Source organism: Lactuca serriola, chromosome 3, assembly GCF_051521515.1.
Source record: "Lactuca serriola cultivar US96UC23 chromosome 3, Lser_US96UC23_V15, whole genome shotgun sequence".
Lineage (NCBI taxonomy): Eukaryota > Viridiplantae > Streptophyta > Magnoliopsida > Asterales > Asteraceae > Lactuca > Lactuca serriola.
This window is the reverse complement of record NC_136410.1, coordinates 137,958,291-138,030,379: the sequence shown is the minus strand read 5'-3', so window position 1 is coordinate 138,030,379 and position 72,089 is coordinate 137,958,291. Positions and strand designations below refer to the sequence as shown.

Below are 72,089 nucleotides of genomic sequence, written 5' to 3'. Positions count from 1 at the left end.
CAGAGTCTTGGTTTGAGGGATTCAGATACACCTTCGGGTATTGTCTGCACTCAAACTAGGGATTTGAGAAAATTTTCCAGAAGAAATGATTTTTCTAAAATGAGCAAGTGTTTCTAAGACAAAACGAGGAGGAGCAGTGTGTACAATCAGCCAGAGCCCGAACGGTGATTTCCCAAAATACCCTTACTTATTTGTGTTATGAGTTATTATAGAGATATTAGTGATGCATGCTAGGAGATAGGCTAGGTATTTCATATTTTAAGGCTAGAGTTGTCTAATTTGTGATGCCTTAGCCTAGGAATTTTGCTATATGTGATGTTGTTTGAGTATGTGCGGAGTAAGAGTATCCAACAAGAATATTTCAGAGATAGGGCTGTGAGTAGAGGAGTAATCTAGGAGAGATACCTAGATGAGCATTGGAGGAGCTTACTGAGAGAGTAGCTAGATACCCGCGTGGTAGAGTTGCTTGAATTTGGTGACACCTTTTTAGTGTGAGTAGAGCAAATAGAGTTGTAACCTAGAGCGGTTTTACGTGCTGGTGGAGATTATTCGATGCCCAAATGTTGCTTGCTTCGTGCTTTGTGGAACTCTCAATGATGTGAGTCGGCTACTAAGTGAATATGACAATATTCAGGAGGTAGATGGCTAGCATCATACGGAGTTCTTCAGCAGCTGATGGCAGAGAAGTGTGAGAACCTAGGAAGAGACCTTAGTCGGATGAGTAAGCTAATAGATGAGAGTATTTGCTGGGGAGCAACCAAGTTTAATGGGATTGGTGATCGAGAAGGTTGAGCAGCTACTTAGGAAATTTGGGACAATTCGGGTGGAAAGTATGGGTAGATGTGGCAGGTGGTATGGGCTCGTACTACTGAAAGCAGAGGACGCATACTCGAAACAGGGAGAGTTCTAGAGGTTCTAAGTAGAAGATTGAGAGGAGATAACATGGTTCGGGTACCATGATTCGTAGCAGATTGAGAGGAGATAACATGCTTCGGGTACTATGATTCGTAGCAGATTGAGAGGAGATAACATGGTTCGGGTACCATGATTTTTAGCAGATTGAGAGGAGATAACATGGTTTGAGTACCATGATTCGTAGTAGATTGAGAGGAGATAACATGGTTCGAGTATCATGATTTGTAACAGATCGAGAGGTGATCACATGGTTCGAGTACCATGATTCGTGGCAGTTAGTTCTTCTGGTTTTACCAGTTATCCCGTTGTGATTGATTAGACTGAGATCAGATGTGATAGAGTGTGGGGCTAGAGGGCCCTGTTGAACGAGTTTCAATGGAGCATATCTTGAGAAGGAAATCGAGTTAGTTTCTGAGAGATTTTTGGTGAGACGCTAGTTGGCGTTGCAAGGCTTAGGGATGAGTGGAGATGATGCTTATTGGGGGATCGCAGTCTAAGTTGAGCAACTGACCGGTAGATGAGACGTCACCTTCTATGACAAGAGTTGCGTTGTCCCCGTTTCTGGGAGAAGCGAAGGAGATAATGAGTTTCCGGTTTCAGAGTTTAGAGGTAAACCCTGTGGGGTAGAATAGGGTTGCAACCTTTTCGCCAGAATATTTGGGTAGTATGTTTGCTGCGAGGTATTTTCATACCATGAGAGAGTCATCAATGGGACTAAGATGGAAGAGAACAAGGAGGTTCCTTACTGATGGAGGCATACTTTTAGCAGCAGTTCCAGGTGATGAAGAGGAGTATATCGGGGTGGTGGCTATCGTTATCTACGTTGTGTATCGACTGTGAGAGTGAGGTCTCTTGCTTTTTTGATTATTCCCGCAGCGAGAGGCTGGTCGAGGAATCAGTGATGAGGTGCATGATAGTGTATTATTTTGAGATTGAGAGTCAGGTCTATTCGAAACAGTTGGGGTATCCAGCGGTGAGTCGGTTTGAGGCTTCGAGATGACTAGAGGCATTCATGTTGGGAGGATTCCGAGATTTTTTGTTTGAGTTGTAGGATATTTGGAGTTGGTTGGTTTCCATTGGGAAGATCATTTAGTGATTACGTGGTACGTTCCAAGAGTCAAGTATGATGTACCTAGTAAAACAATCTGGATTAGATTGTTGGTATGCCAACTGGTGATAGTTCGAACCCTGAGTGGGGGAGAACTGAGTATTTTATTGGGAGGATCATCAATTCGTTCAAGTGTGGGTAGAGAACTAGTTATGGAGATTTGCAGTGCGGACACATGAGACTTGGGTTATTGGTGGATGAGGCGAGGTGGAAGGCGAGATGACGTATGAGTATGTGCTTAAGAAAGGATGAGTGAATTCACATCGGGTGGCCGTTGGTAAGAGAATTTATTGGGGCTAGGGAATTTTTCGGATTTGCAAATGTTGAGTTCGAGGTGGTTGGGTCGTTGAGTTCAGGGTGCAATAGTTGAGATTTGCGGGTATAGGTATGGATTGTGATCTATAATCCAGAAGGGGCAACAGTTAATTTGTGAACCAATTTCAAAGTCGGTATGAGTAGTTTCCTATGGGTAGTGATCAGTAGAGGATGGAGCTTCAGGTTTTCGTCAATGTGTATTCAGTCGTTGACGATTCCTCCGTATTTCCATTTGTGAGGTGGGAGTATTTCGAGGTTTCGAGTTTCATAAATGGAAGATCAGTGGTTGAGGAAAGACATCGTGAGATGTTGTGATAGTGTACCGAGGTACCCGAGTATGATGTCCTAATTTTTGGTTATGTTGAGACTTGAGTGTGAGATGGCGAGTGGATTACCGAGAGATTTTGTTCCAGTGGGAACCCATCAGTTAGTGTCGCCGGAGTGGGACTGTCTAAGGGTGTATCTGTGTTGAGAAAAGTGTCTTGCCTTCAAGAATTCACATCATGGAGTGGTGGTGCATAAGTTGGGTGGGTGTAAGCACCTATCTAGGTTGAGCTGCGGAGCATGAGTTGGTGAAATCAGTGTAGTGATGTCTTGATGATGAGATTATGGGGTGATAAGAGAGCTAGTGGATCCGGGTGGGAGTAGTCGCTTGGGATTATCAGGAGAAACCATGGAGTGATCCCATGGTGAGTCAGTGAACGAGAGAGTGTTGTAAGACTACGGGGAGCCGTAGCATTCATGAGTCAGTGGGAAAGGGTATTGTGGTACTACAGGGAGCCATAGTATTCGCTAGTGATCGAGAGAGTGTCGTGATACTTTAGGGAGCCGTAGTACTCACTAGTCTACGAGAGAGTGTCGTGATACTACGGGGAGCCATAGTATTCACTAGTTAGAGGGATAGTGTTGTGATAATGCAGGGACAGTAGTACTCACTAGTTAGTGAGAGGGTGTCATAAGCCTACGAGGGAACTGTAGCACTTAGTAGTCGATAAGAGTGAATAGTGTTCTGCGGCGAGCTATAGTATTCACTAGTCAGAGTATGACGCCAAGGAGTTCTTATGCTGGGGTAGCCTTACCGCTTGAGTCTTCGGGAACCTGGTTGCCAGACAAGGGGCGAGACTCGAGTCTCCGTGTCGGTCGAGGATTGTTATATCCCGGGTTGAGGAGGGATTATCGTAATTGGAAGGAATTTGAGAGATGGTGTGTGCATAAATTCTTGAATCGCTAGTTCTGGTTAAGTATCAAATTGGAAAAGAGTGGTTCCAATTCTGCTGTTGAATTAGACTCTCGAGTTGAGTTTGGGTCAATTCGTGTATTGAGTAAACGAGGTGAGGTTCTGGATTTGTAGATGGGTTTCATTTTGAGGGGTATTGATCTTCATCCGATGTCTTAGACCGTAGTGGGTCAGTTTCGTTGGAATGGGAATACTCGTGAGCCGCGTGGAACCAGTAGGTGGCAGACGACAAAGGTCGGAGGTGAGACGATTTCAGATGGGGTTGTAGTATTCTCTTGGGGGAAAGAAAACTTCGTGAGTTGTGTGTCACAATGAGCCGGGATAGTTATTATGAGAAGGAAGTCGATGAGACGTTTTTGGTATACAATGAGTACCCTTTGGAGGTTCATCTATTGGGTCGAGAGCTGACTTGGTGCTCAGTGTTGAAGGGGAATTTTGAGAGGAAGTTGGGGCTTATGTCTATGGATGTCAGAGGATACTTTCAAGCGAGCATGGTCTTTTTCTTGTGTTTGAGTTCAGATTTTTGGGGTTCATTATTTCTAATGAGTTCTAATAGTTGTTCATGCGGTGGGTCCTTAGTGGGTTATGACATTTCCGTTACTCTTGAGTTCGACCGGGATCGATTAGAAAATCAGAGTTGGTAGAGTGTTCTTAGAGTTTGTTAATCGATGAGCGATTAGTATGATATTTTGTGAGGGTAGTCTGGCAGGAGACAAACCACTAGAGTTTTCAAGTTCGAAAGAATCGGATCGAGTACCGTAGCGGCAGGTGGGTCTGTCCTTCTTCGAGGTCAGAAGTTCTTGTTGAGATTAGGTGTCTTTGGAAGAGATTGTTGCATGACATGAGTTCCTTTCGGTAGTGCTTCTCGGGTTATTGGGTTCGATCTATGTGTCGATAAGGAGCGATTTCAAGGCCAAAATCTAATTCAAGTGGGGGAGAATTGTAACATCCTATTTCGAATCGTCTGAGATTAGGGTTTGTAGGCTACAACCCGGGCATGAGGAAGTCTTGGGGGTTATGACGAGTTGCTAGAAGTGTAGGGCATCTCGACACCTTTTCGTGAGTATGTGGTTCATTGGAATCGGTGTTATATCGAGGAAGCTATGGAAGTTTGAAGTTTTGGCAGGATAAGTCTCTCATTTAAGAAAGGTGGCAGCTGAGGACGTTGGGCGTACGTGTGTGTATGCTTAGCGTACTCATGTGTGTGACTTTTACGCGGAGCCACCTAGTACGTTGGGTATACTAGAGGATAGGCTAGGCGTACTAGGCATAGAATGAGAAACCCTAATTGAGGGGTGTCCCTATATAAAGAATGAGATGGCCTCATTCCGGGCCACCATCCTTAGTCAATAAACCCTCTTAAACCCTAATCTTCGTTATTGAGCTTGTGTGTCCATTTGAGAGCGTTAAGTGATTTTGTGTGTTCTTAGAGTAAAGAAGGAGCTTTGGAGAAGAAGGAGTGAAAGTCCAGGCCTTGGATCTGACCATATATGAGTTGGGAACTTCATCATGAGGTATAAAGCTCCAAGCTTTCTCACTCTTTTGTTTTGAGCTTCATATTAGAGTATTTTAGGGTTTTTGTCCCAAAGTTGGAGACTTTATGAGTTATTGAGCTACAGAGACTATGACCAACCCCATTTGAGTGTATTTAGTGGTGTTGTGTCATAAAAATCAAGCCTTGGACGTTGGAATCAAGCCATGCATGAGTTATGAGTATTTAGAGTTAAGAGATTGAGTGTTTTGGGTGTTTATGACCATATCAGCCATGCAAAGGCTTAAAGTCACTGACTTTATGGAGTAAGGGATATTAAGGAATCCAGATTTTTGATTTGAGTCAAGGTCTTAACTGATTAAGACCAAATGAGTAGAAAGAGTGAATCTGGGGAGTACGCTGAGCGTAATTCCAGTACGCCCCACGTACTGCCCCAGTGTCCGCAATGGCCAATCTAGATTCGTGAGTACACTGAGCGTACCTAGGAAGGCACGCCCCGCGTAACCTCACTGTGGACTTTTAGGCTAAGTCTCATTTTTGGGCCTTGAGTGTTGGGCCTGGAGTTTGGGCATGTTGCAATAAAGTTTTAGACCAGAGGATTATATATATATATATATATATATATATATATATATATATATATATATATATGTGTGTGTGTGTGTGTGCGTGTGTGTGTGTGCGTGTGTGTGTGTGCTTTGTGCACTTGAGTTGGGTTTGCCACTTAGATTTGAGAGTTGGGCCTCGGGAGAGCCCATTTATTACTGGGCCTTGGTGGGCCCAATGAGTCTTAAGTTATGGATGGGCTGGTTAGTGGACTACCTTTAGACCTAATGAGTAAGAGTTTGGAATTAGGTCCTAATTGGGTCAATTGTGGGTTTGGCTTAGAGTTAGAGGTCGGTGCGTAGCAACAATGTTTATAGGGGTTGTTCATCATCCGAGGTGAGTCTTCTCACTATACTTTACCATGAGTGGTATCTATGTGTGACCGGAAGGTCTAATGTGTTTATATTGAGTACTATGATATCCTCCATTACGTCTATGTGATTTATGCTGTGTATTATTCTGTGCTTACTGAGTTAGGACCAGAGGGTCCACCCGAGTTTTGGGACCGGAGGGTCCCACTAAGACACATTAACCGGAGGGTCTTACTGTGTTATAGCATCGAGTGGCTAATGAGCTGTGTGTGTTATTTTGGGGAACTCACTAAGCTTCGTGCTTACTGTGTTATGTGTTATGTGTTTCAGGTTTTTCTCAGGATCGCGGGAAGGTGCCGGCTTGATTGTACACACCAGTGAAAGAGTTATGTTTTGAGGATCCTGGATTCTAATCAAACAATTATGGAGCTGCAAGTTGTAAATTAAATAAATGAGATTTTTGTGAAATGTGTTATGAGAATTATGTGATTTTAAATGAAATTTGTTAATGAAAAATTACGGTGTTACATTTTCTTTTGAGTTTTGTTCCAAGTATGGAGTTGAGAAGTGCTTCTCCTTTAGTTATTATTTGAGATAAGCACTTAAAGTTTTAATAAGTACGTTATACAAGATGTGAACTAGCATTTCAGGTGCCTTACTCTTGATGGTGGATACATTGTAGAGAAATACTATTCTAGAATTTTTTTTCTATCTTCATGAACTCCCCAATTCTGAGTGGAATCAAAGGATTCAAAGGTTATCTCTTCAACGCTCTATGGTTTATCATCGAAATCCTTGTAAATTATAGGTCAATATTTTTTAATGAAAACTGGCCATTCAACGGTCACATTCGTCCAAAATCAAAAAAATCAACGTGTTGCATTTCGTTTCCGTGATCATAGGACACCACATAACGACTGAGGGAGGGCGTTGTGCACCACGTTATGGCGTAGTGAACGAGCTGCCACATCGGCAATAACGGCTCTTCATAGGCCCATACCCGATCGTCTAATAACGTATTCTTATACGTGAGTTGTCCTTTACTTATATTAGTAACCTAATTCACGTATCGATTAAAAATGTTGGTGTCCTAGTTTTCTCCAAGACTAAGATGTCTTCAACGTCAGTTTCAATTATCTTCATAGGAGAGAATGAGAGTCTTAATGATTGCTTTCTCCAACTCGAATTTGCACTTCCAAGACAAATAACACCATGAAAAAAAGTTTAGTGTCTTCCCTAATTCTTTGGTATGTCGATTTTGACCATTTTTCAACAAATATGTTTTTTTGTTTATTTTAAACTGACCCCGGATTTTGAAGTTGAGCTTGCAGCCGTTAATGAGGAGGTTTCCTGTCTCAACCACCTTGAATCGCAAAAATAGTAAAACCCTAGAACGATTAGGGTTCTGTCACGAAGATTAAAGAGACGCGTCACGAACTTCTATTAATTTATTAATCACTAACAAATTAACAAATAGGATCCCCAATAAACTCTAATATCAATAATTGCTTAAATTTGTCATTACGTGTAATCTAAAATGTCTCTGATATTAGTAGTAATATTACCAATTGTTATGAACGTGAGCATTATTTCTAACAATTGAAATCATTATGGATAATATATTTTCTTCACTTGATGTAATGTAGTTGGTATTATTATTGAATGAAGTTTGCATTAACATTAAATATAGTTGGTATTGTACTATAATAGTTACTAATATCAACAGTACAATGCTATTACCAAAACGAAGACAAGAAATACATGATACCACTTCCTATACGAACCACGTATGAGAACGTCTCATTAATGATTGTCCCACATATGATGACATGTGAATAAAACCTAAAAAAAATTGTCATAAAGACTAAATGTATACCAAAACAACAATGACCTATTTTACAAAAAAATAACATTAAAGACTAAATGTGTACAAACTGATGACTTAACCTTGAGTAGTTGGTCATAAAGAGTGAATGAGTAAAAAAACATTAAGTTCAAGGACTTATTTTATAATTAAAAAACAATAAGGACTAAACGTATACATAGCAAAAGCTATGTTACCCTATTAAGTTATTTTCCCTATAATTCACTTTTGTTCAAGTATTTTAACTTTTTTATATTTTACTAAAACTGAACCTTCTTCTTGAAATTTGGACATGTATATTGGATTTCGAAAATGTTCATCATCTGTTTATAATGTTTTGTCCAAAATGCAAAAACTGAAATCCGGTTTTGAATTAGCATGGGACTAATTGATACACGAAGTTGTACATATCTTTGAAGTTACTCTTTTGAGATGATGGCTTCAATGAAATTACAGGTTCATTTTGGGAAGATAAATGACATTCTAATTCCACTACTACACAAGTGATTAATAATGCGAACCATTCTTTATTTTTGAGGCGGTTGAGGGTAAAAACCGCCTCATTAAATGTATAGAGCATTAAATAATCCACGAACCGCTTTAAAAAAACACTAGATAAATTTCCAGAAGCTTTTGTTAAGGCGGTTAAAAACAAATAGCATCAAAAAAAGAATTTTTAGTGCTACTTCATGTAAAAGCATCATTAAATCTTTATCTTTTGATGCTATATTTTGAGAAACGCATCAAATGAAAACGCTATGATTTTTTAGTGCTATTTCATGTAAAAGCATCATTAAATAAGGATTTTTTGATGCTCTTTGTAACAAAATAATATCATTAAATCTTTATCTTTTGATGCTATATTTTGAAAAACGCATCAAATGAAAACTAGCTATATCCGTCTTTTAGGGTTTCTGTAAACACTAACAAACTTCGAACTTTTGGAACATGGAGATTCTCTGCAGCATTTATGAAACATAAACATAAATGCGTAAAAACTCAAAATACCCTCATTAATTGTTTTGCTATCTTCACTGAAGGTAATTTTAATTTTATTGTACTTTTGATTTTATTCTAAGTATTTATTTATTAAATAAATTTTTATTGATATTTTTTAAATTGATTTGTGTAGATTGTGAACATGTGAAAATTTACATAACTTGTTTGTTTAAAATCAATATATTTACCTTCTTTGAATGTTTATTTTAATTTTCAGATGAATCATGATTATTGGATGTACAACACTTCACGTTTTTCTCAATTTTATATAGAAGGTGTTCAAACTTTTATTAGGGTTGCCGAAGAAAATCGCTTAGAAAAAGGAAGTGGATCGATTTGTTGTCCTTGTAACGTTTGTAAAAACTTTAAAGTGTTTAATTGTACCGAAGAAATAGAGTATCATTTGATGCAAAATGGTTTTGTGTCTAATTACACTTGTTGGTCAAGACATGGAGAAACACTACTTGATTGTATCACATCCTCGAGCAATTTACATATTAATAATAGTACATACAACAAAGATTCATATGTTGTTGATGATGATCACCATTCAAATGACCCCAATGACAATTTCAATGAAATGTTTGATGACATTGAGGCTAATATGGGTGATGTTGAACAAGAAAACTTACACGGCCTATTTGAAGAAGTAGAAACAATGTTATATAGCGGTTGCAAATTTATGAAACTTGATGTTGTATTGAGGTTGATGAACTTAAAGTCGAAAAACGGATGGAGTGATAAAAGTTTCACAAGTCTATTAGTGCTTTTGCATGACATTCTTCCAAAAGAAAATGAATTACCCATTTCTACATACCAAGCAAAAAAGCTAATGTGTCCGATGGGATTAGAAGTTGAAAGAATACACGCATGTCTAAATGATGGTATGTTGTATAGAAAGCAGTTCGAGAATAAACATAATTGTGTTTTTTTTGCGGTGCATCGAGGTATAAACGGAAAAAAGATTTGGATGAAGTTGACGATGATGTGACAAAAAATGGACCACCGGCTAAAATGTTGTGGTATCTCCCTATTATACTGAGACTAAAAAGGTTATTTTCAAACAAAAAAGAAGCAAAGTTACTTTGTTGGCATTCAGAAGAATGTGAAACTGACAGAAAACTAAGACATGTTGCAGATTCACCTCAGTGGAGAAACATTGATAAGAAGTATCCTGAATATGGAAAAGAGATGATAATAATTAAACCGCCTCAAATAATAATTAAACCGCCTCAAATGGAATTGCATCTTAAAATTAAACTGCCTCAAATAATAATTAAACCGCCTCAAATAATAACTTAATAGCATCAAAAGATAAATTAATAGCATCTTAATTTAGGTCCAGGAAACCACCTCAAACAATAATAAAATTGCCTCAAATAATAACTTAATAGCATCAAAAGATAAATTAATAGCATCTTAATTTAGGAAACCGCTTCGAAAAAACCCTCCATAGCCGCCACCAAATTCCACGCAAATCGCATCAGTAAAACCTAACCCCCCCAATCATCTATTTCCCTCTAAATTTTTGTTTTAGCTTTCTAATATTTTCATTGCGCGCCAACTCTTCTCTGGTTCATAGCCGAATTCGTAAACCATTCTTTCTGTAAAACATCCATAGTCGACGCTACATCAGACAACATTCACATCGTCATGCCGACCTTTATTCCGACCGTCCCCGACGCCTAAATCGCTCCACAAGCCTCGGTTTCAATACGTTGGCATTTTCAAGTTTCTTTGTCGTATAAGGTATGTATATATATCGATTTGTTGTCTTTTTATACTTTAGGAATCTTTAAGAATATGAGAAGATGACGAGGAATCTTTAGAATATATGATAAGATGAACACGTGACTGTCTTTACAGTATAGTATTGATTTTCTTTTTGTCAAAAAGTGCTAAAGCTTTACGTTATACTTTAGGAATCTTTAGAATATATTTAGAATATGAGAAGAGACTATCTGATGTCGTTAACTGTTTAATAAATGTAATATTTGGCCCACATATATGGGGTCTATCAATTTCATTGGATCTATAACTTTTATGTTGTATTATGTTTTTGTTTTCTTGTAATATACTATTGTATTGGAATACTGTATTGGAATATGGTTTTTGTTGTTCTAGTGTTTATCATGTTCTAGTGTTTATCATGGATATAATTATTTTTAATTTGTATAATGTTGTTAGGTTATAAAAATGGATGAGGTATGACCAATAAAAAGAAACAAAGGTTAACCGGTATTGTTGCATTTAAGAAAAGTTATCATCCTGAAGAGTATAATGTTAAGTTCAATGAGAATAATATCCCAAATGCTGGCATGTCATCCCAATTTATGTCTTGGTTAGGCATGAATGTTCAACAAAGGTTTCCAATAGATGAAGATCCGGTTAAAGTTATAGATAAATATTTTAAAGATTTGTGGTTGGAAGCCAATGTATTATATTTTAATTTATTACAAATATGAATAACTTTTTAGTTACTTATTATATTTAACATTTTTTGTTTTGAAATTGTAGAAGCACTGGAATATCGAATCTGATGACATGAAAGATTATATGAAGAGGAGAGCTGTAAAACTTACATCAAATTTTAAATCAATTCTAGTTTCAAATTTTATATACCTTTATACCCGACGATGTATGGGATAGATTCGTTGCACAAAAAACTACTTCTGAATTTTTGGTATGTTTTAATTGTTTATTTATTATTATTCTTGATAATATTATTAGTATGTTTACAAATAACTAATAACATTTTGTTGATATGTGTGTAGGCAAAAAGTGCAAAAGCTGAAGAAAATAGTGCTAAAAAGAAATCCCAACACCGCATAGGACGAGGTGGAAGGTCGGGTCTTGAAAAAAAAAACACCTATTATATGGCCTCAACTTGTAGCAAAATATGAGTTTATAGAATGTATACAAAATGAACAATCTAAGTTGTATTTAATGTCTTTCGCAATAAAAGACAAAGAAACCAAGATGTTTGATCTTCCACAAAAGACAATTGAAGATTTTCAAAATTTTGGTAACAATTATGTTTTTTAAATAATGAGACTTTGATTATTTTTAGTAAATAAGTGTTACCACCTATTTTTTTATATAGGAACGAGAAGGGAAAAATATGATAGCCGATGGGAGTTATTATCAAAATGAGGAAGACCCTTTAGTTAGACTTTTGGGGCCCGAGCACAGGGGGTGATCACAGACAATATCCAATATCATTGGACCTACTAAGGTTTCGGGTGGATTGTTTAAGAATGTGAAAAAAGTTGAAACTCGATACCACGGGTCGACACTAGCCCAACATTTCGTGAATCTAATGGTGTGTCTGGTGGACAATTGGTAGAATATCCACCTATTGAGGTAATATATTTATAGTTTTTATACAAACCTATATTAGATTTATAGTTTTTTTTGTATGATTTGCGGGTTATGACAGCATGTGATTTGCTATTAAAAGTTGCTGATACTGATTTGAAAGTAGCTTTTGGTATGAACCTCAGAAACGGTTATACATTCAAAACTAGTAAATGAAGGTTGTGTTAAAGTTTAGGTTGATGAGATCATAGAAATATATGATAACTTTTGTGTGCATGTCGTAACACAAACATATGAAGTTGAATGTTAAACATTTGCTTCATACCATCGTTTAGTGGCCGAGATATGCATTAAATGTATATTTTTAATCAAATACAAAAATATATTTTAATATAGTTTTATTTAAATATTACAATCTATTTAGCTTGCGAACAAAACACCGAGCAAGTCAAATAGTGGTACGAGAATGGGCTCGAGTCGCTCCTCTCCACAGATACACATTGATGATACCACAACTTCATTTTATCGTCCACAGGTAGTCGTAGTCGACCGGTTCACTCTTATGAAATGTTGTTAATTTAGTTTCGTTTGTTAATATTATAACAATTTGTTTGTTATTTTAGTTTGAGGAAAACCACTTTCCTTATCATCATCAAATAGATGCTAATGAACATTTTCAAGGTGGCTTAGTTGATATGGTTAATCTTAAAAAAAACTTGTTTTATGTTTGTTTTTAGATGTTTAATGTTTGTATACAATCATATATAGTACTAATGCTTTATGTTTGTTTTTAGATATTATCTATGAATCCACCACAAATTGATTTAAATGCACTCAGAGTCGGGCCCAGGCTAGAACGCGATCCCGAACCCGAACCCGATCACGAAAACGAACCCGAACCCAAATCTGAATCTGAATCCGAACCTGAACTCAAACACGAACCATTTACATTTGTAGATCCTGATCTTTATATACCCTTGAGCAAAGTACAACAACAAAGTCCTAAAATTCAAGCTATTGTTTTTCAAGTAGCAGACTTTTCTAAGAATACACATGGCACATATATTTTTTCACCCAGAGGGATGTATTGCGACAAAGTTCGACTTCCCATCCTATATAGATAGGTGTTACAACTATTTTTAAGGGGTTAGCTTGATTATAGCATTATACATTGGTTTGCGATGTAAGTTATTATATCTTTAATATGTTATAATAACATTTAGATAAAATTAATTTTACTAACATTGTGTAGTATATATAGGTGTTTTTCTAGGTCTCCCAATTCTGAATGCATTTTTTTTTATCCGTTACACATTGCATGATTAGATATGCAAATAAGGATGACGGCTGTCGTCGAACATATCGTAGAAGTATTTTCGTATCATGAAGGCAAAAAATATTTTCTTGCTCCATATTTAGAGGGATATTTTATTTCTTTCCATAATACATGCACATACATATACACACTACACATATATGCTTACTTTTTCTATATATTTTATTTTTGTAGTGACCACTAGGTTCTTTTTATCATATGTCCGAATAGCAAATCTCCTTATATGCTTATATTCTGGATTCTTCAAAAAATGATCAAAAGAAATTAGACGAATACCTTTTTGCTTCTTTGATAAACACAATTTTCCTGAGACGATTTGATAAGTGAGAAATTGTAAAGGTATGTTTTCTATTGTTTCTTTTATCAATTTATTTCAAGTGGTTTGAAATATTTAATTATGAATTAAATGTAGTGTTACAAACAAAACGGTAGTTGGGAATGTGGATACATAGTGATTAACGAGAGTTTGTTGAGACCATTCAACATGATTTTCAAAATAAAATAAGTGTTTAGTATATATTTAAATTAAATATCAATTTTTCTATATAGTTGTATACATATTTATATAATTTGTTTGTTTTGGAAAAAGAAGATGTTTGTTTTACCTGATAAACTTGAAGATATGGTCTTAGAAATGATACCGCATTTGATTGAAATGGTAAATGATAGTCGGAAAAGAACTTAGTAAGAATTCATTAGGATGTTTTGTGTTTTATTATAACTAAAACTTAAACTATAAATTAATTGTTTTTTGCATAATGGTGCAGTATTTTGTAATACCTTTTTGTTTATTGGTGTTATTATTATTATTATTTTTTTGCTACAATTGATGGCAACCGAATTGTGCTATTTAATAGAACTTTTTTTTTTTTCGCTTTTCTTATCTATAAGGCGGTTCTACATTTTCTAATGTTGTTGACTATCAACATCAACAAATGATTGATGATATTTTATGTTGCCATTCGTATTGTAATTTAAAAGGCGGTTTATTTTCTAAGACTGCTCAACAACAGCATCAAAAAATAAGTCTATTTTATGAAGCTATATTTTATAAGGCGGTTTTCGAGAGCATCAAAAAATAAGTCTATTTTATGAAACTATTTTTATGAAGTGGTTTTGGACATTTTCTAAGGCTGTTGTAAAATCGTCTCAAAAAACAACTCTATTTTATGATGCTATATTTTTTGAAGCGACTGAATAATCGCATCAAGAAATAAAATAAATTATTTATTAAACCTCTTCTACTATAAGAAATTAAGTTTGTTTCATTTATCCATCTCATATATTAGTTCAAGTTACAGATCTAATTCTCCATGCTTAGGCTTTCTTAAAATCGTTATATCTAACACTAAAAGCCTAAAACAAAAGTATTCAAGGTCTTGGTTCTTTGTTTCTAACATTCAGGCACATATTTTAAGTAAATTGCGAATTAACCATTAATATTTTAACTCATTGACTTAGGACAAGATAATCGAACTTATATTAAAATCATTTACTATAAACATATCGTTGAAAATTTCAACTTTTATTCATTCAATCGGTTTGCTAGTATATATTTACAAACAATGATGCAGAAAACAATAATACATGCATATGTTACATGGTTGAGAGGCAAGTGTTGAAATCCATGAGCACTTAGTTTTCAATCAACGCAATATGTGAAACAAGTATCGAAAAACAATTGAAAAAAGCATAAAGCAAATTGTTAACCCTATTATGAAAATGACACAAAATGTTAGAAATACACAGAGAAAGAACACAACATCCATGCACATTCCTTTTCCATTCCCAAATGACCAACGAAGAAGGCAACCACCATCGTCAAGTCTCTCCAGAAGTAGATATTCATCTTTTTCATGATCCACCATCGCCTAAATACGTACAATTAATGTACTTCACAAATCAATTAAATAAAAAAAAAAAAGAGTGACGTAATCTGATCTTGAATCAGATGACATGCCTTAAGGGGGTTGTCGTCTTCAACATCCTCTTCAGATTGACGTATAACGTCCCAAAATCTTTGTTTAATCTCCCTAACTTTATCGCTCATTTTTCTCAACTGTTTTAAAGAAAGATTTAGTCAACTTTTTTTTATAACCCTACGAACAAAGAAAATACAGTTCAACAAGTTAGATACAAACCTCTGATTGAGGGATTTGTTTACGGGTGGAAGACCCTGGCGGCGATGTTCTTGAGTTTGGTGGCGATGAAACTCTTGCCGGCGGCGACTTGTTTTTCTCGGGATCTTGATAATCAGATGTAATTGGATCGAAATGTGACCGGCGAAGTAGGATGTTTCTTCTTGGTGGCTCCGGGACCATGGGAGGTGTGGTGCTGGTTGTAATTGGCGAATCTTGATTGCTTGATGAATTGGTGTCTGATAGGCGGAGTGGGTGGTGGGTATTGATCATGGTGGTGGTGGTGGTGGTGGTGGTGTCTGCTACTGCATCTTGGGAAGAAGTTGTGGGGATGGTAAAGATTCCACCGCCAAGAACGTCGGCGAGTGGAGATTCTGGGGCGTTAGTTATAACGACAGGCGCCATTAGAGATGAAGTGTGGGGAAGACGTAGGGTGGTGGAATCAGGGTGGTTGTATCCGTTGGTGGAGGAAGGTGGTTGTCGGTGGAGTTCTTCGACGGTGCTTGGTGGCTGGAAGCCACGAGTATGTTGATGATCGCTGCTCATTTTTACTTGCATTTCTTAATTCTGAATGTGTTGGCAAGAGGTTTAACAAGACGTTATTAACTTATTAATGATTGTGGATGTGGGTGTCATTTTAACGGAGTCTTGAATGATGTGATTCGATTTTCGTTCAATGTAGTAATGTTTTTTTTTTTTTTTTTTTAATTTTAATTTTATAATAATAATAATAATAATAATAATAATAATAATAATAAACACTTAATTGATATTAAATGTTTTGAGTTCACCGTTTTTTTCATGAAGCTTTATATTTATACTAAACACTTACATTGTCATCATTAAAAATAAAGAAATTAAATATCTTTTTATTTTTTTTCCTACTTATCTTCTTATCCATATGAAATAATGACAAGTGTTTTAAAATATCATTAATTTTATCAAAATATAACATATGTTACCATTTTACATGGGTAGAAATATAAGTAGGAAGAAAATATAAGAATATATTGAATATGAAATTACATATCATCCTTGTTTTTTTACGAATCCTCTTATCCAATTAAATAATAACGTGTGTCATTTTTTGGATATTAAATTTCTCATATTGAATTTCTCTTAAATATAAGTATGATTAACATATTTGAGTTCGATTTGTTATTTTTGGATGCAAATTATCACACTTTCTTATTTAGGATTCCTATATATTAAAGCCGAAGTACATTTTTAACTTGATATTTGGAAGAATAGAAACATGGTCGACTCCATCAATTTGTAGGGTGTGGGTAAGATGGGAAGGACATTGGATTTGTTAAGCCCACCAGTGTCACTATTTCCATAACAGAATTGGTAGCCCAATTCATCCGCCCAACGAGTCCATCAAGCTTACTCAATTGGGCCCAGAAGCCTTTGTAGAGCCCATAATATTTCTTTAATAAGCCTTAAAGTTTCTTGTTAGTTTGTTATTGTATTTATTGTCACCAATTGATTCTTTGTTATTTTATATGGTTTTTAGGTTATAAGATATTTCATACTTTTACTTTACCAAACATTTATTGGTTATTATATTCCCCTATGCTAACATATCCAATAAAGGTATTATCCAACGAATAAGTTAAGTTGCAATAACTCGTTTTCTTTTAAATAATTTTGATTTTTTTTTTTGTCATTTGATATATTTGTCATGTATCATTTTTGTTTGGATTACTACAACCATTTTCTATGGAATGCTACAATTGCTTCTTTCTTATCCACTACTTAAGGAAACAATTTAAGAAGAGGATGTGAAAAAACTGTTAGTCGACTTTGGTAAATGTGGTCCATGGATAGGGTTGAAGCTTGAGATGTTTTGATTCATGTATCAAATGCTTCTTCTATTATCGACCACAAGAGAAAATCGATGTTTGTTGGATGGAAGCAATGAAAAGATCCCAAGAAATACAAAATTGTGAAAATCAGGAAGGAGGCACAATCAAGTCATTCTTTTTGTTCATGACCATGTCTTCTTTTCTAATAAGATTAGATATTTATAAAGATATATTAGATATATTAGTATTTTAAGATTGACAATTGAAAGCAACATAAAAAGAATATAAATGTATTAATATATTTTAAGGGGGTGTTTGACTTAGCTTTTGAGTGGCCAAAAGTCCTTTTACAAAAAGATCATAGGTAAAAAATGTTTGACAAAAGACTTTTAAAAGCTATTTATGGATTTTGCATAGAAGGAAAATCAACTTTTTGGAAAAATCAGAAAAACCTGACTTTTGGTAAATTTTCCAAAAAAGACTTGGTTTCTAAAAAGTTAAGCCAAACACCCCCTAAGTGATTATGTAATGTGTTTTCTTATATTATGTCATGTATATTTACACTGCACAGAACTCATTGTAGAAAGCATATGTGTGAACTCTCATTATGCACATTAGTAATCAAGCATAAAGCCTCTTATCGGTAGAAGAAGACGTGGATGAAAAATATACAGTCTGTATAAAGAAAATTGTTTAGTTTTTTAAACTTTGTATGCAAAAATCTATTTTTTAATATCAAAATAAATTAAATTTTGATGAACATCGTCTGCCAATAACCATACCAGTCATTACCGCCAGTCCACCACCATCATTAAAATCTTCGAAAACCATGACCTTCCGAAAAACAATACGAATTATGTTAAAATTCAAAAAAAAAGTCAACCAAGAACAGAATCCAAAACAAAACAAACCGGAAAACACATATTGAAAAAAACAAATCAAATAAAAATAAGAAACAAAAAAAAAAAAGCCAATAAAATAAACCTCAGATAAAACAATTCGAAAAAAAAAGCTAAAGGTTATAAATGTCTTTCTAACTTCACAAAACTGAATATATATATATATATATATATATATATATATATATATATATATATATATATATATATATATATATATATACATACGGTTAGGTTCATATGAGACGGCCTAATTTTGTGAGACCGTGAGACGCATTTTTTTTATTTTTTTTTTAATTTTTTTATTTTAATTTTAATTTTTTTTAGTTATATCAAGTTCCGAAAATAATATTTAAAAAAAGAATTTTTAGATTTTTCCATTTATTGTGCATTTTAAAATTATTTTTAGAATATGTACAGTGTAGTATTCTATTTAGAATAATTCACGTATTTTTTAAAAAAATAGAATTTTTTTTATTTTTTTTTAGTTAATTCAAGTTCCGAAATAAATATTTAAAATTTTTTTTAGATTTTTCCATTTATTTTGCATTTTAAAATTATTTTTTAGAATATGTCGGTGTAATATTCTCTTTAGAATATTTCACGTATTTTTCAAAAATAAAAACGGGATTTTTTTAATTTTTTTAATTTTTTTAGTTAATTCAAGTTCCGAAAATAATATTTAAAAAAAAGAATTTTTTGGATTTTTCCATTTATTTTGTATTTTAAAATTATTTTTAGATTTGGTCTTACGGTCTCACAAAATTAGAATGGTCTCAAATGAACCTGAACATATATATATATATATATATATATATATATATATATATATATATATATATATATATATATATATATATATATAAGGTTAGGTTATTTTGTTTTCACTATCTATTGTGTGCATGTATGACTGATTCTGAACAATCATTTTAGTTATTTTAAGAAGGTAATTAATGCATATTACATGTTGAAAATATAATAAACATTAATTACATCTTCAGCATTTAATATGCATTAATTACTTTATTAAAATAACTAAAATGATTGGTCCAGAATCAGTCATACATGCACACAATAGATAGTGAAAACATTTGAACCTAACTCTCTCTCTCTCTCTCTCTCTCTCTCTCTATATATATATATATATATATATATATATATATATATATATATCGCATGGTTTTACAAACTAATCGAAAATAAGAAAAACTTTAAAAGCTAAAGCTTATAAACGCTTTTCAACTTAACACAAATATATTTCATATGAATATGTAATTATATCTTTTATCTTCTAAAGAGATTGTTAGCGTATATTTATTTTATTATGTATAGTCCATATATTTATTGTACAGCCCATATATTGATACGGGGCCCATACATGTATTATTGTATTTATTGTATTGCAAAGGCTTGAAAGCGATTGCATGCAGGGCCGGTTCAGACGGTGGGCATCCCGGGCGACCGCCTAGGGCCCAGATTTTATGGGATATATATATATATATATATATATATATATATATATATATATATATATATATATATATATATATATATATATATTACCTAAATGATTTTTAGGGCCTAAAGTTGATTGAAACTCAAATTAGCTCAAAAAATAAACAACTTAGTTTGTTTGTTAGTGCTAATTGAACACGTCTATATTGAAGAGTAAATGATATATTTTTTTAATATTTATTATATTTGTCTTTGAGGGACCCTTTTTTTTTGCCCCGGGCCCCATATATGTTTGGACCGGCCCTGATTGCATGGGAAAAAATACAACTCAACATGGTATCATGCTCTTTCGGCTAACCCTAATATCATCGATCCCTCATGACGTTGATCCCAGCTTCACCCTCTACCTTGCTCCCTGTTCTGCTTCTTGCTGTTTCATTCTGCTTCATCATGCCGAACACATATATGTCTACTCCTCCAAGTAGCCCTTCTGACAAGAGTTGCGGTATCACCAACATAAAATCGTATGTTCCTCTTCTCCTTGATCTCAATCGTCTGAACTAAGATTCCTGGAAAGAACTCTTCAAAACCTATTGTGTTGGATACTTGGTTTTTGATCATCTTGATGGTTCCTCCACTTCCAAATCGACTATTGACCCTTTATGGAAGACTTTTGACAATATTGTCAAACTATGGTTGTATGTCACTTTATCTCAGTCGGTTCTGCAAGCTATTCTTATCCCTGATGCTACATCAGCCAATGTATAGAAAGTCACTGAGGATCTCTTTCACGAAAATAAAGAAAATAAAGCTTTGGAATTAGATGATTAACTTCGAAACATGGCCATTGGGGACTCCACTGTTATGGAATACTGTACCTGTATTAAGTTCATAACTGATCTTCTTTGCAACATTGGTGCCTCGGTAACAGAACGAAACCTTGTGATCTATACCCTAAATGGGTTGTCTCCAAATTTTGCTCACATTGTCACGACCATACGCCATCAAAAACCTTTTCCAACATGGTTGGGGATGCGAGCCATGCTCACCTTGGAAGAACATGCCATGATCAAAAATGAAAACAGGATTGTATCGACTCCGCACCTTGACAAATCATCTTCCCCGACGAATCTTAACACCGAACATCAGCCTCCACCCTCCAATAATTCCACTCGTGGATCCTCTCCCGGTGGCAGGGGTGTCGGTCACAATTCTCGTGGATGTGGCGGTCACGCCAGCGGCCAAAACAACGGTGGTCAAGGTGGCTAATTCAATCAGGACAGTGGTGTTTTTCATCCTCCTGGTGCTTGGGGGTGGATTCTTCGCATGGCCCATGTCATCTTCACCTCAAGGTGGCCTCCTGCCATAGCCCACGATGGCCCCTTGGTCTTTTCAGTCGGCTCCCACATGTCGACATGCCATTACTATGTGGCCCACTGCAGCTCCAGCCCAACAAACGCTACTTACTGTCGGACAGCCCAAAGTTGGACAACCCGCTTCTCTCCCACCCAGAGGGCAGTATTTTCAGTACTCACAACCAACATATCAGCCTACATCATTACCTCAAGCATTCAACACTATGTCTCTTCAAGACTCGGGCAACGCTGACTGATACATGGACACAGGCACTTCGGCTCATCTAAACAACAACACATGTATTCTCAAATCTGTTAATCATAATTGTCCTAATTCTTAGGTGTTTGTTGGTGATGGGTCTCAAATTCCTGTTGTCAAAACGGGTACCACCAACCTAGGTTTAAATCCTTTTGTGCTCCTGTCTTAAATAATGTCCTTATCACTGCCCAAATAATTAAAAATCTTGTTTCCTTCCGTAAACTTACTCGTGATAATAAATGCTCAATCGAATTTGACGGTTTTGGTTTTTCTGTGAATGGCTTTTTGACCAAACAAGTTCTCATCCAATGTGATAGCATCGAGGATCTCTATCTAGTTACAAGTCCAACTCCTCAAGCTCTTCTCAGTGTCACCCCATCTACTTGGCACCAACTCTTGGTCATCCCGATCATCAAACTTTCAAGTTTTTAGTTGCAAATATGTTCATTTCTTGTTATAAAAAGGATCCTCAATTATTATGTGATAATAGTCTTTTACTTTTTTTCACATATGTCAATCCGTTGAGAGACATAGAAAAAAAGTTTGTAAGAATGAAATGAAGCATTATTCACTGCATTGGCCTTAATTATAAAGAAGACTGGTTTATATAAAAACGGATACAATTCAAAAATATATTATGAAAAATCTTTCTTAATTTATCTAATTTTTGATAAAAATATTTCTTTTCTTTAAGGTTACGTAATACTACTGACTATCAATTATTTACTTGAATATCATTACAAGACCTTATGTATTTAGTTTTGCTTAATTGTTAATTGTGTAAACAATTTTTCCAAAAGGTATAGAATATGTTTTTGACTGTATAAAATGCGTATAGTATATTTTATGTGATATGAAATATAATCATATGGTTTTTTCAAGTTTTTAAAAAGCTAGTTATGATTGTAAGGCTTGTATAGATATATGCTCATATATAAATATAAAAAATTAATTATTGTTGAATATATATATATATATATATATATATATATATATATATATATATATATTAATTAATTATATACAAATTGTTGTCTTAAGTTACGCCTTACAAATTATATGACTCGCCACAGGTCATAAAAAGCTTGAAACTTGACATTGTCGTCAAGTAACGTCTAACGTTATTTAAACATTGAACTTTTTACCTATATATATATATATATATATATATATATATATATATATATAGTAACACCTAAAAAATGTGAAGGTAAAAATTTCATTATTAAAACAATCAAAACATTCATTTATCATTTACTAAAACACTTAAATGTATTTCATATTAAAACAATTATTAGAGTACAATCCCAAAATTTTGAGTTACAGAAAATATGGGTGTATGCGTTGTGATCAAGTCGGGTCCTTCCCTTTCGAACCGGAAGTACCTGAAACCATAAACAACAACTATAAACACAAAACTTAGTGAGTTTCCCAAATATCATATACCATACATATCACACGAGTCAAACATATCATACATATTCAATAGAAGGTGTTATGTGTCAACCATAGTTTTGTCATTATGCCACGAGTCGTATCATGGTCTGCCTTGCCAGGACGGGGTTCATAACCCTGGGTCTTACAGACAAGTGCCAAGAGTCACCTTCTAGTCTTCCATGCAAGCATCACAAAGATAACTAACATACAATCTACCACTACTTATCTACTTAACAGCCAGAGTCCAAACTCTAGTCTTACATACATATTTACCAAAAGCCACCTCGTGGTCTTTCATAGAAATGCTAAGGGCCGCCCTGGTCTTATTATAACACATGCACGAATAGGTCGTCATTGGTGCCTTCGACCCATAGCATAGTGAGGAGACTTACCTCGCACTGCTGAATCCCATTGATAATCCCTGGCTGCTGGTTTGACAATTCCTCGAGTTGTCAATATCAAATAAAATCCAATTAAAATTGGATTCCAATCCATATTCATATACCCATAATTAGGGTAAAAAGATCATTTTACCCCTTACATATTTCGTACCAAGACAAAAGCCCAAACCTACAATCCAAAAGGCCTAAACATGGCCCAAAATATCCCATGGTCAACCCTGATTAAACTTCTGGTCAAAGTTAAAGTCAACAGCTCATGTTGACCAAGCACGTCGCGTTTCCCTTTAGCCACGCCGTGTTCTGATATCATCCAAACATTTGGGAAAACCTGCGCCAACATGCCGTGTTGACTTAGAAACACGCCGTGTTTGTCGAAGCTCCAACAGCTTAACATATTAAGTCGTTTTCTTCGATTTCAAGAGCTCCAAAGCTCAGATCTAGTCCATAATGTGGTCCAGAAGGATAAAGTTTTCAACTTTATCCATTAGGACTACCCAAAATCTTTAAAACTCAATCCATAAAGCTTATTAATGCAAGAGCTTAACCAACAAGCACTTAATCCTTAAATTTCGAAGTCCATCCTTTCTAGAAGTGATTCAAACACCAAAACCATCCCAAAAGTTGGTGCTTTATAAACATACATATCCAATTCATGTCTTGAACCCATATTAGGTCAAAATGGGGATTTATGACCTAATATCTATGTATGACTTCAAAACTTGACTATAATCCGGATCCAAAACACTACAAGATCACATTGACCTGGAGATTCATAAAGTTGCAAACCTTATGAGATCTAACCATTCCATCATTCATGAACAAGAAGCTAAAGGGACAAAAATCAGGATCTAACAACTTGGAATGATAAAAATCGAGTCTTGTACACTTACAAAAGTCCAGAATAGTGCCAAGGCGGAGAATGGGAATTGCTTGCTTGGTCTTTGCTTCTTTCCTCCTCCTTCTTCCTTCCTTAGCTTTAAAAGCACCAAAATAGCTCTAAAAATGGAGGAAGATTATTAGGGTTTGTTTCAGGGCTTGAGGGGCTGAGGATGGACAAACTATAGCCTTCTTATTCCTTAAATAGGGAGCGAAATCCCAGGAGATTAGGGTTTTCATTCTAGCCGTCAATACGCCATGTTCCAAAAGGCTCAACGTCGTGTTGGCCTTAATGTGTCACAACTAGCAAAATTAGGGTCGAGAGTTTATTCATATACAAACAATTTCTCTATGTAGCCTTGTTGCATTAGACTATTGAAATTCTAAAATGACAATGTTATATGAGCTCATATAAATGCATATTCATAATGAACCTTTGGAAGACCAAATAGATCAAATGCATCATACATAAATCAAAAATGAACCTTGGCTTAGAAGTTATCGGCCCAAATAACCCTACGCCGAAAACCCTTTTATTAGGCAATGTCAAACCCGAAAACCCATACCCACAAAAAAACCGAAAACCCTTTGAGATACTCTGATGTTTCCATCTTATTCTTTAGATCTAGTTAGGGTTTTCTTTATGGTCCCTTTTGTTGTTTTTGGACGTCTCTTGAGAGTTTGAGCAACTCCATAACTTAGGAAAGTCAGATCTGAAGCCCTATGACTTAGTCATGGCATAAAAATGAAGTCTTGATTGGTGTTTTGACCTCATGCATGGATTAAGACCCTTGGAAAACTCATAATGGGTTGTTGGGAGTATAGGGGACATGCAAAGGCATAAAGTTGCAAACTTTATGCCTTAATACGTCTTAATAAGGTCAGATCTAAGGTTTGGACATTAGAAAACAGATTATTTAAGCACTTAATGGAAAAGGTGCTTAATATGGTTGTACGATGGGCGTAACCTGGAGTACGCCGCACATACAGCTCAAGGACCGAGTACGTTGTGCATACTAGGATGGTACGCAAGGCGTACGCATTGCAGATGGGCGTGGATATGTTTTGGGCCTCAATTAGTCATTGGGCCTGGTCATGTTTTGGGATTAGAGGGCCAGTTTATTTGTTTTGGGCCATGGATGTTATGATTGGGCTTTATTCGGCCATGAGGCCCATTAATGATTTTTGGACATGGACTTTGGGCCCATTAACAAAGGAAGACTATTTGGGCCTGTATGAAAGGACTTGAGGTTTGGGTTTTCCATTTGATTATGTGAAGTCATAACCTTGGGTAATGTTATCATTATTCAGCACGGGAGGTTACAGATAGTTAGGAGAGCAGCTTTTAGATTCTTCAGATAGAGGTGAGTCCTCTCACCTTACCAATGGGTCTAAGGCAACAAGGCCAACCCATTTTATCTTATGTGGTACACTAGCGGTTGTAGAAATATGTGGTATGATAGTTAGCTTTATGCTAAGTGGTATGCTAGTGATTGTATGTTATTGCATGGAAGACCCTAGGGGGAGCCCATGGCAGTTGGATATAAGACCATGTGGCGTAGCGCATGGCATTCCTAGGTAAAGACCATGTGGGGTAGCCCATGACATGATGGTATAAGACCCTGGGGGAGCCCACATCATCCTTACAGGTTTATGTATGTGTTATGTAGTATGTTAGACACTTCTGTGATATGATATGCTAAGTTGATTATATATGTTATTTCATGGAAGAGCCCAGGGGAGCGCATGTCAGTTGGATATAAGACCATGTGGGGTAGCCCATGGCATTCCTAGGTAAAGACCATGTAGAGTATCCCATGACACAATGGTATAAGACCCTAGGGGGAGCCCACGACATCCTTACAGGTTTATGTATGCATGGCTTATGTGGTATATGTAGTTTTCATAGTTAATATGATATCTGTTACGTGGATTGTGTGTGGGGTATGCTCCGGGGAACTCACTAAGCATTAGCTTACATGTTGTGGATTTGTTTCAGGTACATCAGATCCCAAGGGCAAGGGCAAGGCTTGATAGCGTGGCGTGTACTCTCTCACAAGCGTTTTATGGGATACTATGATGTTTTAAATAAAATTTGTAATTGATATGAGTTTCAAAACAATTATATATGGGATTTGTAATTTATGGAAATGTTTTTGGGTAATCAAAAATGAAAATTTTCCTTTGAAAAATCGGGTCGTTACAACATGTACCTTCTCCAGAACATAAAGCTCCAAGTCTACGGCCTATCCCAATCACCCTCCGAGACCGAATGTCTTGTACACAGTAGAATGAATCAGAAAAGAAGACCCAACAACCAGATTTACATAACCGATTGACCGATGCAAGATTCAAAGCAAGTGTGAGAATGTAATACATATCTGTTAAAGATATATAAGAAGTGACAATAGAACCAACACCCTTTAGTGATGTGACAACCCAAAATTTCTTTTCTTCTAAGAGTCAAGCTTAGTCAACTAAAGGTCAAACTTATTTTTTTCTTAATTTAATTAGATTAATGAGTTAAAAGTGTTTAAACCTTGTATGAAATTGTGTTATGGTTATGGAGGGAAAATCATTTAGAACCGATGGCAATGACCGAGAACCGCAAACCTTCGCATGGCCGCAAACATCCTTCGTTCTCGGCCGTAATCTGCTTCGGGCCATGAACTGCTTCGGTTTACGGTCGTAACCTCGCCTCATACCGCAAACACTACCTATATATATATATATATATATATATATATATATATATAAGTGTTTGACTGATTTTTACCTCACTTCTTCCCTTCTAACCAAAAACTCATCCTTTTTTCTCTTAAAGTCTTCTGACCGAAAACCCTCTTTTCTCTCACCTATCATCTGAAGATCCTTGTATCACCTTCGGATCTTGTTGTGGATCATCAAAAGTTCATCCTTTCTTCAAGAAAGTGTTCTTCTTTTCTGGGTTTACGGTCGTAAACCCTCAAATCTTCAAAGGCCGAAAACCTTTTTCGGCCGTGAACACTGAAGCCAACCGTGAACATCAAGAAACTTCTTGATTTCGGTCCTATCACCTTTTTTAGTTAGTGATTCTTGCATCCTAGGTTATTTCTCTAACGCCTTAGAGGTTATACTAACAAATTTCATACCTTTATATTGCATAAATTGTTATTTAGGACTTGATTTGTCCGCGAGCTTTATTGTGAAAAACATCCCAGATCAAAACTTCAATCGCATTACTCACATAAGGTGAGTTCATACCCCTACAATTTACTCTATTAAATTCTTTTAGGGGGAGAATACAAGTAGAAAAACAATATAATTGTGTTATTCATTTTCAAGTGGAGACAAACAAACAAAAAGGATTTCTTATATTCAAATGTTGTTAAAATTAATTTAAAACTCTTTTAAAACAATTTTTAGATTTCTGTTTATATTAAAATCATATTTGTGTACATATTTATGTATAAGTATGCATTAACGGACTTAGGACTATTGCTAAATATCGTAACTCCTATTCCTTGTTTGGTTGTGGGCTTAGGGTAGGATCACTAGTCCGACTGTCGGTTAAATCATAGTTATGTTTGCTAAATATCTGCCTGAATATTAAACCTCATTATTTCCAAGGAATATACTTAACTTAGTTGCATATGTTGGACAACTGAGTCTTTTCTACAAATCAATAACAGTCCAAACAAACATACTAGTAAACTATAATAGGTATAGTTTAGAGGATCACTACATACTATTGCTAGAACAGAGAAACAATACATACATACATACTATTACTATTCGTTTTCAAGAATAAGAAGGAACTTACATACTATAACAAGAACAAGATAACTAAAATGTGAAATACTATTTCATGGCATATCAATACACTTGCTATGTTACGTTTTGTAACCAGAGTCTCCTGGAGGGAGAGCGTGAGTTTGTGTATAGATCTATACAGGATTGACCATCCCACACCTTGTTGCTAGCTACAGTGGGACCTGTAGGTCTGCGGGTGACAAATGTCATATCATTATCGACGCCTAAAGAACGTCGTGTATTATACTAATCTATCAAGCATGGTTACAACCTAATCACATTTTAACCTTAATTAACCAGTTGGTTTTCAAGGTAGTTAATGCATCAGTAGTGTATTTTAGACAATAGTACTGTATATCTTCGTTTTTCCATTACATTCATACGACGATATTCTCACATGTGAAATGCATACTATTTTTGAGTAAAGATACTTTTTCAAATATTGAAAACATACATTTATACTATTTCAAGTACAAATATATATTTTACACTATTTTCAAGAAAACAGGTCATACAAACAGTTGAGTCTTCGTAGAAGACTACTTTTCATTTAATACAAAAAATATAGGATTTTCTCGGAAAGATACAAACATTTTCACTAGTCAGATGCAAACGTTTTTACTAAACAAATACAAACATTTTCATGAAACAAATGTAAACACTTGACACTAAAATACTTATGAACTCACAAACTTAAATGTTGATACTCTCTTTCAAAATAACTTGTATTCTCAGGAAACCAGTAGGCAGGTACTCGAGCAGGTTTTTGAGAAGACGGTGCATGTTCATACTCGTCTTTTATTTTGCTTTAGATTTTTGGTGTCATACTACTTTACAAAGAACACACATGTATTAACTATTTTATTAATGCAATGGATGTTGTTTCTTGTTTTACTATTGTGCATTGTTATGATACTATACATGACATCCTCTGCCCCCAAATGTTTCCGCCATCTCGGTTTGGGGGTGTGACAACTGACATGGGTGTATCACTAATAGATATAACAAAGATATGTGTACGAGAAGATAATAAAGCAAAAGATGAAAAATGTGGTGACATATGATGAGATGAACCAGAATCCAATATCTACAAGGATGAAGGAATACCTGATGTGTTGGATGAAAACATAACTGAATGAGACATGGAAGCTGACATGGCAGTTGGATTGACAACAATGAACTATCTGAACTGCTCAACAATATGTGGATCCAAGGCTGATGGTGGTGTACAATCTGTTTCATTCTCAATTAAAGGTGTAACAGCATCATACTGTGATGGCCTAAAAGATAGAAACGAGGGATGTGGTTGTCCAGAAGACTTGCTGTCACAACTAGAAATTTTGTGTCATGTAATCTATACACTCAAGTTAAATGTAGAAATCAAAAACTCAAAGAGCACGTGTGATGCTTACTCCATGACATCTAATTTTCAAACAAGTGCACCATACAAATACTACTAATAGTCAATAAGCAATTGGAAACCCTAGAAGTTCTTGTTTAGGTCCATTTTGGACTAGGACTTCCTTATTGGACCCATTGGGCCAATAAGCCTCCAATTTGACTATCATGGGATTAGAACCTTTAAATGGGCTCTAATTGGACCCACATTCATTTATTTCAACATTTTGGGCCATATTGGGCCTAGAATGAAATAAATTAAATTTTATGAACCATAATTAACCTAAACTAGCCCAACTAAGTATAAAAATCACACTTATATTTTATAGGGCCAACAATCATCAAACCTAACTCTAATATGGGCTTAGGGGCATTAAAGCCGAAAAATCTCTTCTCCCCTCTCTAATCTCGGCCCAAGCCCAAAGAAAAGGGAGAGTTGACCTTTGTTGCCACCTCATAATTATTCAAAGGTCTTCCATGCAACTTATCCCATATACCCATCCAACATTACTTCAAGGTCTCTCTTCTTCTCCCTCTCTCTCACTCTCGGCCGAACACACACACATACACTCACCAAAAATTCCTTTCATCCTCTCTAAGTCTTGAAGAACATCCCCTCACCCTTTCTTCAATAATTTCGAGATCTAAGGAGCATTCAAGAAATTATCTCCACAAATTCTCTACTAAAGGTAAGATCAAGTTAAGATCTATGATTTTGGTACTTTATTTTATCAAAAATCTCTTCCTAATCCATGCAAAAATCATGATCTTGCATCCTAGAAACACCTCAAGGCCGAGATCTTCATCATAGTGTGCTAGGGCCGAAAATCACTTCAAACTTCTTCCAATCCTCTCCAAAACCGAAACCACACCCAAGGTGAGCTTCATACCCCCTTATTTTTGGTTTTTATAAGTTTTGTGGGGGGGGGGGGGAATACAAGCAAATGTGTAGATCTATCATTGTGTGTATGCCTTGTATGATTTCTATGCTTATATGTGTGTTTTTGTGTGATTATGATGTTGGATCTAGTCATAAGCCCCTAAAAATCGAGATATACTTTATGTTAAATGATACTAGCATCAATTATATTTCTACATACAAAGTATTCCAAGAAAAATAGCTAAGTGGCTTAATAACATCTTCTTTGGGCTAAAAACTTATTTTTGGACACAAAATGTTAAAAATATAAAGTTAAAGGGCCCAAAATGACATATTACGAATTCTGATGGGTGAGATGAGTCAAAATAGTTTCAATAAAGTATTTTCTGGAAATATACTCTTTTGGAGGATTAAAAATATAAATTTCAAGCTTAATGGGCTAAAAATGACATTTTCGGCCCAATAGGGCCCAATATGCGAAAATTTCCAATTTGAGGGGCTGAAGCTGTGTTTTTCCGTAAAACAGTGGACTACTAGTGTTCCAAGTCCTTTTCAAAGGTTAAAAATGCTTTTCATAATTAAAAAGGACCAAAGTTGCAAAAATTTTCCAATTTGGGCCAAAAGTGTAAAAATTGCGAAAAAGAGAGGTTACAGCCGAGAAAACTGTATTTTGAGGGACTAAAACTGTTTTCAATTAAAAATGTGCTGAAAAATAACAATTTCAATAAGTTTTGGTGTTAGAATGCCAAGAAAAATGGTTTAAGGACTAAACCGGAAATTAATTTATTCAAAGGGTTGAAAAAGTAAATTTACAAAATAAAGAGGGGCTGTAAACAGAAAAATTTCAATGTTAATTCAATACATCCGTTGTGATCAAATATTGACACTGCGACTACCGACGAATTACAATACACAACAACACCAAAAATCGTTATCAAACGAATTGATTCGGTCTCGAATCAATAACAAATCCGAAACTACTAACATGACGACAACTCGATTCATACACGGAAAATTTGGGAATTCAATACACACGTGAGAGTGCACAGACGTCGATACACCATCTTTGGGCCCAAAAGTGTAAAATCTTGTTTGTTGGGCCTAGCTAGCCCAATGACATGATCTTTAGGCCCGAAGACATCAACCTTACGAGTTGTTGGGTCTTACATGATCCAACACAGCGTAAAAGGGCTTTCAATGGCAAACGTGCTGCTGGTCCCCAAGGGTCCTTCGGTACTGCTAGCGAAGTCGAGATTTCACCAATGCGAGTTGGGCTAAGGGCCCTTCGCATTCACTATAGCCTTGAACGACGTAGGGAATTACCGGGGGCTTCGCACCTTCTTTTTCCCCTCGGTCGTGGGGCTACATGAGTCCGGGGGGTTGGGTTATGTGAATAAGTGCAAGCGACGCCTAAGGGATCGTTTGTACGGTTGTCAACTGGTCGTTTTCATTAACGTACGTTACAACAATTCACAACCCACTGTTAATCCAACGTCTCCGGAGCTCAACGAATACACCTGTCGTAACGAAATAACAACACATAAACTAATTAAAGTAAAGTGATAGGAAAACGTCGGGTTTTCCTAGGGTTTTCAATTAATACACCTTTGAACTACATACCGAGTCTTACAAATCGTATTCTTACATTTATAGAAACAAACAAGCATACTTATGGATCTTCACACTTTTTATACTAAGTTCTTTTCAGAAAATATCGGATTTTCTGGTGGTTTTCAAACAATACAAAACATTGGATTTCAAACATTACTTATGAACTCACCAACATTTCATATGTTGACGTTTTTTCAAAATACTTGTATTCTCAGGTAACAGATAAAGTGAAGAAAGAATTGTACTCTATGATGTTTTGCGGTTATTTAATTAACAATGAACAATTTATTTTTGGGCATGTAATATTTTGAGACAATGTAATAGATGTAAACACTATCAGTTGTAATATTCAAATGTTGGTGATGAATGATGTTATGTTTCATGTATATTCATTGTGATGGTATTCAATTGAGTCACAACAGCCCCCGGACGTTTCCGCCGTCTGGTTCGGGGGTGTGACACTTGCTCTGCTATGATGGCTGAGACTGTGCAGGTGATCTCATTTGCTATTGTTGCTGATTTCCCTTGCTTGTCAGCAAAGGACAATTTTCCTTCAAATGGTCCTTCTTCTTACAGAAAGCACATTTATCAAATGCAACTTTGGGACGATTTTTGTTTGATGACTGAGGTCGCTGTGGAACAGCAAAGACAGCTGGAGTGGCTGTGTTGGGACTTTTTTCAACATGGGACATGATACGATTTTCTTCAGCCATCAACTCGTGAACAACCGGATCAACAGTGGGAAGAGGTGTGTGATGCAAGATTGATCCATTCATTCCTTCAAATCTAAACGTAATGCCATCAAGAATTGAACCAAACGTTGCTCGTCCATTTTTATCAATATAAGGCTTAAAAGCCTTCAACCCATCAGGTTCTGTAAGAGCCAACTGATCCCACAAATCCTACATAGCTGAATAAAATTCTTGAACACTGAGATTGTTCTGTTAGAAGGCTCTAATATCAAACTCTAACTGATACTGCTTTGCAAAGTTAAACTGAGTATATAGCGTAACCAACTGATCCCAAACCTCCTTTGTTGTGTCATACTTCGCCAACTGAGTACCAATATACTTGATAATAGAATTATTAATCCGAGTAATGATCTTGGAGTTATCATTATCCCATGAATCCAGTAAGGTTGCATAATTATCATCCTTCTCGTTTGTTGATTTCTTCCTGTCACCTGTAACAATCCCCCACATAGTTTTGCCTCCAAAGAAATTCTTCATAACATAACACCAATAGGCATAGTTCTTTCCATCGAGTTGGATACTAATGTACTAAAGATAATCATCTCTTGGGGCCATATTTCTAATATCAATCAAATGAGAATAACCAAAACAACAACAAATACGAATAGTAGCAACAACAATCAAGATCTCAAAATCAACCAAACCAACAGAAGAAACGAAACCCTCAAAGTTGTTGAAATGAACAAATCAGATCAAACTAAATACAGAAACGAGCAAGAAAATCATACACAAAATTGCAAAAAAAACACCTGAAGAGTGCTGATGAATAGTAACTTCGATGAATAGTGCATATGAATAGTAACTTGATGAATAGTATCGTGCTTGCTACAGCTCTGATACCATGAAAACTAACAAGTGAAAGACATATAATGGCTAGGGTTTCCTATTATTATCAAAGAGAATTACAAATACAATGAAAGGGAAAGACATAATATATAGACTAGCTATTTAGGTTTCCTAGCTAAAATGTTTAATCATAAAACCCAATACAAGATAAAGCCCAAAATCTTATTAGGCTAACAGTACACACTCGCTGAGAGATTTTCATACTGGGCATTATGTGGCACTCTGATATTTATAGTGATGATATGTACTTGATACATGTTATTTTTTGATGGTTTGATTTATGAACAATATTTTGGGCAAATTAAAAATGAAAAAAGTTTAGTTTGAAATTTGAGGTGTTACACGACTCACAAGTATGACTGGTTATTTGTATCGTTTTTTTTCAATGTACCAAATGTTTAAAAATGAATATGAAGTGTTTGATGAAATGTCTAAATGTTATGGAAGAATTATCTAGCATTTACAAGCTTTTAAAAAGAAGAAATAAGAAAAGTTTAAAACTATTGATTGTTGAGTTGCTTTAAATTCTAGTTTACATAGTTTCATTAATTTCCAAACCAAACATATATCAATTTGTTGTTTGCAGCTATTGAAAAGGCCACAAAGCTAACTTACCATCTCAAAGATACCGTTATTGAAAAGGCCACAAAGCTAACTTACCATCTCAAAGATACCTTTTATCACATACAAGTCCTAGAAGGTTGCCTCTAATTTTTTGCAGGTTAATTGAAAGTATTATTGTTTGTCTACAAGGTTATGTTATTTGTGTTTATTAGAGTAGTTTTATAAGTTTGAATGTTTGATGATAGTCATCTATTTGTTTCAAGTATGGTTAGGTAAACTATGATGATCTTATATTATATAAGGGTACGTAAAGTAGCTTTGTATAGAGATTATCCCTACCTCATATAATACTAATTTGTAAAACATAATCATCTCCTCTTAACTGTTCAAACATATATAAGGAGGGTTTCCTAATGTAAAAAATATAAATAAATAAACTTTGTTAATATGAAAGTTGTTTTGGAATTTACATTTGCTTCTTGTATTTTCATAAGCATGCCATAGTTTATCTATAAATTATTGTGAATGAAAGATCATTTTGACCGACCCGATTATTTCGATCATTTTATATTCCAGGTGATTTTTTTTGTTTAGGATATTATGCTCTCAAGTTTCGAGTGTTTTATTATTATTATTATTATTATTATTATTATTAATTTATTTATCATAAACTTCATTAATGTTTATATATGGGACCCTTTTAATTCCTTCAAATATTTTTTACAAAAAGAAAGGAATGTTTCCTTCCAACCCATTAGCCAATGTTGTAAAAATCTCGATTAACTCCCGATTAACCTCCGATTAATCCCTAGGCGCTACTCGACCAATTAGAGAGCGTCTAACGATTAATCCATGCATACAAAATGACTGAAACAGTAGAACCCGATGAAATTTTAACACTTTGAAGAAGTTATATCTCAATAGAAACTATTTAAGGTATGATTAGTGTTTTATTTATCATAGTAACCTATTTTGTTATGATATTAGTGGTATTTATAAACTTTTATATGATATTAGTCCTATTTAATTTTTTAAAATCTAACAAATTAGCAATTAATGATCCCCGATTAATCTCTGCCTAGCCGATTAATCCCTTAACCACAGTCCACCGACTAGCTAACGTCGAGCGATTTTTACAACCTTGCCATTAACACATTGTTGCTTTATCTACACGTCAATTTTTCTCTCTCATTATTTTTCATCTTTTTCAATCCACATCTTATGTTTTAAACTCATTGACACATCATTATTTTTAATTTAATTGAATTAGAAAACGAAGTTAAATAAAACATAACTTTTTTTAATTAAAACACACTTGTACAAATTCAAAAAATACACGAAGATGAGTAGTTTGTACAACTTTTCATTATTATTTTTCAAATGTTTGAGTTCATTTTCTAGAAAAACCGAAGAAAATGAATGGAGTTGAAAATTGTTAAGAATGGAATTAAAAGAAAATAGAATGGAATTGAGATAGAATAAAATGGAAATGAAATAGGATGAGATAGTTACACTACAAGAAAATTTCGATTTAGCTACGAAAAAATTTCGTAGCTAAAAGCTAAAATTTCATAACTAAACCTAAATAACTACAAAAATTGCTACGGAATTTGTCAATGAGATTCTGTAGGTATATTCCTTGTAGCAAACTGTTTAGCTACAGAATTATAGTTCCATAACAGTTTTGCTATGACGTTTATTCCGTAGCAATTTAACTACAACACACTTCCATAACAATTCCGTAACAATGGAGTGTGTAGCAAATTTTGTAGCCATTTGTTCCGTAATAAATTACATAGCCAATTGTTCCGTAGCAAACTCCGTAATCATTTGTTCTGTAGCAAATTCCGTAACCATTTGTTCCGTAACAAATTCCGTAACCATTTGTTCCGTAACAAATTCGGTAGCCATTTGTTGCGTAGCAAATTCCGTAACCATTTGTTCCGTAACAAATTCCATAGCCATTTGTTCCATAGGAAAAATAGGTTCCAAATTAAACATATTCATAACGATAAAAATATTCAACAAAATCCAATTGCAATAAATTTAATTTTAATAATTACATAGATTTTTATAAATATATTACATAATTGAAAATCCTTTTACATGGTTCCCTAATCATCAAAACTGAATACTTATTACAAATACTATCACATAATTCATATTGGAACCACCACAAACACACAAACAACCATAAATGCTCAACAAAAATGACACAACCTGCAAAATCAAATTTATAAACAACTTGATTAACATTCAAAACAGAATATTGTGATTATGTATGAATATTCATGATCATAAGCGAAAAAATACAAACTTAACCACAGTTCTTCAGCAGGACCTACATACATCAGATGCATCCTCATACTTTCCACAACATACATATATGTATGAATATTCATGATCATAAGTGAAACAATACAAACTTACCCATAGGATCAGATGAATCAACAATAATGGCGTCATACTTTCCTTCTGGCATCTTCCGGATAAACTCAACAGATGTCCAAATTCCACAATATCAAATCTCAAACTTAAAGAAAAACAAAGAAAAAAAACATGTCATGGGATCTGGAAGTTACCATCAGCGACATGGAGATGAACACGAGGATCTTCAAAACCAACAACTAACACAGGAAAATACTTCTTATTACCTAAAATTACAATTACAAACAAAGAGTTACATATACATGATGAGCATGTAACAAAACATTGGTTACTTACAGTTAATAAATTTTATCTATCCACATACATCTATAACCATCTTATCTATTTCACATATATCAATTAAATCCACAGACAGAGCTATGGCGAGCAATTTCCCTTACAACTCCACCATCCCCGCCACCCACAACCAGAACCTGCATACATACACACCATCAAATATTAACAAGCATGGAAATAAAGAGATATGATCAAACCTTATCTTGATGTTAAAGTTACCTTTTTTAGGGATTCAATAGAACAAAGGGGAAGATGGGCAATCATTTCTTGATATACACATTCATCTTTATCAGTCAGCTGAAGAATGCCATCAAGAACAAGAACTTTCCCATATGTTACAGATTGCACATCAATAATTTAACAACTTCAACATATTATATATAATATTAACATGTTATTCTCTAGTCTTAGTACTAGATTTTAGGGTTGATATCCATGTGATACCTCAAAAACTACAACCTCCTGGTACTCTGATTTTTCCTTGAACAAAATCTTTTCTACTTCCAAGGAATGTGCTTCTCCTGATATTTATTATTCACAAAAGGAAACTCAGGTTGCATATTCAACATATATGAACCCTAGCTTAAATTAGCTAGCCACATGAGGTTGTTAAAGTACATGCTTTTTCCACCTTTATCTGCAGTAATTAACAACATAATGATGATCGTCTCAAACAGTAACCACATGATTCATTATTCTGATGATTCAAATGACATGATGATTACCAGAGAACCATCCAGAAACAAATGTTACATGACAATTGGCTTCAAGCTCTGAATCAATAGGGAAAGCTCTTGCTTTAAGGCAACAAGATGGTTCATTCACCCTCCCATCCAAACTTCCCTGGACTTCCAAGTCTCTCCCTGCATCTCCCTCCATAGACTCTCTTTTCCTTCTCCAGTTTCAGCCTCTAACACCAAAATATGGACCTCACACTTTAAATTCCGACACCCACAGATAACATGAACATGAAACAATACAAATCAATAGCTTTTATAATAGGATATATATATAGAATACATGAAAAGCTTAAAAGGTTAGACTAAAAGGGAGAGTGGGGGGGGGATCTTGCGAAGACACATGGACATCAAATTCAGCAATCACAATATTCTGTTTTGAAAAAAAATTGAGATTTTGAGAACTGAGAATTGATTATGTTTTGCTTAATTTTAGGATTCATGTTTAAGATAATGAGATTGATTGAATTTGTTTTGAAAACAGAACCTAAAAAGATCAATTTACCCTTCAAGAGAATTACTTGAACATTCCCAAGATTATCAGATTTTAAAATATAAGGAAGCTTCAAAAAAAATCTATGCTTTGTCAATATCTGCACATGATCCATAAGGAAACAATCGAGCTTTAGGCCATTCTTTTGTAACATGTTTATCCAATAATGCCATCAATTGCTTCTGTTTTATCCTTCTCTTCTTCCGGTGGAATCAGTGACACATAAATTGCAAGAAAAGATGCATTTAGCCTTTGTATATCCCCCATACATTCTGTACGACTTCTATAGTTCCTCATAATTTGGTTAAGTGTCCACTGTCCCCTTTTATCCGATCTGTAATCCTGAATTCATATCACAAGAGTTGCAAATAAAGCTAAAGATGAGAAGAGAGATTATAAAGTTAATGGAAGCTCATTTCAATGCATATAAGGGGTTGTTACATTTTAATTCAATGAGTATGGTGAAACTTTATATTGGAATGCTAGTATGGAAAAGAAAATAAAAAAATCAACAGGTTATACTCATGTATTATACATATCTTGGAGTGTTACACATATCTTTTACCTTGGTTTAGATAAATCATTTATAGATGAGAGTTAGGCTTCAATTAAGAAAAACAATGTCATTAAACCATTTTTAATGATCATTAACTTTAATTCCATATCAGATTTACACATGGAAAGCTTTATGAGCAAGAAATTAATAACCAAACCAAACAATTGATAACAAAACCCTAGAATTTGATAACCAAAATCACTAAAAAAAAGGTTAACCATACCAAAATCCATATGTTACTAGTGTTCAGCTTGTCATTTTCCTCATATCAGCTTTCACATGCACTATTGCCACCATCCATATGATCAAAACAAAAGAAAATGATATCAAATTAATAAACAAAACAATCAAGTTCTTGTAATTACTGAAATGGAAGACCGAGGTTTAGTGCTTAAAATATAGATCAAGAATGAGGTTTAGGGCATGAAATCATTTCTCACCTTGAATGTAGAGTGGCAGTTTCCGAATGTGATGGTTAGGTCTTGAAATCGTAACAGCTTCTACCAAAAATCCAATGAATCATAAGGTTATAATAAAAAACGAATAGAAATTGAGACTTTTTGATCTAGAATTGGTCATTGCAATTGGTTGTAAGCAATAATAGGGTGGGTTTTAGATGAACAAACCCTAATGAATAAAAACCTTATCATCATGCTCAATTGAAGTGTTTTGGAAGTTGCAAGAACTGTATGCTTTTATAGCTCATAAAAGAAATTGATAAGTTTCAAAAGAAAAATAGAGACTTAACTTCGATTCATTCATAGAAAATAGAGAAAACGGGATACCTGGAGGCAAGATCGTTAATCGATGTCATCTTGGCAGCGTCGATACGAACAGAGTTCATCGCCGCCATATTTGAGTAGTCGGTGGAGACGGCACGGATGGTGGCGCGTTGGTGGTGACAGTAGGACCAGAAAATGAAAATCAGTCGAATAGTTGAACCGAAGCTCTCTTCTGGTGGGCTTTTGTTGGGTATCACCGGTCATCCTCGTTTTACCCGGGCCCATGGCCGACTTTCAGTCAGTGGCCGCGACGAGATGCCGATGACTGGGATGATAATCGATAGATCATTCAGAGGCAGCCGGAGGTTAGTATCAGAAATTTCATGTTCAGGTGAAAGAGAGAGAGAGTCAGAGGATGGGGGAATGTGGAAACGTTGGAAGTCAAGCAACTTAAAAGCAATGTTTAGTAATCTGATTAAGGGAAGAAGTCAGTAGCAATCTCAACAAAGTATTGGGCAATAATTTGCTAATTTTTAGAAATTGTGTGCCCAAACTTTGAACTCCCAAAAGTTCAACGTGCCACATTTGAAAAGTTTGAAAACATCTGTGGCCAAACTCATAAACAAGTATATGTTTCTTAAATCAATATGTGTTTTTATATGTTACATTTTTAATATATATATATATATATATATATATATATATATATATATATATATATATATATATATAATATATATTAATAATATATAACATAATAATGATAATAAGAATAAATAAAAACTTATAATAATATGTAAAGAATTTTATTAATCATAATTAAATTATAATTAAAAATCATAACACAATTAAAAACAGTAATATTTTTTTGCTCAAATATTTTTTTATATTTTAGTACGGAAGTATATTCCGTAACTAATTGACTACGAAATATTTCGTAGTCACATAGCTATACATTTAGATTTAGCTACGGAAATGCAATTCCGTAGCTATTTCGGTAGAAAAATAGCTACGGTCAACCATGTTGTAGCATATTCCGTAGTATAATATCTACAACTTTTGATTACGTAGTAACTTTTTGTAGTTATTCCTAGTTTAGCTACAGAATGTAACTCCGTAGCCATTTCCATAGCAAAATAGCTACGAAAAACCATTTTGTAGCACATTTCGTAATAGAATAGCTACGGATTTCAATTCCATAGCAAGATTTCGTATCTATTTAAGATTTTTCTTGTAGTGTTATAAATATAAGTTTAAACAAATTATTAAATTTTTTTGACCAATGACCGGTCAAAGTGGAAGAGAAAGAAAACAAACATTAAACACGGGCTCATCTACCTACCATCCACCTGAGCATACCGATTTCTGGTCGGTATTAGCTCCCTGGCGGTACTGCGATCCCACAACCGGTCATCCCGCAACTCCGACCTCACTAAGTACTCACTCACATGCCATGCAGTTTTTTGAGCTTCCGAAAATTTTTTGGTTTTACCCCTACGGTTTTGTGACATGTTAGATTACATGCCATTAGATTATAGTATAGTTTATATATTATATGCCATACCAATTTTAACTTGTGTTGTTTTCTGATCCACATACAATTTTAGCATTTTGGACTATTCGCTAGATTGCCAAATGATGCACTTGAAGAAGAAAGAGCCACATATCTTAATAGTAACTTTTTGTCAAGAATGTTAGTATAATATCATTTGGACATATTATAGCATGACCTGGAAATGGACCCCATTATTATACTAAAGTTTCCCATCGGTAGCTATTTATTTATTGTAATTTTTTTTAACTATTATTTGAATAATTATTAGAGCTTGTAATTTATTTAATTAGGTTATTTGTTTTGTAATATTTTTTTTAAATAACCCAGATTCGTCCATTTAATTAATAAATTTAATAAGTTGGAAAAAATCAAATATTCTAACTAGATTTCAACTTATTTATTAAACATGTTAGATTGAGATTTTCAAATTTACTAGAAAACGTAAATGAAAATTGACAATTTATGAGAATTTGAGCAAAATTATAAAAGATTAAAGTCAAGTCAAAAAGTTAATATATTTATTTTATAAATCAAAGGATATAATTTTGAGTTGGCATTAATGTGCGCTGAATCTAAAGAGGAGCACTTTCTTGAATGGAAAGCTGCTTTAACCATTCTGATGTTCAATGACTCTCGAAAGTTCAAATGTAGAAAAACAAGTAAGAATTTATTACAAGAACCTACTTTCCAACATTAATATAAAATTACCTAATCTTAACTTCATCAAATGATTATTAACATGGTGCTATAATTAACTTTGAAAAGAAAGACTGATATACCCAAAAACATATACCATAATGATCCAAAAGCTAAACAACGGTTTATTTCCAAAAGCAAAACAACGATTTATTTCAACTTTCAAACTCCAAGTTCATTGTAACTCCTACAAGAAAGCAACAAGTCATCAACGATAGAAAGTTTAAACTACACATGCATGACTTACTCCACGAGAAGCATAAGTTTCTTCCAAGCAAGTCGATTCGAAATATCACTCCACCATGAATTCACATTCTTCTTCTGTGTCACCATGTGCCCTAGTTCAGCTTCATTCATTAAGTATTTAATCCCAGGAAGATGGCTTAGATCAGCAAGGGTGAAACAATCTCCAACTAGATACCTATGCTTCGATAGTTGTTCATCGTAAACTTCAAACACTTTCTCAAGCTTCTTTTCACAATTCTCAACAAGTGTAAAGTCAGTTTTCCCTCCCATTTCTGGGATGATAAGTTTCTGAAGAACGATTGTGTAAACCATGTCATTGAAGTGATGCGCTTCGACTTCTAGCCATTGGTCAACTAAGGCTTTCTCCTCAAAAGTAGTTCCATAAAGCTTTTGATTTTTATCAGCGTATTTTGTTGCGTAATATCTTATGATCGCCCTTGACTCTACACAATATTTTGAAAGAGTTAGATTATTTTAATGATGTTTAACAATGAATGACATCGTATGTATGGGTATGTCACATTACCAAAAAGCCGAAAATCTCCATCCTCAACAACCGGGACTTGACCAAAAGGCTACAAAGATAACACAGTTTTTAGCGGTTTGTAATTTTGCATGATAGGTCACTACAAACCTACATATCATATATTGATATAGTAGATGTGAAACCGGTGTATTACACAGTTGATTTAAAAAAAGATTAAACATTAAAATATAAATATAAAATATTTTTAATATATAACTTTAAAATAAAGAAAGATACATATTTATTGCAATTTAATTTCATATATATCATATTTAATACTTTACATATATAAGTATATGACTTTAATTTTAAAAATTGAAACAAACCAAAAATTGACAAGTGGATAATATTTATTTTAAAAATACCACAGAATGACAAGTGTCAAAATTTATGAGAGATTGACATGTGTCAAAAAAACTTTCATTTATTAAGAAGAACGGATACATTAGTACGTGTTACAACAAAAGATTTACCTGCTTCAGTAAAAACTTGGATTGTTTATGTTCGCTGGAGTTGAGATCAACGTTTATGCGCTCAAAGTCAACATCAAGCTCCAAAAAGCAAGCCAAAACTCTCTGTGTGCAAGCTGACCTATTTGGACCATATACCTTGACCACCATTTTCTTAGGAACTTTGAGGTCTTGTGGATGAATTGAAGCATATGATGAGGAAGGTACTTAAATAGAAAGGTTATTTCCACCGGGGGTTAGATTTTAACAATGTGACATGTTTGGGGGTTGTCAACCAACAAACATGTTTTTGAATGTTAGATGACGAATGGTGGTTGGTGGTTGAATGGTTTTCCACGACACGAGCAACTATCAACCAATGAATTTTTCCATTTGTTAAAAGCAACCCTAAAGTTTAAATAATCTCAACTTAATGCCCTATAGTGTGTGTAATATTTATATACTTGTATTGTAGAGAAAATTAATTTAAACAAAAAATCTTTTACTTCTTCCAACGTTACTTTCTTTCGAAATTCGCGATTTGGTCTCTTCTTCTTTCAAACCTGTTGGTTTGACCATCGGAATCCTCGAATAAACTGTGTTTTCGATGGCATTTGAAGAACATTTACACCCTCCAAACAACGCTAGTTGCGTCTTCTTCTTCTTATTATTCTGATTTTGATCCTTCGTGTTCATGCTGATGCTTCTGCTACTCCCATGGCTTCTCTGGCTCCGATTCTTGAGATCCTCCAATCCGATTTCTTGTGGTTTCATCATACCCAACTGTAAAAAGCTCCACTTTGATGATGTTTTCGGGTTGGAGTGATGAACGTTACGGGTTCGGATCTGTGGCCTCGGACTCGGGTGGGAATGGAACTGGTTTCGAATTTTGGTGACTTCGGATCCTGAGGTACTACCACTCCCACTGGTTCCTGAATTATTACTACGAGTGCTGCTGCTTCGGCTGCTAACAACACTTGTAGGTTCGGATCCGGAAAATGAGATGGAGCGGATGAAGCTCCGGCCTTCGGTTGTTAACTCAGAAGGTAAAGTGACTGAATGCTGTAACGGCAGAATTTGACCACGGAAGAAAAGCTCGTCGGCGCTGCACATTTTATTTTCCGGCAAACTGTTTCCGGCGCCACCGAAGTCGAAATCTTGTTCAAGATCGTCGGAAAATTGTTCTTCTGGATGGTTAGCTTTCGGGACTTCGTGTTTGCTGGTGGCGAGATCACAAAGAGATAAAGCTTCATCGTCTTCGTAGTCGTCGTTATGGGGTTGGAATTCTTGGCTTTGATACGAATTAAAAAGAACCAAGCTTGGTGGTGAACCTTGTTCCATGAATATCTGGTGTTTAGAATGTGAACAATGGGGTTGTCGAACAGAAATAAGGAAGGTTGGTGGGATTGTTATAGTGAAGGAGGCAAATATATTTGAAATTAGTGGAAGTGTGAACAAAAATACAAAGCAGAAACCAATAGAATAAATATTGTATCTTAAGGGATCTAAATTCCAACATATATATATATATATATATATATATATATATATATATATATATATATATATATATATATATATATATATATATATATATATATATATATAAAGAGAGAGAGATAGAGAGAGAAAGAGAAAGAGAGAGATGAGGGTTTCTTCAAGACGATTATTTTTTGTGAGACATGAAGAGCCAATTAATTTTATCCGGTCATTTCTTAGATAAAAAAAATATTTTTAAAACGTAAATAATTGAACATTTTTGAAAATTTGTTTTAAATACTATTATCGTCATTTATATTTTCAAAAAGATTAAAAAAAAAAAATACCGTTTTTTAAATTATCTGTAAAATATTCTACTATAATAATTACAATAAACCGTTAGAATATTCATATATTCTATTAGAAAATTAGATTACAAATATTCAAACAATTATAATAGAATATTAGGATATTTTAGAGATTCTAACAATTTTAATATAATATTAGAATATTTTAATATATCTAACAATTCTAGTAGAATATTAAAAATTTCATTTGAATATTTACATTGTAATATTCTATTAGAATATTTGACGTTATTTCAAAAAAATGGTAATTATTTTATTTGAGAGAGAGAGAGAGAGAGATAAACAATGAAATTATTTTGAAGGAGCAAACCAACGAACTGTATATTTCTTTCCCTTGCTTTGAATCACTTTTCTTGCTTCGATCGATACACCCCAGCCTCTTCTTCCTTGTAGATCATAGCAGGTTCTCTCCTTTTTTTTCTTAGTCTCTCCAATCGATCTCATCCTATGTAATCCATCCTAATTATTCTCTTCCTTATCTCTCAAACTCTCCAATCGATCCCAATTATCCCAACCTCCACTACTTCGATTCAATTTTTCATAACGCCGTTTCTCCTTCAACGTTTTATCTTTTATATAAACTGTTATTATCTGCTTCCGTCTACAACACATTTGCTTTTTCCAAGGATGCCACATCACTCATTTCCTCAAATTGGATCATCATGATCGTTTGAGAGACACTCTTGTTTTTCAAGTATATGTTTCTAAAATTTTGGGTTCTAATTTTGTTATAGTCGCTTCTGGTGTTCAACTACACGCATAAACTTTACCCTAACTAGAGAAAGTTAATTGATTTTCAGATTACCATCAAATAACTTCATATTTAAAACAAGAAAAAAAAAGTTACGCACTATTGATTTTTCAGGTATATGTTTCTAAAAATTTTGGGTTCTAATTTTGTTATACTCACTTCTGGTGTTCAACAACACACATAAATTTTACCCTAACTAGAGAAAGTCAATTGATTTTTAGATCACCATCAAATAACTTCATATTTAAAACAAGAAAAAAAAAAAAGTTATGCATCTATTAGATGCATAAGATTTTATATTTTTCAAGCTTTCATTATTGATTGCAAAGTTACCTCCTATAGCTCTGGTTGTATCAATATCAATGTCATCTCTCCTTTGTTTGTGTAATCAGTGGAAATTGAGTTTTTCTCTAGTTGTATAAATATCAACATTCATCTATTTGATTAATTTAATCCAAACGCAAATTGAGATTTTCTCTAGGAAAAATGTCCCCAACTTGATTTTCTCAAATTTGTATCTCGTTCTAGTTCATAGTGTGACATCCCCTAATTTCTCGGCCAGAAAAGACCGATTTAATTTATGCCTTTTAAAATAAAATAAGAGAAATCCTTTTAAAAGATGTTGCGGAATTGGTCCCCAAAACAAAACATGATAAAGGTTTAGCAAAACCTTTCTTTAAGAAATATATAGTTTCATTTCATATCAAAACCTCAGGATGTCATGTTCCGATACAGATCAAAAGCATAAACAAGACATTATAAGTCTTTCAACAGTTATTTACAACTACTGGCCTATAATCCAAAAATCTCTCGTCGTCCTCCGACTATGCTTGGGGTCCACTACTTGTAACATAAAAAGCTGAGTGGGTCAGGCTTGGGAGCCTGGTGAGCATGTAGGGTTTTCAACCCACAATAATAATAAACTTATTAAGCTCATCAATCAACAATAACTCTGATTACTCGTTCCCGTTATCCTCACTTTACGTCCCTAAACACTTATCACAAGAGACCTAGCCTAAAGAATATCGTCAGGATGGACACTACTGCTAAGGGGTTTCCTCAGCCATACATGTCCTAAAGGCAACCATGAGGGGGATGGAGTAGAGCGAATAAACGCCTACGTTCATTAACACCTACAGGTTGTGGGCCTGTCAGCGTTCCACTAGACTATCTATAAAGTTCGCGGTCGTCATCTAAACTCCGCTAAATGACTGGATCACAATCACATCGAGGCCTCTCATCACTTTTATTTCATCACACATCACTATCTACCCATGTTTTACCCAACATATTTGTAGATAAAAATACATATAAAGTTTAAAACTTGTATAAAACATCTATTCAACAATCACCTCAATTAAACAATTAATATAATTACACGTAGCACGTATTTTATAGAAAATACTTCATATCTAGGTGTAAGATGAAGGTGACTATACACTCACATGATTTGATGATAATCGGGCAGCAATTCGTTGCTTAAAACGATCGTTTCTAATAAAACCAGGAGTTTTATTGAAAAATCGGGCTCTACAAAGGTCGGGCTTCGAAACCGAAAAGATAAATTTTCCAGGCTTCTCGGGCACTTCGTGGCATATTCCAAGGCTTATATTCGATACCGGGCATTTGGGGGATGTTAAGATGAAGAAAATATAAAGAAAGGGGTTAAAATGAACAATTTCTTAAAATTATCCGAGAAGGCTTGCAGCCTTCTATTTATAGGGGGAGGCTTCTGATCGGACGGCTGAGAAGCTCCCAGGTGGCAGCAGATCCGAAGGCTCGCAGGTGGCTCGCACATGGGCTGCGCATGCGAGGGTCTCGCTAGCAGCTTCTAAGTGGATCGGAGTCTAGGTCCGAGGTTCGGACCCGAAGCAGGAGGAAAGGGAGACAGCTGGTGCGAAGGTCGGACACGCGACCGGCATTGCGAGGCTCAGACTAGGCTGCACATGCATCGCTCCTCGGATGTGCCACGACTTCGGATAACTCAACAGATTTCAGACACGTGGCGCATTTTGAGCGAGGGTGATGTGGCAAAAACGTGACTATGCGAATTTTCTCAGTTTTTGTGTAAAAACTTCTAAAATCCATAACTTTCGCATACGAGCTCCGTTTTTGACGTTCTTTATATGCAAGCGTAGGTAAAATTAGGCTCTACAACTTTCATTTAAACTTTGTAGGCTAATTTTGAATTTAATTTTTATATTATTATTTTTAATAGACCGGTACAGGAAATCCGTTAAAAATTCATAACTTCTTTATCTGACGTCCGTTATCGTCAGACTTTATACCGTTGTATTGCTAATGACGAGAACTTCGATTCTCGTTTAGTTGGTGTGGGCTAAAAATCACTTGATCGAGCATTCGAGTTTTTTTAGTTGTCTACTGCTAAGCTGAAACTTCGAAAAATCATAACTTCATCATACGAAGTCAGATTTGGGCGTTCTTTTTATATATACTCTCGGTTTAACGAACAGTACGACTTTCGTTTAGATCACTAAGGCTAAAAAGTAGTTTATCAAAAACTCACTTTTTACGACATTCGGCACCGTGCCGGTTTTGTCGCGAAACTTCGACATGTCATAACTTCTTCGTTATAACTCGGATTTTGGTATTCTTTATATCCCCGGAATCCTTGTTTCGACCACTACAACTTTATGTAAAGATATTGGCTTTATCTAATATTTATTTTTGACGCTCAATTTTATTCTTAATTAATTAAACCCTAATAATTAAGCATAAAACACATAATTCACATAATTCCTTTTCATTTTTTCAAAATGAGTTACCAAGGTTAACCTAGATTATAACGTTAAAATTAATGCCTAACCTAGAAACACGGGCATTACACATAGGGTTCTTTGCCTGTTATTTTTGCAATTTTTTTCTCCCCAAATTTAAGTCCTTTTATTTTTATTTCTTTATAAATTAAAAAGAATGTGTGTGTTATCTTTCTCCACCTCCGTAATTTCTTTGTATTCATCTGATTTTCTTGAATTCTAATGTTTCTATTCTCATCTCCCAATCCATCTTAAGGCAAACCGATTCATTCTCTCGGTCTTAAATCCAACATTCCATAAAAAAATCTCTATACACAATTCACTAATCACCATGTACTCAAAATGTGGAAACTTAAAGGATGCACACTAAGTGTTCGACAAAATGCTAGAACCCAATGCAATCACACTTAAACTGTTGATCACATGCTACTCAAATCATAGGTTTCAAATAGAAGCATTAGATCTTTTCCAACAACACAAACATATCCCCTATAAGTATGACCTTCATATCCGTCTTATCAGCATGTGCACACACAAGAAAAGTCAAAGATGGATGAAAATACTTCACTTTAATGATTGAAAAGTTTAATATTAAACCACAAGAAGAACAATCTTCATGTACGATATATCTTTTAGGTAGATCAGGTAAACTTGATGAAGCTGATCTTGATACTTTTACCGTTTTACCTTTTATTTACTGATGGAAAATTGACATGCAATAAGGGCTGTTATATCTATGCTTAGAACAACATTAGGCTATGTGGAGTGGTCACCACTAACTCACCAGAAAAGTGGTGCAACCTCTGCGCCACGTCACCTTCACCACCAACTCACTCCACTATGGAAATGGTCACCACTAACAATATTTACTTTTTTATTATTTTTTTTATTTTTTGAACATTATATTAAATAAATAACATATTTTATATTAATTAAAACCACATTACATAATTTAAAACATAGAAAATTAAAACTAAAATACTAAAAAAACATAATCCATACATAGAAAATTAAACCTAAATTACTAAAAAACATCAAATCTAGTTGCGATATTGTTTGAGAACTTGTTGAATTTTCAAAAACACACTTAAATTTTCCGGGTCGAGATTCGGTTGCCGCACTGTGTTTATGATTTGAAAATTGGTGAGTGTCAATTGTCGCCGACGTTGCTCCTCTGTTGAATCAATTTTTTTTTCTAAAAAATGTAGAGTTTTTTCGATTTTCTCCGCTAATACGTCCTCGTTGGTTGATTTCCCGCTAGACGAAACCCCCTTTCTCGCATTGTCCCTTCCCGGTGGTCGACGAAGATGGACGTCCGATGGACCCTCCCCCTCGGTGGCGTCAAACTCATCATTGAGGTCTAGGTTAGCACCGATGTCCGACTCGGACGTTCTCGGCCTTTTGTTGGAACCGGTGGTAGATCCTGAATGCGCCGTTTCCGGATAAAGGACCCATTTTGGACCATTGCGACAAACTCCCCACGCTTGTTGGTTGCCAAAAGGTTTACCATTGTTGGTAATTTTGTATTGGTGTAACGCTATTGACAAAATGTTGAAATCGTTCCTACCACTTCGATGCATATTTTTTAGATTGTCAAATACACCATTAAATTTGGTACATGTCGCTCTAAGGTCACGCCATTTAGCATTGACTGCATCATATGTCCGACTCGTTTTCCTTCCTAATAACGCGTGGAAGTGGTCTAAAACACGATTCCAAAAGATTTGTCCTGATTGCGCGTTGCCGACACCCCCGTCTTGTGATATGGCAATCCAAGCTTTAGCTAAAGCTGCCTCCTCCTCCTCCTCCTCCTCCTCCTCGGTCCATTGGGTATTTTTTTTTGTTGAATCTTTTAATTTTTTTTTTTGCCTTCTACGACTTGGTTATGTTTCTTGAACCCGTTTTTCGTCGTCTTCAATGTCGAGGTTTACGGGTTGAGATTGAGATAATGGAACTTGAGATGGTTGTGAACTTGGTTGTGGATGTTGGGAAGTTTGGGACTGAAATCGCGGAGCAGGTTGTTGTTGAAAGGGTTGAAATTGGGATTGAACAAATTGTGGTGGTGGTTGTTGTTGGTAGTAGTGTGGCTGGTATGAAAGATTGGTGAATAGAGATTGTTGTTGAACGGGGGATGATAACAATTGCATATAGCCAATGTTCGCTAACGGATCATTTGGAGTGTTTGGGGTGTTCGGGTGGGTGGGTTATTTTGGTTTGGATCCTTGGAAGAAAGTGTATTTTTTGAATGAGTTTATATGTTTGTGTTCAAAGTGTGTTGTGTGTTTGAAATGAGAAAATATTTGATATATATATAGAGAGAGGATTGTAAGTAATTAATTAATTATTTTTACAAACGGTCAAAAGCTTCAAATGGTCAAAAAGCCTTCCCCCAATCAAATCGTCTGTCTTCGTCCGTCTCCAGCTCCACGGAACAAGAAACCCACCAGAAGGTGGGGCGGTGTTCACGCGTGAAGGGGGCTGACACGTCAGCTCCCACGCGTCTTTCTACTTCCACTCCAGGTAGCCTTAGTGGCATGTGATGATGGGTCATATAGGCGAGAGTTTAAGGTTGTGTTGCCTTTAGAAAAAGACAAAAAGAAGAAGGTATAAATATTAAATTTTAGTAGCATTATGCTGATGTCATCACGAGTTTAGAACAGATAAAAGATTCTTCATTATTCTTCATTGCAGGTAATTGAACATATTATTAAAGTTTCAATAGTAAGAAAATGCAGATTTGTATTTGTTGCTTCTGACGTATTTAGTGCAAAGATTTTTGGTATCTTTAAAAGGTTTGATGCATTAAAAAGTTATATGCTTGTGATTTGAAGTAATTTTTGTTAGATGGAGACCAGGATAATGTTCTTGCCCTTCTTGGCCATGCATATTCATATTATAATGTTTTTTATATAGCTTATGAAGCATATATTGATTTTTTGGTTGTTTAACTCATACTTTTTAAATGTTAATATGCATATTAATTCAATTTTGTAGACCCTTTTATTACTTTGAATCTTTTGGTCAAACTAATTAAGGCGAAAAAGAGGAAAATGGCATGCCAAAATGATTGAAATTGTACATGGGATTGAACCAAAAATTGAATTATGGGTTTCATAAAAATTACAATTTTCCCTTTTCTTGTTTTAAGCAAAGTAATGTATTTGCCAATTGCCAGTATTACAAATATTTGATGGTATTAATCATAGTCATGATTCTTCTATTTTTTCATTATAAAAGAAGGTAGCTTAACCATATATGCATATTAATATGCATATTGATAGTCATTATATACATATGCATATAATTTGAATGTGAATATAGTTATTCATATGCACATACTTATTCTTATGCATAGCATAAGCATATACTTATTATTACACACACACACACACACACACACACACATATATATATATATATATATATATACATATGCTTATGAATATGTATATAGTTATTCATTTTAATATGCATATACTTATGAATATGTATATGTCATATACTTATTCTTATGCATATGCATATATTTATTCATATGTATATGTATATACATATGCATATGCTTACTCTTATGCATATAGAGCCATTAAAAATGTATTTTTCAAATGAGAACGTGCATATGCATAAGTTTTCTAAAAATATGCATATACAAAAAAAATGACTATGCATTAAAAATGCATTTTTGTGAAAAAATCTTTTTTCAAGTATTAATTTCAAAATTTAAGTAATAATCATATGCATATACTTATTCATATGCATATACTTATTCTTATGCATATGAATATACTTATTCTTATGTATATAATTATATTTATTCTTATGCATATGCATATACTTATGTATACGCATATACTTATTATTACGTGTATATATATATATATATATATATATATATATATATATATATATATATATATATACTTATTATTATGCATATACTTATTCTTATGCATATGTTGTTATTATTATTATTATTATTATTATTATTATTATTATTATTATTATATGATAAAGGGTTTTTGGTTTGGACCTAAGTTGATGGACCAAGAATTGGGCCGCCCATAAGACGTACGCTGAGGGTAGTCTTGGCGTACACGGGGCGTAAAGTCACGCATTGGATACGGGGGGCGTGCACATGTACGCACATGGTGGTTCTACGCCCTAGACCAGAAGTCGACAGTTTAGGTGTCGGTGGGGGATCAGGCTCCGGCTCTGGAGCGGAGCAGCTATATGAGCAAACCAGGGAGTTCATTTCCTTAGAGATCACGTGCAACATACTAGACCAAACTCCTACGATCTTTGGCACAATCAAGGAGGGAATTCTTGAGATTTTGGATGAGAGGTTGAGTGCGTTCCGCACTGAGGTGGCGGCCATGATGGGGGTCGCGCACACTGACTTTCAGTGAATTCAGGGCTTGTGGAGCTTCCGACTACCATGGGGCTCGGGACCCCACTGTGAGTTCCAGATGGTTGGAACTTGTTGCCAACGCATTCCGCACCAGTAGATGTCCCGAGGAGGACAAGGTCAGATTGGCATCCTGTCTTTTGAAGGACAGGGCCCGATATTGGTGGGAGGAGATCGGACGAGCTATTGGTGATGACTCAGTTTTGGATGCGATGACCTAGAGTGATTTCACAACCAGGTTCAGGGCCGATTTCACACCTATCATTGAGGTGCAGCAGTTTGCTAGGGAGTTTCAGGACCTCCAACAGACGACAGAGACTGAGGCGGAGATTACCACCAAGTTTAGGGAGAGGGCTCTCCTCGTTCCACAGTATGTGGCGGATGAGGAGATGAAGATGGCCCGATATCATGAGATGTTGCGGAGCAATATCCACCAGTTTGTGAGCCGTTCCAGCTGCAAAGCGCCCAAGGTAGTCAGAGATAGCATCTGGCGCAGCAAGTTTGGGCAAAAAGCCCAAGGTGTCTGATCACATGTGTAGGGGACAACAAAGCCACAATCGGTGTGGAAAGTGTGGCAGGTTGCATGATAGGGTGTGCAATGTAGGGAGTTCCGGCTCCTTTAAGTGCGGTCTGTTTGGACATATGAGTAGGGATTGTATAACTACTACCACTACCACCACCATAGCATCTGATCTGATTTGCTTCCATTGCAATCAGAGGGGACACAAGAAGTCCTAGTGTCCAAGTTTAGCACCTGCAGGATAGGTGGTGGCACCCGAACCGACCACACTGAGGATTACAGACGGCCGACAAGGTCTTACTGAGGCGCCAACGGCGAAGAGCAGAGCCTTCCAGTTGACAGCAAAGGAGGCACGAGCGACTCCAGATGTGGTTGCTGGTATGTATTTTCTCCATATTCTCTTTATTACTTTTAATTATTACTCATGTTTATTTGTTGTTTATAGGGTCGTTCCTAGTGAACGGTATTTCAGCCATGGTATTGTTTGATTCGGGGGCTAGCCGATCGTTTGTGTCGCTTGCACTTAGCAAGCGATTTAGCAGAGCTCCGGGGGAGCTGGATTGCCCCCTCGATGTCAAGATAACAGATGATAGGACCGTCAGGGTCGCGAGTGTTCATAGAGGATGTATACTTCGGTTATTTGATGAGCAGTTCTCAATGGATTGGTTCTTATTCCCCTGCGAGGGAATAAGGTTATCGTGGTTATGGATTGGTTGAGCCCCAATGGGGAAGTGATTGACTGCGAGCAGCAGCTTATGAGGGTGCATATCCCAAGTGGGGGAGAGTTAGTGATTCAGGTTGAGGGGCCACAACTCGGACCGATTCTTTGCTCAGTGGTGAGAGCAAGGTGCTACTTTCAGCAGGGATGCGCATGATACGTCGCCTATGTCATGGATACCCGGGATAAGGGTAAGGCGACGGTGGATAACGTATCAGTAGTACGAGAGTACCCAGATGTATTCCTGGTGGATTTTCGTGGGATACCACCGGAGAGACAGGTTGAGTTCCGGATCAACTTGGTCCGTCATGCAGCTCCGATAGCCAGGGCACCTTATCGGTTGGCTCCTCCCGAGATGCAGGAGTTGTCTTCGCAGATGCAAGAGCTACTAGACAAGGGTTTTATCAGACCAAGAAGTTCACTATGGGGAGCCCCGATCCTGTTTGTGAAATAGAAGGACGAGTCGCACCGTATGTGCATAGATTACCGGGAGCTAAACAAGGTGACGGTGAAGAACCGTTACCCACTCCCGAGGATAGATGATTTGTTCGACCAGCTTCAGGAAGCATCTTGGTTCTCCAAGATTGATCTACGGTCCAGATATCACAAGATGCAGGTCAAAGATGATGATATGCAGAAGACCGCTTTTAGGACTCGCTATTGTCATTATGAGTTTGTGGTGATGCCGTTTGGGCTCACCAATGCCCCAACCACATTCATGGACCTCATGAACTGCGTGTGCAGACCGATGCTAGATCGGTCTGTAATAGTATTTATTAACGACATCTTGGTTTACTCCAAGACTCAGGAGCAACATGAGGAGCACTTGAGAGAGGTGCTAGAGAGGCTGAGGAGGGAGATACTTTTTGCGAAGTTCTCTAATTGTTAGTTCTGGTTGTGCGAGATGCAGTTCCTTGGGCACCTCGTCAACCAGAAGGGTATTTTGGTGGATCCGACCAAGATAGAGGCCGTGATGCAGTGGTAGATTCCGAAGTCTTCATCTTAGATTCGGAGCTTCCTGGGTTTGGCAGGGTATTACTAGAGATTCATCAAGGATTTCTCCAAGATAGCAGTTCCGTTGACCCGACTGACCAAGAAGTCGGTGGTGTTTTGATAGGGTCCTGAGCATCAGACAACCTTCGAGACGCTCAGGCAGCGACTGTGCGAGGCGCCGATTCTTACCCTGCCAGAGGGAGTAGATGACTTTGTAGTCTACTGTGATGCTTCGATTACAGGTATGGGAGCAGTGTTGATGCAGCGGGGGCATGTGATAGCTTACGCTTCGAGACAGATAAAGCATCATGAGGCTAACTGTCCGACACATGATTTGGAGCTGGGGGATGTGGTGTTCGCCCTCAAGATTTTGCGGCATTACCTCTATGGGGTCCGGTGTGCTATTTACACGGATCACAATTCTGAGGTACCTCATGGATCAACCTAATCTGAACATGAGGAAGCGCTGGTGGTTAGATGTGGTGAAGGATTACGACTTTGAGATCCTTTATCACTTGGGCAAGGCCAATGTATTGACAGATGCCCTGAGCCGCAAGGCGGTTGTGGCCCCGATCCGCGACATATGTTTGAGGATGGCAGCGGTGACTCCATTGCTGGAGTAGATCAGGGAGGCACATGTTGAGGGCATGAAGGAGGAACGGTAGAAGTGTGAGAGGATCGTGGGCCGAGTAGCTTCATTTGATTATGACGGCCGAGTACGACAGCTATTGATGGATAAGGCCCACAAGTCTCGGTTCTCCATCCATCCATGTGTGACGAAGATGTATAGAGATCTTCGACCTGATTACTGGTGGCCCTGCATGAAGCGGGACATAGCTTGGTAAGTTTAGAGGTTCCTGACCTACAGAAAGGTCAAGCCAGAGCACCAGAGCCCCCATGGAAAGATGCAGCCATTAGACATTCCCATGTAGAAATGGGAGGATATCACTATGGATTTCATTAATAAGCTTCCCAAGACCGCACATGGGGTTGATTCGATTTGGGTCATCGTGGATCGTTGACCAAGAGCACGCATTTCATACCGATCCAAGAGAGCATCTCGGCTGAGAGGTTGACTGAGATTTATGTGCGAGAGACAGTGGCACGTCTTGGGGTGCCCGTCTCGGTGGTGTCAGACCGAGATGTCCGTTTTACTTCCAGGTTTTGGAAGCGGATCCACGACGAGATGGGTACTCATCTCCATTTTAGCACCGCTTTCCACCCTTAAACGGATTATTAGTGGCAGTTGGGATACGTATCTTCAATTAATTAGCGAGATTTTCGTATAACAACAGTTACCATGCCAGCATAGACCGACCTCTATTTGAGATGCTTTACGGGAGGAAGTGTAGAACCCCAATCTGTTGGGGTGAGGTCAGACAGAGGGTTATGGGGAGTACGAAGGTAGTACTCAAGACCATAGAGTGGATTCAACAGGTTTGGAGTAGGCTCCAGACTGCTCAGAGTCAGCAGAAGAGTTATGCCGAAAAGAGGCGATCAAACTTGGAGTTTCAGGTGGGCGATATGGTCCTCCTGAAGGTGTCACCCTGGAAGGGTGTTATTAGATTTCGATAGCGGGGCAAGTTGGGCCCCAGGTTCATCGGTCCTTTAAGGGTTATGGCCCGAGTGGGCAGGGTAGCGTATCAGTTAGAACTTCCGGCAGAGCTCAGTCAAATCCACAGCACCTTCCACGTCTCTCAGTTACGGAAGTGCTTAGTGGATGAGACAGCAGTGGTACCGTTAGAGGACATTCAGGTGGATGATAGCCTAAACTACATCGAAAAACCAGTGGCGATCCTCGACAGGAAGACGAAAGAACTGAGGAAAAAGAAAGTGGAGCTGGTAAAGGTGTAGTGGCAGCACCGCAAGGGCTCGGAGTGGACCTGGGAACTCGAGGAGGAGATGAGAGAACATTACCCGGAGTTGTTTTCAGACACAGCAGACTTCGAGGACGAAGTCTAATCCAAGTGGGGGTGATTTGTAACAACCGATAAATGAGGTATTAGTTTTATTTATTTATTTATTTAATAATTTATCATTGGGCCTAATGGGATAAAGGGTTTTTGGTTTGGACCTAAGTTAACGGACCAAGAATTGGGCCGCCCATAAAACGTATGTTGAGCATAGCCTTGGTGTACGCGGGGCGTAGAGTCATGCGTTGGATTCAAGGGGCGCGCACATGTATATGCAACGTACCAGGTTTACGCGTAGCGTACGTGAGCAGGAGCTAAACCCTAATATTTAGGGTTTAAGGTATATAAATACCTCAATATAGCCACACCCCTGGCCTCCTTACCAGCCTCCACCCTCAGAAAACCCTAATATGCCTTTCCTACTCCATTGATAAGTGTGTCGACCTCTTGAGCTTGTTTTGAGTAAAGGAAGGCTTGGAAGAAGTGAAGAGAAGTTGAAGGAGAAGAACCAAGGCGCAAGGAGCTCAAGGATCTGGAACTATTTCCTCTTTGGGAACACAAAGGAGGTATAAAGCTTTAAACTTTCCTCCTAGAAGTGCAGATCTAAGATTATGGAGTTTTGGACCTTTTTAGGTCCAAAGGATGGACCTTTATCATACCATTCCATTTTTGAGCTTGGGGTTTCCATTATTAAGGGTCAAATCATTCCTTTAGCAGTAAATTTCCAATCTTTGAGGCTCTTATGAAGCCATGCATGAGATCGAGCCACTCTTATGAAGTTAGTTGCTATTATTCTATGTTTGGGCTCACTTGGTGGGATGCAAACCACCAAGTGATCGACTTTAGGGGTTAAGACATCAAAAAGGACTTGGATCTGTAGTTATAGCCTGTTAAGTGGAGTAAAAAGTGCTTAATGGAGGTATAGCTTAACAGGGTGGTACGCTGGGCGTACCATGATATACGTGCAACATACAGACCATGTAGTGGGTACGCACTACATACAGAGGAGTACGCCCCGCGTACTCAACAATATTGGGCTTTTGCCTTTTTGGGCCTCGGTTTGGCCATCTATTGGACTTATTATCTATTAGGCCTTAATGGGCCATCAGGGGTCTATTTATAGACTATAGACATCATTGGGATGCGATAGGCCCATTTGAGAAGTTGGGCCCAATTTAGAAAATTGGGTCATTAGAGGGTCTTTAGTTGGACAATTAGTGGACTTGGAAATGTTAAAGGGATTTGGGCCTTGGATATGACCCACACCATAGCAAGGGTAGAATAGTCATTTACCCATAGAGAATCTCTAGTTTTTGAAAAAGTGTTTAATTGGTCATGATAGTCGCGGAGTAGTTGGAGCAGCAGACAATATTACCTCACACGAGTTTTAGCAAATTTGAGAGGTGAGTTTCCTTACAGTAGGAACGGGTCTACGACCATAATGCCGGCCTGTTTAGGATGATAGTAGTTCCGGACTTCGGTCCGATGTCGGGGTAGCCCCGAGAAGTAGTACGTATGCTTGATGTCTTCGTGATTCGTGCATGTTTATGATATGTGTTATATGTTCCGGACTTTGGTCCGATGTCAGGCAAGCCTGATGCAGTATATGTGATTATGTTATATGTTCATGTTTTTGTTATGTGTATTTTATTCTGGGATTTGGTCTGATGCCAGGTGGGGCCCGATGCAGTGGGCGGGGACCAAGTTATTCCGTACTTCGGTCCAATACCGAGTAGGGCCCGATGTAGTGGGTAGGGCCCAATTTATGTCGGACTTCGGTTCGATGGAAATGGACAACTATATCAAATCTTCAATTATGAAAATAAGCCTTATGTCCATGTAGGCCTGTCAATTCTCGACACGACCCACGACACGGCACGAGATAAACGGGTTTGGGTTGAGTTTTTCAACCTGCCAAGTCGTCAATCTGTTTATTAAACATGTCATATATGGGTTTCTCAAAAAAATACGGGCTGACCTGCCAACCCGTTTAGAATTTTAATTATATATATATATATATATATATATATATATATATATCCTTTTTAAATGTATTATACCATTGACCATTTGACCCGTCGGTAACCATTTGTTAATTTGCAACACGTTTGCCCTAAATAATCTCACAAAGAAAATCGAATAAGCCCTCTCCTGGTCTCCCCTATCTGATGAATGAACCCACAAACCTGCCAACTAAAATCTGACCTACGAACCCGCCAAGTTGTGAACCCGTATTAATAAGTGGGTTGACACGTCATATATGAGTTTATATTCTAAACTCGCCAACCCGTGACCTGTATAGTTAAATTGGTCGTGTTCAAGTTGGTATATTTTGACTTGCCAACCCGCGTCCCACCATCCCAAACATGACACGATTTCCAGGCCTATGTCCATGTTTCCGATACTCAAGTAGTGAAATTTGTCCCAATTATTTCCACATAAAAGTTAGTGTTTAGCTTTATCCAAAAACATAAGATAATTTTTTTATCCAAGACGATTTCACAGGACTAAGCGTACTTCAAAATTTAATAATAATTATGTTAATAATGAAATTGTCTCTCAAACTTCTAGAACTATGACCTGTAATATGTTGTCAAGATAAATTATTTGAACTTTATGGGAAGGATGTAAGGATGAAATAGTTGACGGGGTTATTCCAATAGATATTTATTCTTAATATTTGACTAAGGGAAAAGAGTTTATAGTTTCCCTACCTACTATAGAAAGAGCTTAAACTTCAAGAAAATTGTTGTGTCAAGTCATCCCCCAAAGTATGTATCATATGCATATACGTTTATGAAAAAAAAAACATTAACCAAAACCAAGTTCTAGTATTTTCTCCACCAGACTAATTCCAATACTATTTTTAATGGAACTTGCACAAATGGTTAAGATATAGAATACTAACAAATGGAAACATTACTATTTAAAAGGTTGCTTATGTTGTGAGATTAAATCATAACTCGATTAGTGTTTGACAAGTTGTTGTTTAGAGTTCAATGAATTAGTTAGATACATCATCATGAAGAACATAGAAATATGTCTTCTCATCTTGAGTCACCAATCAACTATGTATCCACTAAACATAAACCTCCTCATAGAATTAGTTATGGATGTGATACATGATCTTTTTCATTTACAATATATGAATAATCTAAACACTAGTAGAATATAGGCCTTTAATGACACGTGAACCATGAAATGCGGTGGTTTATGATACCCAAAAGTACGTGTCCTAAAAATAATGTCATATCTCCCAAAATTTGAAGGATTTAGGACACATATTTTTGCGTGTCCTAGAATTTCTGGCATTTTATAAAATTTTGAAGAATGCATGTTTAGTAATTAAGAGGTAAATGAACTCCCCCGAAATTTTAACCACGCCGACTTCCTTTTCCTCTACACTCTCCCTCGATCCATGAAATTGTTGCTCGCTACTTTCCCCTCTGATGAATCGACACCTCTGACTCCCTCTTCCATATCCTCTACACTCTCCATAGATCCATGAAGTGTCTCTCTTGCTGGGTTGTTCAAAAGAAACCCACATGTCCCTCTCTCTCTCTCTCTCATACACAAACAAATACAAAATTCCATTTTTTTGTTTTATATGAAGTCAATGGATGTTAAAATCCATATCTGAAAATCAAATTTTCTTTTTGGATGTCATCTATGATTGTATAAGGTGCTACGGTTTGTGCTAATCCATGCCACTGTTGCTTCATCTTATTCTTTTCTTCATCGTCTTCACAAAATCAAAGGTAAAGGGACACATAGCAGAAATCGATCCCTAGGTCTTATGGGTCATCTCCATTATCTTTACAAAATCGATCCCTAGGTTTTATTGGAAAAGGGGCATAATACTGAACTTAGGAGCAGATGGTTAGGTATTTGAATTTGATGTCGATTTGGAGGGGAACGCTTCCACCATCAGTATGTGAAGTCAACGACTCTGTTTGTTACTTTGTTCATATACATGTTTATGTGTTCCTAATTTGTGAAGATTTGTTTTGTAATTTTAGTCTTCATAATCAATTAATTTTTGTAAGTATGTTTTCTCTTTCAGTATTCGAACTTCTTGTATTTTTTTCTATGCTTTTACGTTTACATAATTTCCTTTCTAATCGATCATCTTTTATGAACTTGAATTATGTATTATCCCACACACCTCATATGTTATATTTTTGGTGTTTTTAGATCTTCTTTGATTGGGTTTTAGTTCTTAGATTTAAGTTTGTATTAATTATGAAAATATGGTATAGACCTTAGAGGATTTAAGGTATGTATTGATGTTAATCTAGTAGTACACTTATACATTTTTTATTGTGTGGCTTTCTCCTTTGTTATTGGTACTAATCATCTGGAATTAATATATGAAACCAAATGAAGTGAGTTTGCATTCATTATTCTATGAGTGATGAGGGTGGTCTTTCAGCCTTTATGAGGTCTCCATGAACAGAGTTAGCCTTTGTGTCATATTTTTATTGTTTAATCAAGGATGTTTATATAATGACATCAAAAATATGTATTTCTTCTAACGTAAACCATGTTACAGAATGAGTTAGAGTACAATAAAGTGGTTAATGTCTAGTAATCATGTATAAACATGGGTAATGAAAGTGGTTAATGTTCAACATTATTTATGGAAGATTATAGAAGGAACAAATGAAGAGGATAAGCCACATATTACTTGGAAGATAGTTATTCCCATTCAATTTGTAGGAGAAGGAGAATCTGTTCATCCGAGAGTTTATTGTCATTGTCACAAACAGGTAAACCCTTTTCCCATCTTACGTATGTGCTTTCACAGATTACATAAAACTTGACTTGATTGATGATTTCATTTGTTGCAAGAAGTTGCTGTTCTTGGAATTGGAAAATGTACGTTGATAATTGATAAAACTTGGCTTCATATATTCCCATGTGACAAATACATATAATAATCTACTGCTTTATCTATTAAATGTCAACAAATTAACTAATTAAGTTGTGCTTTTTTGAAAAGCGAGACTTATAATAATCAACTCCTATTAAAGGTCAACAAATTTGATGATCTCGCCCCTGATCCTATCAATCTTATAGTTCTCTTCCTGAACACCCTCAGGCTGAGCCTCCTTAATCAATCCCAAAAGCAGGGAATCCACTGATATCCTTATACATGATACTCTATCTGAAGACCCAGCGGACTTGAAGCTCAAACCATTCGCCACCACATCTGCTTTACCCGAATGGTAAAGGATCTCGCAGTCATACTCGTTGACTAGGTCCGTCCACCTGCGCTGCCTCATTTTCAGGTTCAGCTAATCCATAATGTTCCTCCAACTCTTGTGATCCGTGTAGATGGTATAGTGAACCCCATACATATAATGCCACCAAATCTTTAGGGAAAAAACCACTGCCCCTAACTCCAGATCATGCGTGGGATACGTCGTCTCGTGAGGCTTCAGCTGTCGGGAAGCATATGTTATCACTCGTCCTCTCTACATATGGACCGCCCCCAAACCAGTGATGGAAGCATCACAGAATACCACGATTTGGGAGAGTAACCGGGGCCTCACATAATCTCTGCTAAAAGGTCTCAAATTATGACTACTGCTCAGGGCCCCACTGGAAATCAACCCCCTTCCTCGTCAAACGAATCTTGGAGAAATCCTGAATGAATCTCCAGTAGTACCCTGCCAACCACAAGAAACTCCTGATATCCGAGGGAGATTTCGAAACCTCTCACTGCATCACCGCCTCAATCATGTCCGGATCGACCAATATCTTATCCTGGTTAATGAGGTGTCCAAGGAACAGAACCTCTCGTAACAAAAACTCACACTTTGAGAAATTATCATATAGTCGTTATCGCCTCAAAACTCCCCAGAAGCTCGCGAAGATGCTCCTTATGTTGCTCTCCGGTCTTGGAATACACCAAAATATTATCAATAAACACAATAACCGAACGATCGAGCATCGGCCTGTATACCCGATTCATCAAATCTATAAATACCGCAGGCGCATTGGTGAGCCCGAACGGCATTACCACGAACTCGTAATGCCCATAATGAGTCAAATATGCAGTCTTCTCCAAATCCTCCTCTCTCACCCTGACATGATGGTACCCGGACCTCAGATCTATCTTGGAGAACCAAGATGCACCCTGTAATTGATCAAAGAGATCATCAGTCTGTGAAAGGGGATAACGGTTCTTCACCGTTAACTTATTCAACTCCCGATAATCAATACACATTTGTATGAACCATCCTTCTTCTTGACGAATAAAATCGGCGCTCCCCAAGGATAACTACTCGTTCGGATGAACTGCTTGCCTAGCAGCTTCTACATCTCATATGGTGTCAAGAGGTACGACACCTTGGCAATCAAGGCCGCACCCGGCACGAGGTCAATCTCGAACTCAACCTGCCTCTTAGGAGGCACACCAGATAGCTCCTCTAGAAATACATCGACAAAATCCTTGACAACTGGGACCTATGAAACTGAAACCTGATCCCCAACATGCGTATCCACCATATAAGCTAAATAACCCGCACACCCTTGCTGAATATACTGTCGGGCCATGGTTGTAGAACAAAACCTTAAACCCATACTGGTGCCCTCTCCATAGATAACCAATTCTCCTCCACTTGGTGTTCGGACTACCACGTCCTACCCCTCAAAATCGATCATAGCACCGAAATGGCTCAACCAATCCATACCGATAATCACGTAGAAATCCCCCATGGGAATAGGGATCAAATCAATCAGATAATCCACCCCAAAAAGTCTCAAGAATACAACCCTGACATACTAATGATGCAAAAACCCTGTGTTCGTTGGCAATAGAGACTCGCGGCGGACACTCTAACTCCTCAATGGGCATATCAAACTCCCTACATAACGATCGAGACACAAAAGACCGACTCGAACCTGATTCAAACAACACTAGAGCAGGCAAATAGTTCACTAGGAACATACCTAACAGACGTACACACATAAGCATAACACAAAACATAATCAACGAAATAAGGGATAGAAACATACCAGTCATAACATCTGGAGCTGCTCTTGCCTCCTCTGCAGTAACATGGAAAGAGCAACCTCGAGCCCTCGGGGGCTCCGCCCTATCCTGACTCCCATCCGTGATCCTCAAAGTAGACGGCGCTGGAGCCTGCGCCGGCCTAGCATCAAGCGATGGGCAGTTGGCCTTCAAATGGACAACCTGGTCGCAATGATAATAAATCCTGAAAATGAGTGTTAGATCCTGCTAGCGGCAATCCTTTGCCATATGGCCCTGCCAACCACAATTGTGACACCCAGAAGATGATCGACTGTCACCCACATGCACCTTGTTGCACTTCCCACAAATGCGGCCCTTCCATCCCCCAGATCTAACATCAGCGACCTTAAATCGTTTAGCGCAGGTTGGGACTAGTCGGGGCTGGCCTCTGCTCCATTGTCTGCAAACCAATCTCAATATCATGCCGCCTGCCAGCCTCCTGCATCTCCAACAATGTACCATAGCTCTAAGTAGAAACAAACTATGTGATCTCCGTGTTGAGCATGCTCAAGTAATGGGTCATCTGGGTCTGCTCAGATGCAACACTCTTAGGACAGAACATAGCCCTCTTTGTAAACATCTTGGTGATTTCCGTCACCGTCTCAGAACCCTGCCTCAAATCCAGGTACTCCTGGTCCAACCTATCTTGCTCCACCATTAGAACATAACGGGAGTTGAACATCTTAGAGAACTGCTCCCAAGACACAACAACTCTTTACTCAGTAGAATAGGAACTAGTAGCAAGCCTCCACCAATCCTTCGCTCTGATCCTGAGAAGGTTCAGTGCGCACCTGACCTTCTGGTCAGCTGGACATGAAAAAGTGAAGAAACATCCCTCCACATCAGATAGCCACCTCATGGAAATGATCGGGTCCTGCACTCCATCGAAAGTCGGGGGTCTCGTATTGTCCAAGTCCCAATACTGAAAAACCCGACCTAATCCAACCTCTTCTGCCGCAACGGCTACAGGGGCTGCAACAACAGCAGCCTCAGACAAAGCAGCATAGCGCTCATCAAAGTACTCAGTGATGGCAGTCTTGATAGACCCAAACATCACTGGTAACTGATCTTGGAAATGAGCAACAACCTCCTCCTACAGGATCTCCCTAATCCTGTCATCAAAAGTAGCTGACTCACCCTGACGGCCAGCTCCTGATCCTGAATTGGATCATGCCTCAACTCGACGCATAGTCACCATACCAAAAATAAACCAAAATGATATCAGATAGCACACATATAATAACGGGGAACCAACTCCTAACACAACCCTAGGGGTTGTGACTTCCTTTCTACGTGTACGGATCCTATGCTTTTAGTAGTACGGGCCCATACTACCTTCCACACCTAGCCGTATTTGGCTCAGAGTATCATCACAACACCATAACAATACTCTCAAGCATACTCATTGTAATGCCCCATTCTAAAAGTAATTATTTATGGATCCCCGAGATCAAGAGTAAGGGCGTTTCGGTCTTTTATGGGCAATGGGTTTTATTCGAGAAGGATTCGGGTCGGGGTTCGCTACTAGAAGCGTAGGGCTTCTCGCCACATTTCTGTGGATATAAATTTCGTCGGAAACAGACTTAGAATAAAGGAGTTATGACACTTTGAAGATATTGACATTTATGACACTTAATGGAAGAAGTTGTCAAGGAAGGTCTATGCATGCGTTTGGGACACGCGTGGGTACGCCCATCATAGGATGGGTTACGCCCAGCGTAGTAGAAGGAATGGCCGCGGGTGCAAGGACGCGTACGCCCAGCGTACTAGAGTTACGCCCAATGTACGCTCAGAGTCTTAAAACCCTAATTTTGGGGCCAACCACTATTTAAAGAACATAAGGGATCAACCCTAGCCTCCATATCTGTTCCCTTATCCTCAGAAAACCCTAGATAGCCATTCCATATCTATTGTTGGGTGTGTTGGCCTTGTGGAGCTTAGTTTGGCAAAGAAAAGCTTAGAAGGAGAAAGAAGAGGTTGGCAATGAAGGAACTTGGTGGTTGGAGCTTGTAGATCCATGATAGCATCACCCTTTGCAACCACTTGAAGGTATAAAGCTTCTTGCTTGACATCTATTTTCGGTAGATCTAAGTGTGATGGAGTTTTGACATCATTTCTTGTCCCAAAAGCCCCATCTTGATGCATGAAGTGTTTTGATTAAGATGAGTTGTCCTTTCAGACCATTGGAGAGGTCTCGAGTAAGAAAAATGAGGTCCCAATGGCTTTGGTTGTCCCATGTATGAAGAAGGAAGGTCTTAATGGGATAAGGCCCTGAGTTAAGAGCTTTATGGTCATCCAAAAGGATAAAGATTGAGACTTTATGAGTCCTAGTCCCTTTTTGTCACTGGATCTAGCATATGGGCTTAAGTGCTTTAGCCATTAAGCACTTGGAAGGATTTTTGGAACAGACGAGCGTACACCCCGCGTACTAGAGGAGTACGCCCATCGTGCACCCTCTGTTGGGTTTTCAATTTTGGGCTTTGAGTAATCGGGTCGTTTATGGGCTAGTTGGGCTTGGGGCGTGACTGAACAGTATGGATGGACAAAATTGGACCCAATAATTATTATGTACCTTGGATCTAGGCCTGTTTGGAAAGGTGGGCCCAATTTAGTAAATTGGGCCAATATTGGGCTTTGCATGAGGACTTGGTTTTGGGTTTCGGCCCAATAAGAGGATAATGGACTTAATGAGTGTTGTTGGCACTTGGCCTAGAAAGTCATGATGGATTGTAATGTGATGATTTGCATGTGATAGTCGAGATTTCTGGTGAGGCAGCAGTCAGAGATTTGCAGGATTTCGGCAGTTGCAAGGTGAGTTTTCCTCACTGTACTCAAGGGTCTAAGGCACCAAGGCCGACCGTTTGAATTGTTGTTTAGATCTTATTATGTTGTGTGATGATATGTTTGCTAGTATCCTAGTGTATAGGATAATGACATGAGGATAGGCCTTGTCAGCTTAGTATCCTAGAGGAATGGATAGTTAAGAGATGGCTAGTTCTGTTGGATCAGCACCCTGGTAGTTGTGTAGAAGTTTTGAGTATAGACCTATAATTGGTCTTTCCTTATGTACGCAGTAGGAGGTTACCTGCGGGTTATGTATGTTGAGCAGTAGCAGAAGGTATTCCATCCCAGTAGGATGATAGTGCCCCAATATGTTGGTTTTGTAGAGTATTCCGTGGTTGCCTGTTATGTGTGCATGTTTTCTAGTGTGGGGCATTCCAACCCGATGGTTGTGGGCCAGGAGTATTCCATCCCGGTAGGATGATTGGACTCATATTAGGTTGGAAATTCCAACCCGATGGTTGTGGGTCTGGGGTATTCCATCTTGCAAGATGATTGGACCCATAGTAGTAGTAGTTACTATATGTATAGGGAGTGGGGCATTCCAACCCGATGGTTGTGGGCCAGGAGTATTCCATCCCGGTAGGATGATTGGACTCATAGTAGGATGGCATTCCAACCCGATGGTTGAGGGGCCTGGGGTATTCCATCTTATGAGATGAAAATGGACCCATAGTAGTTACTGATGTACGTATAGGTGTTTGGGCATTCCAACCCGATGGTTGTGGGCCGAGAGTATTCCATCCCGGTAGGATGACTGGGCTCGTGTATTATAGGCATTCCAACCCGATGGTTGAGAGCCAGGGGTATTCAAACTAGAAGGTTGATTGGACCCGTAGGATGTTGTTCTTTGTTGTATGTGTATGTTTATGTGTGTATGGTTACTTTGGGGGAACTTACTTAGCTTTCGTGCTTACAGTTGTGGTTTATTGTTTTAGGTGCTTCAGGGGATCGTGGCTAGGCGAAGGCGTGATCGTACCGCTCCTCATGTGTTATGATTTATGTGATATGGTTCTAGGGGATACTCTGATGTTTAAACTATTTTGAAAACAAGATGTATGAATGTTATGGTTTTTGAATGAAGTAAAATGTTTTAATTTGGTTGAAATTTTTGGTCGTTACAAGTTGGTAACAGAGCCTTGGTTTGAGTGAATTGGAGGAACATTCGTGTGAATCCTGTCTCAAATCAAGGAGAGGTTTTCAAAAATGGTTTTCAAAATAAGTAGAGGAGGATGCAGAGGGTACGATCAGCCGGAGCTGGTAAGTTACCCCAAAATACCATACAAGTTATTTGTTTTGAGATATGTTAGAACAGCATACTAGTACTAGGCTAGGGATCTTCAGGAATTGCATGATAGAATTGTCTGATTTGTGATGCATGCTAGCCTTGGGTTTTCTTGTTATGAGATATTCAGTATTCCTCTTGGGGTGAGGATTAAGTGCTTGCTATGTATGTTTGTGCTTAGGGCATTGTGGTGATACTTGACACAAATGTGGGTAGGTGTGGAAGGTAGTATGGGCCCGTACTACTGAAAGCACATGACCCAGACGCGTGTCAAGGAAGTCAAAACCCCTAGGTTGTTGGTTAGAGGTCAGTTCTTGGCGGTTATGCGAGGTATCTGAGGTTCTTATGGTTCATTTCAGTATGGCGGATGCGAGACGTTTCGAGTCAGGACCCTGTTCGGGATCGGGATCAGGAGAGGGTGGTCAGGATGGATCATCACCACCCGAGGTTATTGGTTAGTTGAGTACGGATGAGTTTGATGCTAGGATTCGTGACATCCTACATCATGAGGTTGCTACTATGTTCCGGGATGAGTTGCCGGAACTGTTTGGGTCGATCAAGACCACCATGGTTGAGTATTTTGATGAGCGCTATGCGGCTCTTGCAGAGACAGCGGCCGCGACAGCCGCAATGGCTGTAGCAGCAGCAGGGGGAGGAGCCGGTCGGGGCTTTCAGTATCGGGATTTCGACAACACGAAGCCCCCTACTTTTGATGGAGTTCAGGATCCGATCGTTGCTATGAGATGGTTGTCAGACATGGAGGGTTGCTTCTTTACGTGTTGATGCCATGCAGATCAGAGGGTGAGGTGTGCTCTAAACCTTTTGAGGCCCGGGGTGAAGGATTGGTGGAGATTGACCATCGGATCTTATTTTGATGTGCAGCGGTCTGCAGTTTCGTGGGATCAGTTCCGGGAAATGTTCAGTACTCGTTATGTTCCGCAGGTTGAGAGAGAAAGGTTGGCTCAGGAGTTCCAGGAACTGAAGCAGGGTTCAGAGTCGGTGACGGAGATCACCAAGATGTTCACTGAGAGGGAGATGTTTTGCCCAGATTTTGCTTCCGGAAGGCTCAGATGTCTTGATATCTAAGTATGCTCAAGAGGGACATCAAGCAGTTTGTATCCACGCAGAGGTGTAGTACCTTGTTGGAGTTGCAGGAGACCGCCAGGCGGCGCGAGTTAGAGATTGAGCTTTAGTTGAGAGAGCAGAGGCAAGCCCCGGCGCAGTCGCAGCCTGCACCGAAGCAGATGAGGCCCATTGACTATCGACAGGGAGGTTAGAGGAGTCGCACTTACGGGAAGTGCGGCATGGTGCACGAGGGTAGTTGTTGTTCTTCTTCAGGATGCCACAAGTGTGGAAATGAGGGCCACATAGCCAGGGACTGCAGGCAGCAGGCTCTAGCTGCCGAAGTCCGACTTTGTTATCATTGTCATCAGGTGGGCCATATGAAGGCCTAGTATCCTCTACTGGCTGCCAGGTCAGTGCTGGCCCCAACGCCAGCCACTTTGAGACTTACTGACGGAGGTCAGGGTCGAGTAGAGCCTCCGAAGGCTTTAGGGCGTGCTTATCAGCTTGTGACCGAGGAGATCAGATCTGAGCCAGAGGTGCCATTCGGTATGTTTTCTGTCTTATCTTGTTTATGTTGTGATTATGAGATGTTGTTTCTTGCATGAGATATTAAAGTGTTGTATGTGTTAGAGAAGAGTTAGTATTGAGGGTTTTTAGAGGGTTGATATCCAGTGTGGGATTCGTGAGAAAGGAAGGTTATGGTTCGAGAATTCGGGAACTTTCAACAAGAACTTAGGTTCCTTGAAGTTCGGTGTATTAGTGGGTTAGATTGAGAAGCATGTTAGCTTCGCCGCCAGTGGATGGTGGTTAGTGCCCTAAGTGGTGGAGAATTGGAAATTCTCGTAAGAGCCGCTGATTGTAGAAGGTTGCTTGACGCGGGTAGAATGTTGGTTATTGGAGTGGTGTGATGAGGCGGTTCAGTTATGGTAAGAGCTTTGCATATGTCGTGGATCTTTGAACCAGTAGTGAGGATGCTAAGATATGATAGCGGCTAGTGGGGTTGTCCCCGGATGGTGGAAATGTCGAGGAAATGTGGCAGGCGATGTATGGGTTGCTGGTTATGCGATCAGTCTCTTAGTATGTATGCATGTATAGCAAGGATCTGTCGATGTGGCAATGTTGGATGATGCGTAGGCATGCTTTCAGTCTCCTTGGGAAGAGGAGGGGAAATAGTGGCTCTAGATTGGAGGTTTGGACAGAGGAAGGAGACATAGTAGGTTAACAGACTCGGAAGCAGTCTGGACCGGTGATGAGGACTGTGTAAAGATATTATAGTTGGAGGTCAAGGACCTAGAGATTGTGATAGGGAGGTATGAGTGGGTTACACTTAGTTGTGGCAAACCGAAGGGTTCGAGGGCGACGCAAGGAAAAGATCCTTGGTTCCGAGTATGGTTATAGGTTTGAGTTATGTATGTGGAGGTATTCCAATCTGGGGTATTCCATCTTCAGCATGACCGGACCCTATGATTGATTGGACCTGATGTGTTTGGTATTCCAACCCGAGGGTTGATAGGGCCAAACATGTGTGGGGATGCAAGGGTATTCCATCCTTGGGATGAGCGGACCGTCATAGGTATGCCTGGTATTCCAGCCCGAGGCTGATTTGGCCAGGTGTGAGTGTTGGTAAGAGTATTGCTGCATGCGTTTGGGTATGAGTTAAAAGGGAGAAAGTGTAGCTGACGGCAGAGTATGATTCGTGGTCCTGTTTTCAGTTCGGAAATTCAGGTTCCCATGATTGAGTAGTCCCTTTTTATAGCAATGGGAAGAGGCCGATGATGGTTAGTTTGGGCGGCCTGTCTGGAAGACGGATCCAATCTAACTTTCCAAGTTCAGGGCTTTCCGGAGAGGTAGGTATTTAAGACTGCATGAGAAGGAGTAAGTACCTCTTCGAGATGGAGTTCCAGTGGGGTTAGCCTCCCTTGGTGGTCGTCGCGCTTTAGGGGTGTGAATGTGCCTTTCGAGATTTTGGATAGCCAGAGTTGGCCATTGGCGATTTCGAGGGCGAAATCATATTTAAGTGGGGGAGAATTGTAACGCCCCGTTCTAAAAATAATTATTTATAGATCCCCGAGATGATGAGTAAGGGCGTTTCGGTCTTTTATGGGCAATGGGTTTTATTCGAGAAGGCTTCGGGTCGGGGTGTGCTGCTAGAAGCATGGGGCTTCTCGCCACCTTTCTGTGGATATAAATTTCGTTGGAAACACACTTAGAATAAAGGAGTTATGACACTTTGAAGATATTCACATTTATGGCACTTAATGGAAGAAGTTGTCAAGGAAGGGCCATGCATGCATTTGGGACACGCGTGGGTATGCCGAGCGTAAGCTGGGTTACGCCCATCGTTGGCTGGGTTACGCCCAGTGTAGTAAAAGGAATGGCCACGGGTGCAAGGACGCGTACGCCCAACGTACTGGAGTTACGCGCAGCGTACGCTCAGAGTCTTAAAACCCTAATTTTGGGGCCAGCCACTATTTAAAGAACATAAGGGATCAACCCTAGCCTCCATATATGTTCCCTTATCCTCAGAAAACCCTAGATAGCCATTCCATATCTATTGTTGGGTGTGTTGGCCTTGTGGAGCTTAGTTTCGCAAAGAAAAGCTTAGAAGGAGAAAGAAGAGGTTGGCAAAGAAGGAACTTGCTGGTTGGAGCTTGTAGATCCGTGATAACATCACCCTTTGCAACCACTTGAAGGTATAAAGCTTCTTGCTTGACATCTATTTTGGGTAGATCTAAGTGTGATAGAGTTTTGACATCATTTCTTGTGCCAAAAGCCCCATCTTGATGCATGATTTGTTTTGGTTAAGATGAGTTGTCCTTTCAAACCATTGGAGAGGTCTTGAGTAAGAAAAATGAGGTCCCAATGGCTTTGGTTGTCCCATGTATGAAGAAGGAAGGTCTTAACGGGTTAAGACCTTGAGTTAAGAGCTTTATGGTCATCCAAAAGGATAAAGATTGAGACTTTATTAGTCCTAGTCCCTTTTTGTCATTGGATCTAGCATATGGGCTTAAGTGCTTTAGCCATTAAGCACTTGGAAGGATTTTTGGAACAGACGAGCGTACACCCCGCGTACCAGAGGGGTACGCCCATCGTACACCCTCTGTTGGGTTTTCAATTTTGGGCTTTGAGTAATCGGGTCGTTTATGCGCTAGTTGGGCTTGGGGCGTGACTGAACAGTATGGTTGGACAAAATTGGACCCAATAATTATTATTGACCTTGGATCTAGGCCTGTTTGGAAAGGTGGGCCTAATTTAGTAA

At 37.4% G+C, this 72,089-nt stretch overlaps 2 protein-coding genes and 1 long non-coding RNA gene across 11 annotated transcripts; all 3 read right to left on the bottom strand.

The window, feature by feature from the left end:
- Positions 1–35,992: 35,992 nt before the first annotated feature.
- LOC145093187 (uncharacterized) lies at positions 35,993–39,810 on the bottom strand. Of its 9 annotated transcripts, none has more exons than XR_013702784.1 (9): positions 39,268–39,806; positions 38,923–38,982; positions 38,706–38,766; positions 37,422–38,268; positions 36,916–37,333; positions 36,725–36,833; positions 36,555–36,626; positions 36,403–36,466; positions 35,993–36,192 (listed from the first exon to the last, which is right to left on the bottom strand). It is a non-coding gene; the product is annotated as an uncharacterized LOC145093187 (long non-coding RNA). The 9 variants fall into 9 exon arrangements; XR_013702785.1 differs by having other exon boundaries at positions 36,403–36,454; XR_013702782.1 differs by having other exon boundaries at positions 36,555–36,833; positions 39,268–39,808.
- Positions 39,811–41,557: 1,747 nt separating this feature from the next.
- On the bottom strand, positions 41,558–42,893 carry LOC145093185 (glutathione S-transferase F11-like). The gene is made up of 3 exons (XM_079031256.1): positions 42,701–42,893; positions 42,228–42,276; positions 41,558–42,144 (listed from the first exon to the last, which is right to left on the bottom strand). The coding sequence occupies exons 1-3, from the start codon at positions 42,845–42,847 to the stop codon at positions 41,699–41,701; spliced, it is 642 nt and encodes a 213-aa protein (XP_078887382.1). The 5' UTR covers positions 42,848–42,893; the 3' UTR covers positions 41,558–41,698.
- Positions 42,894–43,031: 138 nt separating this feature from the next.
- LOC145093186 (uncharacterized) lies at positions 43,032–44,171 on the bottom strand. Its single transcript, XM_079031257.1, has one exon. It carries the CDS (start codon positions 44,015–44,017, stop codon positions 43,163–43,165), a length of 855 nt encoding a protein of 284 aa, XP_078887383.1. The 5' UTR covers positions 44,018–44,171; the 3' UTR covers positions 43,032–43,162.
- Between the last annotated feature and the right edge of the window lie 27,918 nt (positions 44,172–72,089).

Coding starts and splice junctions, on each gene's coding strand:
- LOC145093185 (XM_079031256.1), bottom strand. CDS start 42,847: ATGGTGGTCAAGGTATATGGTCCAAATAGGTCAGCTTGCACACAGAGA. Junction 42,277..42,700: donor CCAAGTTTTTACTGAAGCAG/GTAAATCTTTTG, acceptor TTATCTTTGTAG/CCTTTTGGTCAAGTCCCGGT. Junction 42,145..42,227: donor TGGAGATTTTCGGCTTTTTG/GTAATGTGACAT, acceptor AATATTGTGTAG/AGTCAAGGGCGATCATAAGA.
- LOC145093186 (XM_079031257.1), bottom strand. CDS start 44,017: ATGGAACAAGGTTCACCACCAAGCTTGGTTCTTTTTAATTCGTATCAA.